Below are 58,300 nucleotides of genomic sequence, written 5' to 3'. Positions count from 1 at the left end.
TAGTGCCCTATCATTGGTGTCAGTGGGAGGAATAGTGCCCCATCATTGGTGTCAGTGGGAGGAATAGTGCCCCATCATTGGTGTCAGTGGGGGGGAATAGTGCCCCATCATTGATGTCAGTGGGAGGAATAGTGTCCCATCACTGATGTCAGTGGGAGGAAAAGTGTCCCATCACTGGTATCAGTGGGAGGAATAGTGCCCCAACATTGGTGTCAGTGGGAGGAATAGTGCCCCATCGTTGGTGTCAGTGGGAGGAATAGTGCCCCATCATTGGTATTAGTGACACCAATGATGGGGCACTATTCCACTGACACCAATGATACTTACCTTGCTGACCCCTGCTCCAGCCTGGGCTCGCTCGCTCGCTCCCTCCCTCTCCCATGGTACAGACACTTACCGGTCAGCTTTCTTCCTTCTCCGGCCACTCTCCTCCTCTTCACTCGCTCGATCTTCGCTCTGCCGCTCGGCTCCTCCACTCCAAGCTCCACCTCCTCACCGGTGATTGGCCGCCTGTGTGCCTCTCCTGAGCTACAGTTCCGGCGGCCAATCATCGGCGAGGATTGATCCCGGGGGTGTGTCCAGATGACAGGGGCAGCATGTCATCCCGCCCACACCTGGAGACGGATAGAGGAGCGGTGTCTCGGTTCCTAAGAGCATCGGAAATATGTGTTTTCCGATGGTCTTAGGGGACCCCTGTGAAAGGGTCGTTCGACCCCCAAAGGGGTCGTGACCCACAGGTTGAGAACCGCTGCTCTAGAGGGTCAACAAAAAGCTGCCACAATTAGCAGGGCAGGGCTTCTCAGTTTTACCAATTAAGTTATTATGAAGGATTGCCGGATTGCCAGGAGTCATTCCTGAAGGCCATTGGCTTGGTCAGAGACGAATGCCCCGCACACACGATAAGAAAATCTTACAAAAAAATTTGCGGAACCGCTGATCGAACGATTTTCTCTTCATTGATGAGCAGGATGTTTTAACCAATAACAATATTGTAAATGAAAAAATCTGGTGGAACAACAGTGAGTGAAAGATGTTGTCCATGTAGAACAACTTGGTGGAGGCTGAAGTTAAAATATTCTAAATCTTTGATATATGACCATTGTGTTGTTGAAAGGTCCTGCAAGGTGTTCCATTGCCGCAGAGGATGTCAAGTCAGAGGTCCTGTTTAAGGTGGTTAAGAAATGTACTATTTGAGTACAGAGGTAAAATTCTAAATTGGGGAGGTGGAATTTTTCCTGCAGGTACGGCCTCAACAAGACACCGCTATGGTCACAGAAGTCTGCAATCCTTGGCAGACCCTTGTTAGTCCACCAGGAAACATTTTGGGGGTGGAGACCAGTGGTTGAAATTGGGATTCCCCAATAATGGGGCCAAAGGAGAATGGGGAGATTTAAATCTATAGGTTGTCCTCAATCTGTCCCACAGGCTCAATGAGAACGAGAGTTGGAGCCAGTGTCACCAGTCTGTCCTTCGCTTGCAACCACATTAAACGGCTGATTTCCTTAGTGGGGTAAAGAGAAGATTATAGAGACATTCAAAGTGGGTAGAGCTGCTGCGTAGGAAAGTGGATCAGCTGCGCTAACTGTGCTGCTTGGTAATACTTGATAAAATCTGGCACTACCAGTCCTCCTCTCAATTTGGGCATATGTAAGGTAAGCCTATACACCCTGGGTCTCTGTTCCCCCAGATTAACTGGGGTTTATGTAAGAAATTAATTCAGCATAAAACAGACGTCTGTATCTTTTCATATCAGTGTCTCCTCTAAAATGACAACTAAAGTCATTGAGTAAGTTTGCGTGTTTATGAAAGCTTTGAAAAAAGGTGGTAAAGATGAACCATGGTATATTCATGTCTAAGAGGTCAGCAGGTCATAAGCTTCTTTTAAGAATAGCAAATTGGCATGTAAAAAGATATTGGTATGCAGTAGAGCAAAGAAAGTATATGTCTTTTATAAAGAAAATCATGTCTAATATATAATATAGTTAGTTGGATAATTATTTCATATAATTAATTTATTAGTTAGGAATAGTGTGTGATAAATTTAGTATCTATTGTTGGTTATATGCATTTATGTGATCAATTGTCCCTTTCTAAAGATATGTGAAGCCATTGTATATCATGTAACAGTATCATGTATTTCTGTCTTCTAAGAGGTTTGAAGATAACCTCACACTGAGAGTGATAAGTATAGAAGGTTTACAAATGTGGACACTAAGAGTGATAAGTATAGAAGGTTTACAAATGTGGACACTAAGAGTGATAAGTATAGAAGATGTACAAAAAAGGCTTTTACTTATTTAGCTCACACTGAATTAGGAAATAACTGTTTAGTGGGTTGGTCTGGTAAAATATATATAAGATGTGCCTTAGAGATAGAGGGACGCACACACACACGCACTCACTCACTAACAGATACACATCCATACATTATACAGCTGACACGCACTGACATTTTTGTTTTCTTAAGGCCTACAAAGCCTTGATACACCTGTTGTCTTTCTTGCCAAGACTGAAACACTAGTCATAGAACAGGCAAGAGATTAGACATTTCTCCAAAACTTATTTCTTTTTCCATAATCTACAACTTTTGTTATATTTTATTTTATCTTTTGTATTCATTTTATGTTGATGCCAAGTGTGAATTAAATAAAAGTCACACTGTTTTAAATCAGCCTGGCACTAGAACACTTTACCTCAAATGCCTAAGACAGACACTTAAATAATATAAGTGTCGCGATATTTAACAGTTTATATCCTAAACCCATTACTCCTGTGGTCTACTCTTTTGAACAAGTCTAATATAGAGGTGTTACTAAAGAATTGTGTCTTTTGTGTTATTGTTCTATACTGTTGAAATATGTCTGAATCCCTGAGTCTCAGAGGTGTTGGGAAGCTTGCAAGGTCAGGGCAACCCCTGGGGACAAGCATTACCAATCGCCCCTGCAGGATTAGTGCTACATTTATTTTACTGTTGCTTATTGTCTGTTTTGTAATATACTTTTTCTGTAAACCTCTTTTCTTTTCATTAAAACAATGTTTAATCTTAATATTTTTAATGTTTAATTTTCATCTTTGAAGAAAGCTACCATATTTTAAACACTTACCTTCCTGTCTGGTGTGGCAGGGAGTATCACAGACATTGCTTAAAGTGTTACTAAACCCCGGACCCTGAATTCACTATATCTGGTCTCCCCGGACCCCGCATTCACTATATCTGGTCTACCCGGACCTGCATTCAATATATCCGCTGTCCCCAGTCCTTGCATTCACTATATCCGCTCTCCCCGGACCCTGCTTTCACTATATCTAGTCTCCCCAGACCCTGCATTCACTATATCTGGTCTCCCCAGACCCTGCATTCACTATATCTGCTCTCTGCAGACCCTGCATTCACTATATCCGGTCTCCCTGGACTCTGCATTCACTATATCTGCTCTCCCCGGACCCCCCATTCACTATATCTGGTCTCCCATAGTACACAGAGCATGTAAATGCAATTATTTTAATAAATATAAACTGCTAAATACCTTTTCTCATCAGCAGTATATAGCAGTCTTGTGACTTCTGTCAGTATCCAGCCGAGCACTTGTAGGAGAAGTTTTTATTTTGCTCTAGGAAGATGCAGAACCCCTGACCTCTGTCTGTACAGTTCTGATTGGCCCTGTGCTGATCATATGCACTCTCCCAAGAAAAAACACACCTCTCTAGCAATACACACCAAACTGAGCATGTGCAGAGTGTCTCCACACGATATGTTTTATCAGGAGAAAAGAGGGGGCATTGGAAGAAGGGGAGGATCAGAGATGACAGGATCAAACAGCATTTTTACACAATGCGGAGGATTATTAACCCCTTATGTTCCACAGTGAGTATAACAAGCATGCTTTACTGCATATACAGACTGATTGTACTGTTGTGGGTTTAGTAACACTTTAAAGTAATGGGATCTGAGACTTCACTCAGCCCATACTGGCATTTGAGACTGCCATTGTCACAGTACATATACCTAGTAAAGCATCCTCAGCCCATATTGAATTGGCAGTTTCCTTACTACCAGTTACATTTGAAATAATTACAACAAAATAGAATCAGTGAGCGCTTTAAGACTAGCAGCTGAAACACATAAAGGTAACCAAGTAAAAAACCTCATATAACTGATAATAATAAAGTGCAGCGCTAAAATAATAAATGTTAAATAAACAGCAAATAAATATTACCAAATAAATCAATGATGTGACAGTTTGTGGTAAAGTGCTTGATACAGGGATTGATGGTGACTTCAAACTTCAGTGGCGTCCCGAAAGGTATAGTAAAAATACTCACTCACCAGATGCGTATTTTTAAATATGCATGTGAAGTAATATGACCAGAGGTCCCCCTTTCAGGATTGGATGGATGGGGTGTGCCGTTTTATGGACTATCCTCCCAGGATGTGTCCCAGGATAGTCCGTAAACGGCAGACCCCATCCATCCCATCCTGAGAGGGGGACCTCTGGTCATATTTCTTTACATGCGTATTTAAAAATACACATCTGGTGAGTGCGTATTTTTACTATACCTTTCGGCACGCCACTAAAGTTTGAAGTCACCATCAATCCCTGTATCAAGCACTTTACCACAAACTGTCACATCATTGATTTATTTGATAATATTTATTTGCTATTTATTTATCATTATCTTAGCGCTGCACTTTATTATTATCACATTTGCAATAATTGCTTCATTTGACATGACTTTCCAGAGAGATTAGCTCTAAGCTGGGGTTCACACTGATGCGGTGTGGAATTCGCAGCGTTTTCAGTGCAAATTCCACACCGCATCAGAATCGCACCCCGTTCATGCGAACCGCTGCGGGTGTGTACATTAGGTTAACAACACCCCGAAATCGGTCCGCAAAATGCAGTGCAATGTGCAGAATCGGATCGCAGAGGTGTGAATACCTGTGCGATCCGATTCTGGTGTGGACCTAAAAAAGGGTTCGGCACGTTTTTGGTGAGGGTGTGGTGTGATTAGGGCCATACATAATATTCGCCTCCGATGGCACCGCACACAAATCACATGGGATGTGGACAGGTATTCAGTGCAGTTCCTGTGTGAATCACATGCGATGTATCGCACTGCAGATATGTGAACCCGAGATACAAGAGGAAGTCTTCTGGTATGAAAGTGTGAGTTCCTCTTTGTATGGCTCAGAATCTGTGAAGCTTGTCCTTAGTTCAGTTACTAATCATGATTTCCCTCACACTGGTCCTGGTCATGCTGTGTCTATGGGGTATGTAGTATATACAGTCTGTAGTGATTCTTATATACAGGGCGCTGGTCCTGGTCATGCTGTGTCTATGGGGTATGTAGTATATACAGTCTGTAGTGATTCTTATATACAGGGCGCTGGTCCTGCTCATGCCGTGTCTATGGGGTATGTAGTATATACAGTCTGTAGTGATTCTTATATACAGGGTGCTGGTCCTGCTCATGCCGTGTCTATGGGGTATGTAGTATATATACAGTCTGTAGTGATTCTTATATACAGGGTGCTGGTCCTGCTCATGCCGTGTCTATGGGGTATGTAGTATATACAGTCTGTAGTGATTCTTATATACAGTGTGCTGGTCCTGCTCATGCCGTGTCTCTGGGGTATGTAGTATATATACAGTCTGTAGTGATTCTTATATACAGGGTGCTGGTCCTGCTCATGCCGTGTCTATGGGTATGTAGTATATACAGTCTGTAGTGATTCTTATATACAGGGTGCTGGTCCTGCTCGTGCTGTGTCTATGGGGTATGTAGTATATATACAGTCTGTAGTGATTCTTATATACAGGGCGCTGGTCCTGCTCATGCCGTGTCTATGGGGTATGTAGTATATATACAGTCTGTAGTGATTCTTATATACAGGGTGCTGGCCTGCTCATGCCGTGTCTATGGGGTATGTAGTATATACAGTCTGTAGTGATTCTTATATACAGGGCGCTGGTCTTGCTCATGCCATGTCTATGGGGTATGTAGTATATACAGTCTGTAGTGATTCTTATATACAGGGCGCTGGTCCTGCTCATGCCGTGTCTATGGGGTATGTAGTATATACAGTCTGTAGTGATTCTTATATACAGGGTGCTGGTCCTGCTCATGCTGTGTCTATGGGGTATGTAGTATATATACAGTCTGTAGTGATTCTTATATACAGGGTGCTGGTCCTGCTCATGCTGTGTCTATGGGGTATGTAGTATATACAGTCTGTAGTGATTCTTATATACAGGGTGCTGGTCCTGCTCATGCCGTGTCTATGGGGTATGTAGTATATATACAGTCTGTAGTGATTCTTATATACAGTGCTGGTCCTGCTCATGCCGTGTCTATGGGTATGTAGTATATACAGTCTGTAGTGATTCTTATATACTGGTATTATTATTATTATTATTATACAGGATTTATGGCGCCAACAGTTTGCTCAGCGCTTTACAATATAAGGGGGGCGGTACAATTACAATACATTTCAGTACAGAAGGAATAGGAGGGCCCGGCTCGTGCAGCTTACAATCTAAAGGAAGGGGGAGGTGATACAAAAGGTGATAGCTGCGGGGGATGATCTAATTGAGGTGACTCAAGTACAGTTCTTAGGTGGGGGTGGGGTAGGATTTCATGAATAAGTGAGTTTTCAAATATTGCCAAAAGGCAGACAAGGTGGGGGCTGACCGCACATACTAGGGTAAGGAGTTCCAGAGGATGGGAGAGGCTCTGGAGAAGTCCTGGAGGCGAGCGTGGGAGGAGGTGATGAGGGAGCTAGGGAGGAAGATGTCTTGAAAGGAACGGAACGGGCGATTTGGACGATATCTGAGGTTGGCGAGGTAGCTAGGGGCAGTGTTGTGGATGGCTTTGTAAGCTGTGGTTAGTATTTTGAATTTTATACGTTGGGTTAGTGGAAGCCAGTGAAGGGATTGGCAGAGAGGGGCAGCAGTGGAGGGATTGGCAGAGAGGGGCAGCAGTGGAGGGATTGGCAGAGAGGGGCAGCAGTGGAGGGATTGGCAGAGAGGGGCAGCAGTGGAGGGATTGGCAGAGAGGGGCAGCAGTGACCCCTGTCCTCTGTCCTGCCAGCAGTGACTCTTGTTCTCTTCTCCTCCAGCAGTGACCCCTGTTCTCCATCTTGACATTTATGGCCCCTGTCCTCTGCCCTGCCAGCAGTGTTCCCTATCTTCCACCCTGCTGACCCCTGTCCTTTGTCCTACTGACCCCCTGTACACTGCCATACCATCCTTTGTCCTACTGACCCCCTGTACACTGCCATACCATCCTTTGCTCTACTGACCCCCTGTTCACTTCCCTGCTGACCTCTGTCCTCTGCCTTACTGAATGCTCTGCAAATTAAAAGCCTCTGTGAATTGCCATACAAAATGCTAATCTTATCCTCTGTCCTGCTGACCCCCTGTACACTGCCCTGCTGACCTCCCATCCTCACATTTTTTACTTCACTCCCTAATTCAGAAGCCAACTTTAGTTAATTGAATCAGCCAAAAGCTCATTGAGGAAGAGTAAATGATGACACCACCACAGGCTGATTAAACTCATTGTTCTGAAAAGTTATTGCTGAAAGAGAATTATTTTTATACCAAGAGCTGTCATTGAATATTTCCATTTAGGCTATGATTAAATTTGCATTGCTAAAGAAAAAAATGTCAGGACATCTTTTTGGTAAAGCACCCTTCATGGTAATATAGCACCCTCTAGATTTAACTTGATAGGATTCGTTTTTTTGAGGCAGAGGCTTGTGAGAAGCCTGGGATGAGTCAGCCTGGTAGTGGGGTAGAGAGGTCACCTCAGAATAGGCTGGGAGGCTCTACAGGTCAGGGCTTCTGGAGTCCCCTCCCCATTCCAGAAACTGCTGGATCTTTCTGGAAGAGGGGTGGAGGAGGGGAGGAAGCCTAGATTTGCTTGCTTTAGGGAACTTAGCCACTTGCCAGACAGGAGGCCAGGCAACCCTTAAATGTGACAGAGCCTGTGCAGCAGGAGTTGTTGGAGTTGGGTGGAAGATGAACAAAACGAAGGTGCTGGAGTGTGGAGCCTGGGAGGGGACCTACCTACAGCCTGGTGCTGGATGGAAGGCTTTCCACTGTGCCACAAATCTCCTAGAGAGGACAACCTGTCAGCATGGAAGGAGCTAGCCCAGTGTAAGGCCTGAAAGCAGCTGCAATCCATCAACCTAGCAGGACAGGACAGTGTGAGTACTTCTACAGAGAAGGGAGAGGGCAGTCAGGTGCAATACCAAACTAGCTCTCAGTCGAGACTACTTATTTGCAGATCTTGGAATCCCTTGCCTAGAGATACCCTCAAGACAGCCGGGCGAAAGAGGAAGGATTCATCTGAGGTCTGAGGAAGTACACCAGAGGGGACCCAGTGCTCCTTAAAGAGACAGTTACTAATGTATTTTTTGGACCACATTTTGTACAAAGCTGCTAAGAAGTTGTTGTAACGGAATCGGATCCCGACTGCACTAGGGTATTTCCGTTAGACTCCCGCTTCCCTGTCCGAACACAAATCCACAGACACCACTGCTGGCCATACGAGCCTAGACGAGACCAGTCTTGAAATAAATCAGGAAACAGACTCCTTTATTTTAACACAGATACAAAATATATACACAGGGCGGGGTAATACACACCCAGTAACAAGAGACACATCAGCAGACAGTCCCATCAGGGGGAAGGGCTGCCGGAAACACCCCCACCAAGCCAATACACAAACACATACATTCCATAATAGTTTGCTCCCAAGCAAGACACACAATAAAACAATGGGATACAACCACATGGCGTTAAACAATGAACAACCCCCCTCCCCACCGATCTCCTACACATGTCCACACAATATTATGACATATCACCCTGCACCCCTAACAGGCACAGGGTGACTTACACATAAGAGGGATATGGGGAACTGAGACAGGGGTCTCCCCCCCCCCCCCCTCCAAAGTGAGCTGTGCTCCATGGGCCCCCCACCCAAAGTGACTCTTGTCACAGTTGTCCTCAAGTTTTACAGTTCCATGAACATCCAATATACCCCATCCAAGTTTTTAACCCTTTAATAAAAAGAACAAAAACAAGGTCAAGGACTGTTTTTCTGACTTTGAATGAAAGCGTGGAAAATGTGTTTTGCCTGGCTGTGCAGAGCTTAGGGGGACTCAGTATAATCCAGCAGCCCTCAAGGGGGTAGCGCTACATCAGCATCCATGGGTTGACAATATTTTTCCAAACTCAACATACTAAAAGTGTTTGAAGAAAAATTAATATTTTTGCTGAAATACCTCTCATTTTGAAGAAAGAGTTGACAATCTTCTTCTATTTTTTTTCTATGTTTACAATAAGGGGACAACCCAAATACCAGCACCCCCTCTCCACATAAATGAGTATAGGGCAAAAAGGCCAAATAGTATATAAACACTCTAGCCCACCAACCTGTCAAAAAGAAGGTGACCTGTCAACACATCTGCTGCCGATGACTGCTTACCATAACCAACAGCTTTTAGGCAATAAACAAAGGGGAAGGGTATCCCAATTGATATCAGTGTCCAAATATGGATATGACCATGAACCATAACCACCAACAGCTTCTGGGCCATAAACAAAGGAGAAGGGTATCCCAATTGATATCAGTGTCCAAATATGGATATGACCATGAACACATATGACATCACTAAGCAAATACTTTCATGTCTTTATTTGGCCAGTCAACACATCTGTTCCCGATGACTGCTCACCATAACCACCAACAACTTCTGGGCCATAAACAAAGGAGAAGGGTATCCCAATTGATATCAGTGTCCAAATATGGATATGACCATGAACACATATGACATCACTAACCAAATACTTTCATGTCTTTATTTGGCCAGTGACATCACCTGATTACTCATTGACAAAAAAAGCAAATAGTAAATGAACACTCCATCAAAACAAACTACAGCTTCTGGGCTGTAAACAAAGGGTGGTGTATTCCGAAAGTCATCATTGACCAAATATCATCTTGTCTATATTTCACCAACTTGGTCTGGTAATGATCTTCAGGGGAAACCCATGACATTTTTTATGGTGGGGTCCCTCAATTTATGCCAGACCCTCATCTAGGTTTAAAGTCTGATACAGATGAAGGGAACCCCTCCACTGCCTTGTTTTCAAATGTCATTTGGTGGCTGGAAATATTAGATGGAATGTTTTTTACTTTGTAAATACCACTTTTGCATCATTTTGGGGAACATCTTAGAGATGTGGCTCTTCACTTTAACCACTTTCTGGCAGATATATGTATAAAAATTCCAATCAGAAAAAACCACAGCGCCCAGGACCAATCTATTAACAAACAATTATAAGTGAAATGCTGCTGTGCATAGGTATATAAACCAAAACAAATAATCCAATATAAACCAGCGCAAAACACAACTAACAAATAATAAATATATGTAAAATAATTTTCAAAGTCCAGTGATGAAAATAAGTGATCACAATACCGTGACACACAAATCTAAAAAAATATATATATATATAAAAGTCCAGTGATCTAACAAAACTTTCTTAAAAGTAAACTTCAGTGCTTCAAATAATTCTTCCACCATCCACCAGTGCCAAAAACCAACATAAACCGCACTCACCAGATATTGGTGAGTAAAACACCTTTCAGGATTATTTAGGGCTCCTGGACCCCCTTTGAGGACTCCTCTATTTTCCACCTCAGACCTATGGATGATTCTTCATTCGTCTCCTCGCCACACCACCAAGTTCCAAAAGGGAGAAAAAAAACTAATAGTGTAATACTGTTATACCCCTTTTATAATTAATTCATGCCAAACCACTCACATTTCAAAGGATAAAAAGCAGCATTTATTTAAGGACATCAAACGAATTTTCGAGTAACAAATACGAATTTCCACAGCTCCTAGGAACTCACAGCCTTGTATACAGCAGGATGACAGCCTCCATAACCAACGAACTTTCTTACGAACTTTCTTTGCTAGTCAAAAAAATGACCGCCTGGAACACATCCCTCGGCGTGCGTTCCATTCACCGGAAATGACGTCGGACGTTCGGGGAACCGACCGGAAATACGTCAACGCGTTTCGCCCCACCCACAGGGCGTTCTCAAACATTGAGGCTGTCATCCTGCTGTATACAAGGCTGTGAGTTCCTAGGAGCTGTGGAAATTCGTATTTGTTACTCGAAAATTCGTTTGATGTGCTTAAATAAATGCTGCTTTTTATCCTTTGAAATGTGAGTGGTTTGGCATGAATTAATTATAAAAGGGGTATAACAGTATCACACTATTAGTTTTTTTTCTCCCTTTTGGAACTTGGTGGTGTGGCGAGGAGACGAATGAAGAATCACCCATAGGTCTGAGGTGGAAAATAAAGGAGTCCTCAAAGGGGGTCCAGGAGCCCTAAATATTCCTGAAAGGTGTTTTACTCACCAATATCTGGTGAGTGCGGTTTATATTGGTTTTTGGCACTGGTGGATGGTGGAAGAATTATTTGAAGCACTGAAGTTTACTTTTTAAGAAAGTTTTGTTAGATCACTGGACTTTTATATTTATATATTTTTTAGATTTGTGTGTCACGGTATTGTGATCACTTATTTTCATCACTGGACTTTGAAAATTATTTTACATATATTTATTATTTGTTAGTTGTGTTTTGCGCTGGTTTATATTGGATTATATGTATAAAAATGTCCTGTTAGCAAGTGGTTTTTACAAGATCATGGCTGCAGCCATAATCCTGGTACCTACCGTTTTTTTTCAGTTGGCGATTGGCTGTTTTGCAAAAGTGATCCAGATGGCTTTACATGGTTTTGAAGGACCACCACAATTTACCCTCCCCTTTCCCCCAGCTGCCAGCTACTCAGTAAGTGGCTGTGACAGTTTTGCATGTAATAGTTGGAGGAATGTTCCCTGATCTCCTCTGTGATGAATGAGGCCAGAAGGAACAATGATTTTTTCACTTCTGGTTTCATAGCTGTTGCAATGCTTTCAGCATATGCTTATACCATGCCCTTTGTTAGTTTATTATGCTATGGAATGTAAGGTAAATTGTAATATTACCATTTAGTGGCTCTTTTGTATAATTACAGTTTTTTATAGATTATTTTCTGTAGTTACACATACAGTGGGGCAAAAAAGTATTTAGTCAGCCACCAATTGTGCAAGTTCTCCCACTTAAAAGATGAGAGGCCTGTAATTGGCATCATAGGTAGACCTCAACTATGAGAGACAAAATGAGAAAAAAAATCCAGACAATTACATTGGCTGATTTGGAAAGAATTTATTTGCAAATTATGGTGGAAAATAAGTATTTGGTCACCTACAAACAAGCAAGATTTCTGGCTCTCACAGACCTGTACCTTCCTCTGTCCTGCACTCATTATCTGTATCAATGGCACCTGTTTGAACTTGTTGTCAGTATAAAAGACACCTGTCCACAACCTCAAACAGTCACACTCCAAACTCCACTATGGGGAAGACCAAAGAGCTGTCGAAGGACACTAGAAACAAAATTGTAGACCTGCACCAGGCTGGGAAGACTGAATCTGCAATAGGCAAGCAGCTTGGTGTGAACAAATCAACTGTGGGAGCAATAATTATAAAATGGAAGACATACAAGACCACTGATAATCTCCCTCGATCTGGGGCTCCACGCAAGATCTCACCCCGTGGGGTCAAAATGATCACAAGAATGGTGAGCAAAAATCCCAGGACCACACGGGGGGACCTAGTGAGAGCTCGGACCAACGTTAACAAAGGCTACCATCAGTAACACACTACGCCGCCAGGGACTCAGATCCTGCAGTGCCAGACGTGTCCCCCTGCTTAAGCCAGTACATGTCCGGGCCCGTCTAAAGTTTGCTAGAGAGCATTTGGATGATCCAGAAGAGGATTGGGAGAATGTCATATGGTCAGATGAAACCAAAATAGAACTGTTTGGTAGAAACACAACTCGTCATGTTTGGAGGAGAGAGAATGCTGAGTTGCATCCAAAGAACACCATACCTACTGTGAAGCATGGGGGTGGCAACATCATGCTTTGGGGCTGTTACTCCGCAAAGGGACCAGGACGACTGATCCATGTACAGGACAGAATGAATGGGGCCATGTATCGTGAGATTTTGAGTGCAAACCTCCTTCCATCAGCAAGGGCATTGAAGATGAAACGTGGCTGGGTCTTCCAACATGACAATGATCCCAAACATACCACCCAGGCAATGAAGGAGTGGCTTCATAAGAAGCATTTCAAGGTCCTGGAGTGGCCTAGCCAGTCTTCAGATCTCAAGCCCATAGAAAACCTTTGGAGGGAGTTGAAAGTCCGTGTTGCCCAGCGACAGCCCCAAAACATCACTGCTCTAGAGGAGATCTGCATGGAGGATGGGCCAACATACCAGCAACAGTGTGTGCCAACCTTGTGAAGACTTACAGGAAACGTTTGACCTCTGTCATTGCCAACAAAGGATATATAACAAAGTATTGAGATGAACTTTTGATATTGACCAAATACTTATTTTCCACCATAATTTGCAAATAAATTCTTTCCAAATCAGCCAATGTAATTGTCTGGATTTTTTTTCTCATTTTGTCTCTCATAATTGAGGTCTACCTATGATGCCAATTACAGGCCTCTCTCATCTTTATAAGTGGGAGAACTTGCACAATTGGTGGCTGACTACATACTTTTTTGCCCCACTGTATTGTTGCTTAAAAGCCACTGTAGTTTTCCCATCATCCTATGGTCTTCACCATGAGGTCTTAGAGACATTTCCTAGCAGCCATCTTACATCTCCTCCAGAGGACTCCACACTTATTCAGCTGCAGTTCTATCGTCAGCCTATCGGAAACATCGCCGGTATGTTTAAAACCCTTTCTAGTTAGACTAGTGTGTCAGGACCGTATATGTTGTATATTGTGTACACTGATTGAATGTAATTTCTTTCACTTGTAGTTTTACTCTAACTCCCCTGCAATAAAATTTGAAAAGAGGACCTAGCGCCTGCATCAATGAGTTGTTAAGGGAGGAGGGTTATCTGTCTGTCTAATTATACCTCAATCACGTATAGTGAAGGCAGAACAGCTGTCATTCCCTGGCTGTGAGCAGCTAAGGAAGCATGATCTATGCTTCGTAAGCTGCTTTGGAGGACAAGAAAACTAAGAAAAAAAAATTTTTTTTCAAACTCTTCAGTTGTTTTTGCTTTGTTTAGCAAATAATAAAAAAACCCAGAGGTGATTAAATACCACCAAAAGAAAGCTCTATCTGCCTAAAAAAATGATAAAAATGTCATATGGGTAAAGTGTTGCATGACCGCGCAATTGTCACTCAAACTGTGTAACGTACATGTGACATGATGTAACGTACATGTATTATTATTATTACATTGAGTTTATATAGCGCCAAAGGGTTTGCTCAGCGCTGTACAATAGAGGGGGGGGGGGGGGGGACAATACATGAAACAGCACAGTAACAACAAACAGCACACGAGGGGTTAGAGGGCCCTATTCTTTCGAGCTTACAATCTAGGAGGGAGGGGGTAGTGGTACAGGAGGAAGTGGCTGTGGGGGATGGAGTGGCAGGAGGAATGAAGGAGGACGGCTGTTAGGTAAGGGTGGGGTAGGCTTCCCTGAAGAGGTGGGTTTTCATGGAGCGCCTGAAGGTGAGGAGGGAAGGCGACAATCTGATGGATTGGGGTAGTGAGTTTCAGAGGATGGGGGAGGACCTGGAGAAGTCTTGCAGTCGTGCGTGGGAGGAGGAGACCAGGGAGCAAGACAGAAGGAGGTCCTGTGAGGAGCGAAGGGTACGGGTAGGGTGGTACTTGGGAATCAGGTTGGTGAGGTAGTTAGGGGCAGTGTTGTGAATGGCTTTGTAGGTCAGACTGAGCAGTTTGAATTTGATGCGTTGGGCAATCCGGAGCCAGTGGAGGGATAGGCAGAGGGGGGTGGCAGAGGTGGAGCGGGTGGTGAGGTGGATGAGTCTGGCCGCTGAGTTCAGGATGGTCTGAAGCAGGGAGAGCCTGCACTGGAGTAGGCCGGTGAGAAGGGAGTTGCAGTAGTCAAGGCGTGAGATAATCAGGGAGTGAACGAGTAGTTTAGTGGTGTCTTGGGTAAGGAAGGAGCGTATCTTGGCGATGTTGCGGAGGTGGAGCCTGCATGTGTTTGTAAGTGATTTGACATGAGGTTGGAAGTTAAGGTTTGAGTCCAAAGTGACGCCAAGGACTTTGGCTTGCTGGCGGGAGTGATGGTGGTGTTGTTGGTAGTGATGGATAGGATGGGGGGGGGCGTGGGCAGGGGGAAAGACGAGGAGCTGGGTTTTGGAGAGGTTAAGCTTGAGGAAATGGAGCAACATCCAGTCTGAGATGTCGTTTAGGAGGTGAGTGATGCGGGCGGAGACTGTGGGGGTGAGGTGAGGGGTGGAGAGGTAGATTTGAGTGTCATCAGCGTAGAGGTGATAGTTGAAACCGTGGGAGTGTATCAGTTTGCCAAGGGAGGAGGTGTAGATGGAAAAGAGAAGGGGTCCAAGGACAGAGCCTTGGGGGACCCCAACAGAGAGGGGGAGGGCAGGGGAGGTGGCACCGTTGTAGGAAATGCTGAAGGAGTGTTGGGATAGATAGGAGGAGAGCCAGACATGTGAGATAGGAGAACATGTGACATAAATGTACAGATTTGAGTAGATTAGATGTAGTTTCAGTCCTTGTCATTAAATAAATATTCAAAATGCCAGGGCTCCAGGTATGACCAGAGGTGTGTGGACTGACACAGGGAAACGCAGGCTTCAGATATGGTATAAACAATATAATTTACTAAGACTAACAATACAAAACGCAGTGCAAAACTAAACATAAACACAGTGCAAACAAACCAAACCACCCACCGATAACAATACATACAATACAAAGAGTAGTCAGGCAGGCCGGGTCAGTAGCAAACGGTCAAACGGAGTACCAGGAACAGGCGGGAGAGTGGTCAGGGTCACAAGCTGGGTTCAGTAACTCACGGGCAGCGCGGTAAAGAGGGTTGGGCAGAGAATGGTCAGGGTCACAAGCCAGGGATCAAGCAGGAGAAGTCAGCAGTGGTCAGGATCAGGCAGGGTCAGCAACAAGTCAGACAGGAACAGGAATACAGGATACAAGGTACAGGGGCCCATGGAAAAACACACACCAAGGCCCTGAGTGTGAGTCTGGTCATTCCTTAAATACAACCCCTGCAATCAGCTTCAGGTGTTTGGCTGATTGTAGGGGTGAGTCTCTGATTGCTGAGAGCACCCGCTGGCCAGCCCTGGTACTGCAGCCCACAAGGCAGGTGAGTCCCACCATTATTGGCAAGTCCATTCCTGACACAATCCTTGTTATTGGGGGAAATGAGGTACTCAGATACAGAGGCTCATCAATTAGGAAATGCTTCCTTCTTATAGGGCATTCTGTGCATCACATCGACACCTAAAAATCATATTTGTGGCTTAGGTAGAAGGCCAGGAAAATGTAGGGAATGGTTAGGTGGTATTGGATGGCGACAGTCGAAAGGTGTTTGGTACTGTCGCAATGGGACTGATGCGCTGGTGACGGAAATCCAATCTCCAACTTGGTGTTTCAAGCCGGTCTTGGCCCGATTGAACTTGGGCAGGTCAACACCCAGAACATCCTGTGGGCAGGTACAGGAACACCCCCAGGGTCAATTGGCCAAGGACTAATGTCCTGCCTACGTCCATATCCCCATAAATGGGACATTTGTGATTCGTATGGAGCTGGTTCGATTTGACTGACGGATTGCTGACGCTTTGGCTTGTTCCAGTCGCAGGATAGATCTTGGTAAAAGTTTTATTCTGTTTTATTCCCTTTTATTTTATAGTGAATAGTCATTTGTGTTTCTTCTTGTATTTTTTGTATTTCTGTAACTTTTTATATTTTGTACATATTTTATGTACTGCCCACTTTCGGGATATTAAATCTTACAATTAATTAGTGACTTTTGTGTATTTAAGCACAGACTCATATCTTCGGAGAGATTAGATTGTATTGTATTTTAGTGCCTTTAAACACTCGGTCAAGCTCATTGCCAATATGTATGCAACTGCACTGTGTGTGGACAGTTTGTGTGCAGATTGCAAAGGTAACAGATCAGCCAGACGGAGATCTGTGTGTGTGTGGTGTCTCAGCAGACCGTTCTGCGGATAAACTGTTGGGTGGTGGCAGGCTACCTTTTGTGGTGTGTCTGGTGTGGGGGTGTGTGGACAGCGGAAGAGTGATTAACACCGGGGTTCTGGCTGTAGGATAGCTGGAGGGTTCCTAGAAGGGTGTGTAATTACTAAGCTGCTCCTCAACTCTAATCAGTGCACCAGATTGTATATAAAATTTGTATCTGCCAGTGTGTGGTCGACCAGCTGGATTGGAGTGGAGTCTCCCTCTGGTGGTGGCCAAAGGTAGTGCGGGCTGTGGAAGTACATCACAGCTGATCTTATATACGGTTCTATATATTCAAAGTTGAGTTCCCCTTTATTCCCTCGTACCCCCTGTCACGGCCGCACGTGCGCGCCTCGGTTAGCTAGTCGCTGTGGGCGTGTGGGGGATCCGTGATAGTGTGACAGCACTAAAAGCTGAAAATTGGCCTGGGCAGGAAGGAGGTACATGTGCCCGGTAGGCAAGTGGTTAAAGGTAGAGATATGGGATCTTTTTGACCCCAGATCTCTCCTTAAAGAGGACTTGTCATGCTTATTTGTATTACAAGTAGTGATGGGCCAAAGACTCCCCATGTTCTGTTTGCGGTCAAACGTTCAACCCTATTGAATGTTTGACCGCAAACTTAGAACTCAATGCAAGTCTATGGGATTCGAACTTGTAAATTCAAAAGTGCCCATTTGAAGGCTTATATGTAAGGTATTGACCATAAAAGGGGTATGGGGACAGCTCTGAGGGACATTTCAAAAACTACAATTTTTAAAGGGGCAGTCATTTTTTATTGCTTAAAGTAAAAAAAAAATGAAAAATTATTTTAAATATCATGCCTGGAGGGTTCCCTTAAACTGCCTGCAAAGTTGCACATCTGTACAATGTATAGAACCTGCTGCAGCAGGACTGACATAAAAAAAAGCAGCGTGGGGTCCCCCCCTCCCCCAAGTCCATACCAGACCCTTTAGGGTAAAAAAAAAAAAAAAAAGTATGCGGGTTCCCCCTAGAAGCCATACCAGGCCGACCTGTCTGCACCCGCTGAGCACTAGCCGCAATCTGACAGGTGTGACATTTGCCAGTCTGATGTAAACAATTGGGCGGAGCTAGCGGTGACATCACCTCTGCCCAATTGTGCTGTGATTGGCCAAACCTATGGTCAGGTGCATTGCTTTGGCCAATCATTGCTCTCACAATGCACTGTGAGAGCGCAGTGCATTGTGGGGCCCTTACCGTTTGTCAGACACACAAATGACCGAAGTTAGAGTTGAACTTACGTTAGAGCCCATCCCTAATTACAAGGGAAGTTTACATTCCTTGTAATAGGAATACAAGTGATCAAAAAATAAAAGGAGAGTGTAAAAATAAAAAATAAAATGAATAAAAAAAAATATAAAACACCCCCAGTACTCTGTGCTCACGCACAGAAGTGAACGCATACGTAAGTCACGCACGCATATGTAAACGGTGTTCGTAGCACACGTGAGGTATCGCCATGACCGTTAGAGCGAGAGAAATAATTCTAGCGTAACTGTAACTAAACAGGTAACCTCCAAAAAATGTTTAAAGCTTTGCCTATGGAGATTTTTAAGTACCGTAGCTTGGTGCCCAGGGGTGTATTTACCACAAGACAAACTAGGCACTTGCCTAGGGTGGAATTTTTCAGGGGGGCAGCACCTTCCCCCCAGAAGAAGGGATGAAAGAAGGTACACACACGCCATAGGAACCAGGTGGGATCTGAGAGAGACCGCAGGCTGCTTGATGGTGTATGTAGAGCCTGACTCTCGTTCCCGGTGATGTCTGGAGCTGTGAAGATGAGTGTCTCTCTCTATCGCCAGCGGGGAATGGGGGGGGGGGTAGTGGAAGGCTCTCTCAGGTGGGGGGCAGGGGTGTTGTTGGTCAATCTCAGGCTCTCTATGTGGGAGGGGGAGGGGGGGTGGCGTTGGTCAGTGTCTGTGGGGGCAGACGTCTTTTGTGTTGCCTAGGGTAGCACAAACCCTAAATACACCACTGTTGGCGCCATTCCACATGCGTGCGGCAAATTTATTAACCGTAACATCCTCTTTCATATTTTGCAAAAATTGGGGTATATATTGTGTTTTTTTGTTTTATTTTTTAAAGAGTATTTCCCCCCCCTCCAAATTTTTTTTCTAAACTGCTACACAAATACCATGCGACATGAAAAATTGCAACGATTGCCATTTCATTCTCTAGGGTGTAACGGAACCGACCCAGTCTGCGCTTCGGTGTTTCCGTTAGACTACTACTTCCCCATCCGAACACCGACCACAAACACCACAGCAGACCATACAACACTAGACGACACCGGTCTTGAAGTAAATTCAGAAAGTAGACTAGTTTATTTGAACACAGATACAAGATATAGACACGCAAGAGATAAATCCCCCCTCCCTGCATAATGTCACAGGGCAGGGCAATCTACATTTAGTAACAAGAGACACACAGATATTCAAACTTCACACCAGCAGACAGTCCCATCAGGAGGGAGGGCTTCTGGAGACAACCCACCCCCCACTAAGCTAATACACAAACACATACATCCCATAATCGTTTGCTCCCAAGCAAGACACACAATAGAACAATGGGATGCAACCACATAACACCACACAATCCACAACCCCCCACCTCACCTATCTCCTAGACATGTCTACACAATATTAGGACAGATCACCCTGTACCCCTAACAGGCACAGGGTGATTTACACATAATAGGGATATGGGGTGCTGAGACAGGGGGTCTCCCCACCTCTCCAAAGTGAGCTGTGTTCCATGGGCCCCCCACCCAAAGTGACTCCCGTCCCATAGGGTTTTTGGCAAAAATATATACGTAATGTTTGGGGCCCACCTCACAATTTTCCAGCAATAAATACTGATGTAAACAAAATGTGGCAGAAAATGCTTGGTCTTCAATCATTTCCATATGTTTTGTTCTCAGACAGACTTCAAGGCATCTCTGCACAGTACTGTATGGACCAGCCTAAAAGAACTGAATCGCTAGAAGGGAGATCTGTCACCATTCCGTGCCAATTTGCCTTTCCAGAATCGGAGAACAGCATCGTGTCTGAAAATATTATTGTGAAAGCATCTAATCTAAATTACTGTGGAGAAAATAATCATTTTGCCATTTACTGCTCCAAGACAGGATGTTTCTCCTCTAAGTATCAGGAAAGGCTAAATGTGACATTCAATGTAACACACAGACATGCCTCAATAACAATAACCAATGTAACGAAGGAGGATGCTACACGTTATTGCTGCCGTATAGAACTGAGTTTCCCCAATGGAACCATCTTACAATGGCAAATCCCAGATGGTACGCAGCTTTCAGTGAAAGGTAATCCAAGATCACTTGATATATACAGTCAGGGGCGTCCCTAGGATTGGTGTCACCCGGTGCGGTAACACTTGCTGACACCCCTTCCTACGATCCCCACAGAATTGATCGGATCTGAGGATTGAGCATAACGGATTGGACTCTGATCCATTATGCTCAGTCCGCAGATCCGATCCATCCTGCGGGGATCATTGGCATGCAACCTATACGTGGTGACACCGGACCCGCTCCACGAAAAGGTACGTTGCAAAGACAGCTGACAATCCCCGCAGGATGGATCAGATCCATCCTGCGGGGATCGTCGGCTTGCTTCACGACTTACCTTTTTGTGGAGCGGGTCTGGTGTCACCCTGTGCAGTAGGTGTCACCCGGTGCGGGCCGCACCCCCCACACCTGCCTAGGGACGCCACTGTATACAGTGTATTCATAATGTATTCAGACCGCCTTCACTTTTTTCAATTTTGTTATGTTGCAGCCTGATACTACGGTTATTTAAATTCATATTTTTCTCAATAATTTACACTCAGTACCCCATAATGACAAGGTGAAAACAGAATTTTAGAAATGTTTGCAAATGTATGAAAAAGGAAAAACCAAAATATCACATTGGCATAAGTATTCAGACCCTTTGCAACAATGCTTGAAGTTTAGCTCAGGTGCCTCCCATTTCTCTTGATTGTTGCTGAGAACAGGGGCGGACTGACCATTTGGGAACTCAGGCACTGCCCGAGGGCCCGGAGTCAGAAGGGGGCCCCATGAGATGCCCCTGGTACCTTTCTCATTGGCTTTTTTGGGTGTGGTTTGAGTGTGCGCAAGGACACAGGGGCCCCATGGTCCCCTATTGCCCGGGGGCCCCATGAGTTGTCAGTCCGCCCCTGGCTGAGAAGCTTCTACACCATGACTGAAGGTCCACTTGTGGTAAATTACATTTATTGGACATGATTTTGGAAAGGCACACACCTCTCTATAAAAGGCCTCATAGCTGACAATGCATACTGTATCAGAGCAAAAGCCATTAGGTCAAAGGAACTAACAGCTCAGAGACAGGATTGTTGCAAGGAAGGCACATACCTGGGGGAGGCTACAAAAATGTCTGCTTCACTGAAGGTTCCCAAAAGGACAGTGGCCTCCATAATTCTCAAATGGAAGAAGTTTGGCTCAACCAGGGCCCTTCCAAGAGCTGGTCATCCAGTCAAACTGAGCAACTGAGGGGAAAAGGGCCTTAGTAAGAGAGGTGACCAAGAACCTGATGGTCACTCTAACTGAGCTCCAGAGATCCTGTGTGGAGATGAGACAAAGTTCTAGAAGGACAACCATCACTGCAGCCCTCCACCGATCTGGGCCTTATGGCAGAATGCCTACACAGAAGCCTCTCCTCAGTGCAAAACACATGAAAACCTGCTTGGAGTTTGCAAAAAAAGTACCTGAGGGACTCTCAGACTGTGAGGAACAAGATTCTCTGGTTGGATAAAATGAAGAATTAACAATTTGGCCTCAATTCTAAACAATGTATCTGGAGAAAATCAGGCACCTGCCCAATACCATCCCAACAGTGAAGCATGGTGGTTGCAGCATCATGCTGAGGGGGTGGTTTTCAGCAGCAGGGAAGAGGAGATTGGTCAGGGTTGAGGGAAATATGAATGGAGCAAAGCACAGAGATTTTCTCAATGAAAATCATTTTCACAGCCCTCAGAACTTCAGACTGGGCTAAAGGTTCATCTTCCAACATGACAATAATCGTAAGCACACAACCAAGACAACAGAGGAGTGGCTTAGGGAGAACTCTGCGAATGTCCTAGAGTGGCTCAGCCAGAACCCTGACTGAACCCTACTGAACATCTGTGGAGAGACCTGAAAATGGCTGTCCACCAATGGTCCCCATCCTACCTTATGGGGCTTGAGAGCAAAAGAATCCAGGTGCGTGAAGCTTGTGGCATCATACCCAAAAAACTCTGTAATTGGTGCCAAAGGTGCTTCAACAAAGTACTTAGCAAAGGGTCTGAATACTTAAAGTGTTACTAAACCCACAACAGTAAAATCAGTCTGTATATGCCAGGGTTCTCCAAACTATGGCTCTCCAGGTGTTGAGGAACTGCAAGTCCCATGAGGATTTGAAAGACTCTGGCAGCCAAAGGCAAGACTCCCGGAGGCAGAGTGTCAGGAATCTAGGAATGACCAGAAAGGTGTGGACTGACACAGGGAAACGCAGGTTTCAGGTATAGTATAATAATACAGTTTATTATTAGCCACCCAGATATATATATATATATATATATATATATATATATATATATAAACGCACAGTGAACAAACCAACCTTCCACTAATCTTAGTAGGTGCAGGAACACAGGCGTAGTCAGGGCTGGAGAGGTGGAACGGTCAGGCCGGCCGTAGGGTTCTGTAATGACCGTTTGGTGGTACCTCTAGTGGTCCCCAGGACAGGATTCCCCAGGGCACAGAGTCTAAGTCCCAGTCTGCTTATTCACCAGGGCCCCTGATGGTGGGGATGGACTTGGAGCAGACAGGAACCAGGTTGCGGCCCCTGAGTACACCTGCTAGTGGTAGAGGGATCCGCCAGAGGTATGTGCAGGTACGGCTGGATCCGTGCAGGATGGATGGATGGCAGAGTAGTTAGCGTGGTCAGACGGGCCAAGTCAGCAACGTGCTGGCAGCAAGGTACCAAAGGAGCAGGCAGAGAATGGTCAAGGTCACAAGCCGGGTTCAGTAACTCACGGGCAGCGCGGTACAGGGGATCAGGCAGAAGGATGGTCAGGCAAGCCAGGGGTTCAACAGGAGACGGTCAGCAGAGGTCAGGATCAAGCCGGGTCAGCAACGAAGCAGGAACACAAGATACCAGGTACAGAGGCTCATGGGAAACTATACACCAAGGCCCAGATCACAGGCCTGGTCATGCCTTAAATACACCTTTCTGCAATCAGCCCCAGGTTTGGCTGATTGCACGTGTGAGCTTCTGGCTGCTGAGAGCACCCGCTGGTCAGCTCTGGTACTGCAGCCCACACGGCAAATGAGTCCATTCCTGACACAGAGACATATTGGGACTCGTAGTACTTCAACAGCTGGAGGGCCATAGTTTGGAGATATGCAGTAAAGCATGCTTGTTATATTCACTGTGGAACCTAAGGGGTTAATCCTCTGCATTGTGTAAAAAGGCTGTTTGACCCTTTCTTCTCTGTTCCTCCCCTTTTTGAATTGACCACCTCTTATCTCCAGACTGAACCGTAGGCATGCACATGCTCAGTTTGGTGTGTATTGCTAGAAAAGTTTTTTTTTTCTTGGGACAGTGCATGTGATTAGCACAGGGCCAATCAGCACTGTCCAGATTTCAGGGGATTTCCATCCTAGAGTAAAAAAAAAAAAACTTCTCCTATAAACTTTAGCTAGTGGTGGGCTGGACACTGATAGAAGACACAAGACTGCTATATACTGCTGATGAGAAAAGGTATTTATCAGTTTATATTTAATAAAATAATTGCATTTCCATGTTGTGTGTACTGTGGGAGACCAGATATAGTGAATGCAGGGTCTGGGGAGACCAGATATAGTGAATGCAGGGTCCGGGGAGATCGGATATAGTGAATGCAGGGTCCGGGGAGAGCGGATATAGTGAATGCAGGGTCTGGGGAGACCAGATATAGTGAATGCAGGGTCCGGGGAGACCGGATATAGTGAATGCAGGGTCCGGGGAGACCAGATATAGTGAATGCAGGGTCCGGGGAGAGCGGATATAGTGAATGCAGGGTCCGCGGACACCAGATATAGTGAATGCAGGGTCCGGGGAGAGCAGACATAGTGAATGCAGGGTCCAGGGAGACCGGATATAGTGAACGCAGGGTCCAGGGAGAGCAAATATAGTGAATGCAGGGTCCGGGGAGAGTGGATATAGTGAATGCAGGGTCCGGGGAGAGCGGATATAGTGCATGTGATTAGCACAGGGCCAATCAGCACTGTCCAGATTTCAGGGGATTTCCATCCTAGAGTAAAAAAAAAAAAAACTTCTCCTATAAACTTTAGCTAGTGGTGGGCTGGACACTGATAGAAGACACAAGACTGCTATATACTGCTGATGAGAAAAGGTATTTATCAGTTTATATTTAATAAAATAATTGCATTTCCATGTTGTGTGTACTGTGGGAGACCAGATATAGTGAATGCAGGGTCTGGGGAGACCAGATATAGTGAATGCAGGGTCCGGGGAGATCGGATATAGTGAATGCAGGGTCCGGGGAGAGCGGATATAGTGAATGCAGGGTCTGGGGAGACCAGATATAGTGAATGCAGGGTCCGGGGAGACCGGATATAGTGAATGCAGGGTCCGGGGAGACCAGATATAGTGAATGCAGGGTCCGGGGAGAGCGGATATAGTGAATGCAGGGTCCGGGGAGAGCGGATATAGTGAATGCAGGGTCCGCGGACACCAGATATAGTGAATGCAGGGTCCGGGGAGAGCAGACATAGTGAATGCAGGGTCCGGGGAGATCGGATATAGTGAATGCAGGGTCCGGGGAGAGCGGATATAGTGAATGCAGGGTCCGGGGAGATCGGATATAGTGAATGCAGGGTCCGGGGAGAGCGGATATAGTGAATGCAGGGTCCGGGGAGAGCGGATATAGTGAATGCAGGGTCCAGGGAGAGCGGATATAGTGAATGCAGGGTCCGGGGAGACCGGATATAGTGAATGCAGGGTCCGGGGAGACCGGATATAGTAGATGCAGGGTCCGGGGAGACCAGATATAGTGAATGCAGGGTCCGGGGAGACCAGATATAGTGAATGCAGGGTCCGGGGAGACCAGATATAGTGAATGCAGGGTCTGGGGAGACCAGATATAGTGAATGCAGGGTCCGGGGAGACCGGATATAGTGAATGCAGGGTCCGGGGAGACCAGATATAGTGAATGCAGGGTCCGGGGAGAGCGGATATAGTGAATGCAGGGTCCGCGGACACCAGATATAGTGAATGCAGGGTCCGGGGAGAGCAGACATAGTGAATGCAGGGTCCAGGGAGACCGGATATAGTGAACGCAGGGTCCAGGGAGAGCAAATATAGTGAATGCAGGGTCCGGGGAGAGTGGATATAGTGAATGCAGGGTCCGGGGAGAGCGGATATAGTGCATGTGATTAGCACAGGGCCAATCAGCACTGTCCAGATTTCAGGGGATTTCCATCCTAGAGTAAAAAAAAAAAAAACTTCTCCTATAAACTTTAGCTAGTGGTGGGCTGGACACTGATAGAAGACACAAGACTGCTATATACTGCTGATGAGAAAAGGTATTTATCAGTTTATATTTAATAAAATAATTGCATTTCCATGTTGTGTGTACTGTGGGAGACCAGATATAGTGAATGCAGGGTCTGGGGAGACCAGATATAGTGAATGCAGGGTCCGGGGAGATCGGATATAGTGAATGCAGGGTCCGGGGAGAGCGGATATAGTGAATGCAGGGTCTGGGGAGACCAGATATAGTGAATGCAGGGTCCGGGGAGACCGGATATAGTGAATGCAGGGTCCGGGGAGACCAGATATAGTGAATGCAGGGTCCGGGGAGAGCGGATATAGTGAATGCAGGGTCCGGGGAGAGCGGATATAGTGAATGCAGGGTCCGCGGACACCAGATATAGTGAATGCAGGGTCCGGGGAGAGCAGACATAGTGAATGCAGGGTCCGGGGAGATCGGATATAGTGAATGCAGGGTCCGGGGAGAGCGGATATAGTGAATGCAGGGTCCGGGGAGATCGGATATAGTGAATGCAGGGTCCGGGGAGAGCGGATATAGTGAATGCAGGGTCCGGGGAGAGCGGATATAGTGAATGCAGGGTCCAGGGAGAGCGGATATAGTGAATGCAGGGTCCGGGGAGACCGGATATAGTGAATGCAGGGTCCGGGGAGACCGGATATAGTAGATGCAGGGTCCGGGGAGACCAGATATAGTGAATGCAGGGTCCGGGGAGACCAGATATAGTGAATGCAGGGTCCGGGGAGAGCAAATATAGTGAATGCAGGGTCCGGGGTTTAGTAACACTTTCAGTACATGTGATATTTCAGTTTTTTCTTTTTAATAAATTCAAAGACATTTCAAAATTCCTGTTTTCACTTTGCCATTATGGGGTACTCAGTGTAGACTAACTGCTTACCGGCCACCCATTGCCTATAGACAGCTGATGGGAAGCAGCACTGACTCGACCTGTACGTCAGTCCGCATAGGAGGCTCCTGCATGGCTCACAGAGCGCACACCCGGGAGCCTGTTGATCCGTGTATCACCCAGGCACAGCACATCACATTACCGCTGTGTCCCGGTGGTCACATGATATTTTATCAAGTGATTGCTGTGTCAAATCACAGCAATCACATAGTAAACAATACCAAGTAAAGATCGTTTTTTTCCATGTGAGAGCAGAGAGAAGCGATCCTGCAGCCTATGAGTGTAGAGCACAACTGGTGTCGTTGTTGGTGAAGGCAAATTGTCAAAAGGAAGATTTAAATGGCACAAATCATCATTATATATTGAAGGAATCATGATATGGAGATGGACTCTATTATTTAGTAGTTTTTTGTTTATATTTATTATAATTTTTTTCACATTGGAATTCTATATACCCTATTGGCTACTGTTAAGAGAAGTGCAGCACGATCATTTTATTTTTTCTGTATTTAGCACATTTTTGTGAGTATGTGTAGGTATGAGAAGCATTTCTAAATTTTCAATTTTATTTAATTTACACTGTTTTGGGATTGCTCGCAGGTTTTCACATTTATATCACATGTCATATGGTGGGTGCCATGCAGTGCTAAAACAAGGTCATCCACTTTCCAGGACAAAGACGGCAAACTAGACCCTCCCTGGAGGATGGGGTGAAGCTAATAGTGACTGAAATCTATGTAATGTTTGAAATGTATGCACTGAAATAAATCCAATAGTTGTGGAGAGGGGCGGACTGACCATTCGAGCACTCGGGCACTGCCCGAGGGCCGGGGGTCAGTGGGGGGCCCCATAAAATGCCTCTGGTACCTTTTATAGGCTTTTTTTGGGTGTGTTTTGAGTGTGGGCAAGGACACAGGGGCCCCATGATCCCCAATTGCCCAGGGGCCCCATGAGTTCTCCCTGGTTGTGGAACATTGTAGTGAACTCAAGAGTTTAAAACTGATGCACAAATATGGGGCTAACAGTGGCAGAGAAAAAAACATGTTCCTGCATCAGTAGTGTGGTGGTGCATCAAACTAAAGGGATCTAAGGGGGCTCTGTGAAAGGGCTCGTTCAGATGTGCAGCTATCATTGCTACTGCTCATAAAAGTGATACCAGGCAGATCACTTTTCAGAGGGTGTTTGACAGGGGATGAGGAGGCAATATGTCACCTCCTTGCCACGTGCTTCAACTTAATTGTAGTGTGGCCCCATTTCATTCCATTTCATTCTTGCTGCTGCTTTTCATTTTTGCAACAGCTGCAGCTCCTTTTTCTGGTTGGTGGTTGGGGGCTGGTCTGCGCTCACTCAACTGATTTTTAAGAAATTGTGCGCATTTTCTTCCCTGGGCGGAAAACTCGAGGTGAAAGGAATTGAGTTTGATGATCTCTCAGAAATAGTAGAGGGGCCCTATTTAAGGCTTTGGCCCTCTGTTGTTGCCTTTTCACTTCTTTGGATTTGGAGCTGGCTGTTGTAAGCAAGCACCCAGTTGGCTCTTTCACTGGGGCCCTCTGAAGTTTTCCCTCTGGACATCCGAATAGCAGTATCTGTAGCACCTCCAAGGCTTCTTCCATAGTGTCAGGTGGAGTTCTTCTCCTTGGACATTGCCCAGCTTCCCCACAGCTATAGGATCTCTTTCCAGAAGAAGCAGTTCAGTACCCGACTCAACCTCACCCGATGCTCAACCTCATCCTTTCTGAGGTCAAAGTAATCACTGCCTGTCTCACATCAGTGAGGGGTTTCTTCATATTCACAAGTCTCCTCACTTGCATAACTTATGCATCTCAAGTTGAGCCTACACCACCTAAGCCAGTAGATCCTGCCCTTTTGGATTAGATTGCACTTGGGATGTCGTCCTTTTTGATAGCTCAACACTTGACACAAACACTGACTCATTGTCATCATCCTCTGGAGAGTACTCTCCCACCTGAAAAGGACATATGAGAACCATATATTTCTTGGAAGTTTGCCTTACTATGGTGTTTGAAACTTGATTCTTCTCTTCCAACAAAGCTTCTTCCTACCCGACTTCCTTCACCAAGTCTGGCTACATGACAGTGTCTGTGGAGTCCTTTGGAGGAAATTTTAGGACAAGAAGATGGTTTGACTGAGTTTCCTGTAGAATTCAGTCAAACCGGACATGGTGGCAAGAAATACGAGGCACTTGTGCCACTCTGTGCCCTCATGCCACCTGTTTACTCCACCAGGGGCCCTGAGCCGCCATTGAGAGGAAGGCTGTCCTCATCACTTCAGGTTGGTTCATCCACCAGGTATTGTGAAAGGGGCAAACTTAGTCCCTGTGGCCTAAATCTTATATTATAATAAAAGCTTGCATAACACAATGAGAAAAACGTACCCAGAAAAAGAAATATGAAATGTTATAGAGAAATCATTCATCCTGCAAAACAAAACGTAGACTATAGCAACTGCAAAGCAAATTGAAGTGCATAAGGTGCAGTGGCTGGACGTATGTAACTGCATCCCTTACATTGCTAGGGAGCCTGTTCAAAAATCAGCTCTATATCTTGTATCAGTGGGCACAAACCATAGTGACCAAAATAAATCGTAGTTGCCAGCATTTTAAAATAATTATTATTGACACATTGAAGAGATTGAGAAGAAACATGCAGTGTGCTATTTGGACCTACCTGCCTTAAAGAGATAAGGAAAATAATTGCATAGTGGGTATAGGATTATAACTTTATTTTTTTTTTTTATGGTTGAACTGGGTGGACTTTTTTCAGCTAGACTAACTATGTAACTATATATAGTGCGATGCTTGCACATGTGTGGGTGCTCAACATGTGGACATGGTTAATGAGTGTCAAGGCCAGCAAGTTTCAGAGCAAGCAACAACCCCCAGCAAGTTTCAGGACAAGCAACAACCCCCAGCAAGTTTCAGGGCAAGCAACAACCCCCAGCAAGTTTCAGAGCAAGCAATAACCCCCAGCATGTTTCAGAGCAAGCAATAACCCCAGCAAGTTTCAGAGCAAGCAATAACCCCCAGCAAGTTTCAGGGCAAGCAACAACCCCTAGCAAGTTTCAGGGCAATCAATAACCCCCAGCAAGTTTCAGGAAAAGCAATAACCCCCAGCACGTTTCAGAGAAAGCAATAACCCCCAGCAAGTTTAAAGGCAAGCAACAACCCCCAGCAAGTTTCAGGGCAAGCAACAACCCCTAGCAAGTTTCAGAGCAAGCAATAAGCCCTGGCAAGTTGCAGAGAAAGCAACAATCCCCAGCACAATGAATTGCTGCACTTGTGCAGCTCATTATACATTTCAAAGGAGACTGTGAGCAGGCAGGTAGGTTTCTTTTATTGCAAAAAATACATTGCATGTCTCTTCTGCAATAAATAGTCTGCCTACTTGCAATTTTTAAAAGCGGGGCTTTAGTTCCACTTTACATTGACTCAAAAAACTACTTCTAAACAGACTGATCTGGAAGTTTGCTTATCCCCCTCCTCCCCCTCCTCTCTCCTTTTGGGGGGGGGGGGGGGTTATACCTAGTTTTGACATGTACCCACTTCCGCTGGAATTACCTAGGATATCCCAATGGAAGCCCCCCCCCCCCGCCATTCACAAAGTTCAATGTGACATGCACATGCACAGTGGAGATCTGGCTGTGAAGACAGTCAAAGCCGGCTTGCCAGAGTCAGCATGCTGGCACTGGGGATCTGAAGACCAGCAAAGAATAGGCCTGGGTGAGGACAGCACTGGACCCCTGGACAAGTAAGTGTCTTTTTATTAAAAGTCAGTGGCTACAGTATTTGTAGATGCTGACTTTGTAATTTTTGCAACCTGACCGAAGAGCCTTTTTAAAGGATAAGTTCACCTTTTAGACAAAAAAAATAAATGCACATTTTTTTTTCAGGTAAAAAAATGTGCATTTATTATTTTTGTCTACAGGAGCCCGGAAAGCATTGCACCAGCGATCGGTAGATCGCTGATGCCATGCATGTCTCCTGCAGACCTGTCAAAATATATGCTTGATGTACTGGATGTACGTGATGTATGGGATGTACGGGATGTACGGGATGTACGGGGTGTACGAGATATACGGGATGTATGGGATATATACGGGATGTACGGAATATACGAGATGTACGGGGTGTATGGGATATACAGGATGTACGGGATATACAGGATGTATGGTGTTTACGGGATGTTCGGGGTGTACGGGATATATGGGATGTACAAGGTGTACGGGATGTACAGGGTGTACGGAATATACGGGATGTACAGAGTGTACGAGATGTACAAGGTGTATGGGATATACTGAATGTTCGGGATATACGGGATGTACAGGATATACGGGATGTATGGGGTGTACAGGATAAGTACTGGATATACAGGATGTACGGGATGTACAGGGTGTACGAGATGTACAGGATGTAAAGGATATACGGGATGTACAGGGTGTATGGGATATATGGGATGCACAGGGTGTACAGGATAAGTACTGGATATATGGGGTGTACGGTATGTATGGGATATATGCAATGTACAGGGTGTATGGGATATATGGGATGTACGAGATATACAAGATATACGGAATGTACAGGGTGTACGGGATGTACAGGGTGTACGGGACATTCGGGATGTATGGGGTGTACAGGATAAGTACTGGATATACGGGATATACGGGATGTACGGGATATACAGGATGTACGGGGTGTACAGGATAAGTACTGGATATATGGGATATACGGGGATGTACTGGGTGTACGAGATGTACGGTAAAGCAGATATCAACAGGATGCTTCAATGAACTACCATGGCGCCCCACAGCTCTGTCGTAGTTCATTGAAAACTACAAGCCCACTGGTGCTAAGGCTGTCGGAACTTGCAGTTCATTCATACATGGAAGTCCATGAATGACTGATGTGACCTTGTGGGCGGAGCACTGTTTTCAAATCTGACAGATAGTACGGGGAAACTTCTCCACGTACTATCTGCCAGAGGGGGCAGCGGGCAACAGCTGCAGCTATGGGAGCATGTTACATGTTCCACCCTAAAAACAGGTGGAACATGTAACATGTTCCCAAAGGTGGACTTATCCTATAACAATTTTTACTTTGTATTAGGCTGTTTACCTGGAGTTAAAAAATGTCGGCGTAGGTTGATGTTTTTGTTCTGCACATTTTTTTCTAATAATATTTTTTTCAATGTCAGGTAAGAATGAACCTGCTCTGGAGACAATACCGGAGATCTTTGCTGCTCCTGGAGATAACGTGACCCTTTTGGGTCACTTCACAAGTAACATGACATCTGCAAGTAACGTCACCTGCCATGTAAGGAGGACCTCAGACGCTGGTACTGCATGTGAAGACGGCATGAGTGCTGGAAATTGCACCTATAAGAATAATACTTTATCTTTCCAAATCAATCAAGTTACCAATGAGGATAAAGATTTTTATTGCTGGGAAGTGAAAATGTCTACCTATAATGAAGAGAAAAACACATATTATCTTGGACCGCAGCTTCACATTATAGGTGGGTGATTTTCTTTCTCTGTAGCACTACCTTCATGAGGACCGCTGTGTTGTGGGTATCCCTTAACTTCCCTCCGCACAGCCAGGCAACAGGTATTTTTCACACAGACTTGCATCCAAAGACAGTGACCAGTCCATGAACTTGGTTTTGCTGTTTTATTAGGGGAATTTAACTTGGATAGGGATTATGGAATGCCCAGTTTGGCTTGATCTTGGACTGCTCTTTTTCTGAAAGCCGTCAGCCATTGCAGATCAGTAGCAGCAGCCCTTGATGGGTGAGGAACTAGCAGCCCCTTAAAATCAGCCTAGCTTCTGGTGGCTACATGCAGGGATGTCTTCTCTTCCCCTGTAGAGCTGCTCCCAGCTCTACAGGCTGGAAACACCACCAGCCCTCCTGGCTTCTCGGAAGATCTCCCAGGGCAAGGATAAAGGATGGAGCCCAGTGCTGTCCATAGAAAGCTTGCTACATGTGACAGTCTTTTCCCCTTGTAGATCCCAAAGTATGGTGCTGTACTCACACTGTCCTCTTTGCTCCCTTCTGCTCCAGGCCTTGATTCTATCCATGCCTCTCTGCAGAATGTATCCTCCTGAGCCAGCCTGAGCCCAGCCTAGAGGCCACCAACACCCCCCAGACGTAGGAGACCAACATTCTTATCAGCACTCCATCTTCCTCCCAACTCTCTCATATTTATAGGCCAGTCCACCACTCTACCAGGGCCTCCAAACCTGGGATTGGCCAGACCCCCCATGAATAGGGATGGGCTACGTTTTCAAGTTGAACGTACGTTCAACTTGAACTTTGGCTGTTCGAGTGTTCGCCAAACATTGGAACGGTAAGGGCGTTCGGCAGGAAGTTCACCCGCGCGCCCCACAATGCAATGTGCGCATTGTGATTGGTCAAAGGTCAGGTGCAATGCTTTGGCCAATCACAGCTGAGTTCACATTAAGAGCCATGAGTGGCCAAAGTCTCAGTGACTTTGGCCAATCATGGCTCAAGTGCTAAGTCCATGCCCCACACTATATAAGGCTGCTTACACAGCTGCCTTGTGTAGTGTGTTGGTGGAGTTAGATAGGTGAGGATAGTTATTGGTGTGTTAGTAGACAGTGTCGTGAGTGTAGTGCAGCATTGTGGAGCAGTGTTGTGGTCTCAGTGTGTTGTTTTCGCAACACCTCTGCATCACTGCCGTTCCCATATTTTTTTTTTATTCTTTAAATTTTTTTGTGAATTTGTTTTTTTTTTTGTCAGCATCAGGTTCTGTTGCTGCATCTTTAGTGTTCCCCTTTCATGTGATAGGTTTTCCTCCTTCTGCGTCAGCAGTGGTTTCCTTTTTTTTGGGCTGCAGAACTAAAACCAATTGCGGCATAATTGCTGTTCTCCCCTTCTGCATCGCAGGTGTTCCTCCTTCTGCGTCTGCCATAGTTCACTTTTTTTTTTTACATTTATTTTATTTTTTTGCTGCTGTGGCCCAAAAAAATGTTGCCCCTATTTTCTATATATAAACTGTTTCGCTAATATTGTGTGATTTAAAAAAAATGGTATCTATTTTACTGTCTAGGACAGGGGTGGGCAAACGTTTTGACTTGAGGGCCGCAATGGGTTCATATATTGGACCCGGGGGCCGGACCAAGAGTAGATGAATGATGTGTATGTGTCATCCATAGTAAGTATAGTAATATTCCCCCATAGTAAGCATAGTAATTAATCCCCCATATAGTAATTCATCCCCTATAGTAATTCATCCCCCATATAGTAATTCATCCCCCATAGTAATTCATCCCCCACATAGTAATTCATCCCCCACATAGTAATTCATCCCCCATAGTAATTCATCCCCCACATAGTAATTCATCCCCCATATAGTAATTCATCCCCCATATAGTAATTCATCCCCCATAGTAATTCATCCCCCATATAGTAATTCATTCCCCATATTAATTCATCCCCCATAGTAATTCATCCCCCACATAGTAATTCATCCCCCACATAGTAATTCATCCCCCATAGTAATTCATCCCCCACATAGTAATTCATCCCCCATATAGTAATTCATCCCCCATATAGTAATTCATCCCCCATATAGTAATTAATCCCCCATAGTAATTCATCCCCCATAGTAATTCATCCCCCATATAGTAATTCATCCCCCATAGTAATTCATCCCCCATATAGTAATTCATTCTCCATAGTAATTCATCCCCCACATAGTAATTCATCCCCCACATAGTAATTCATCCCCCACATAGTAATTCATCCCCCACATAGTAATTCATCCCCCGTATAGTAATTCATCCCCCCTATAGTAATTCATCCCCCCTATAGTAATTCATCCCCCATAGTAATTCATCCCCATATAGTAATTCATCCCCCATAGTAATTCATCCCCCATATAGTAATTCATCCCCCATATAGTAATTCATCCCCCACATAGTAATTCATCCCCCATATAGTAATTCATCCCCCATAGTAATTCATCCCCCATATAGTAATTCATCCCCCCTATAGTAATTCATCCCCCATAGTAATTCATTCCCCATATTAATTCATCCCCCATATAGTAATTCATTCCCCATATTAAGTCCCCAAGTCCCCCCTGTGTCAATTCACTTACCTTTACTCCGCGCGTTCCTCTCGCCGTATTCCCGCGCCGTTCCGGTGTAGCATGAAAATCTGTCTCCTATGAGGATTTGTCCCCCTCGACGTATCTGCGCATGTGCCAGTTTCAGGCATTAGCAGCCGATCGGCGATCTCCGGCACATGCGCAGATACGTCGAGGGGGACAGATCCTCATAGGAGACAGATTTTCATGCTACACCGGTCTTCAGGGCGGACTGTGAGAGGAGCCTAGCGGGAGCCTAGCTCCGCGGGCCGGATTAAAAGGTCCGCCGGCCCGTATACGGCCCGCGGGCCGTAGTTTGCCCATTGCTGGTCTAGGATGTCTGCTTTCAGAAAATATATAACGTGTCGGGAGTTTTAAGTGGTATTCGAGCCTAAAATGATTTTTTAAACACGTGTGCAAAAACACAATAACAGCTCTGGCAGTGAAAGGGTAAATTTGCTTTCGTTTAAAAATGCAGCACTACATTAAAGCGTCTTTTACATCTGCCTGCCTGGAGTTCAGCTCTAAATGCTTTCTTACAGTATTATTCCTTTCCATAAATTGTTTTTCTTCACTTGCAATATGCCTTTGAACTTGAAACCTAACTACTCCAGTGGGGTTACAGCTCTGAACTATCCTTTCAACAAAGATGGTGGCACCTAGTAATGGTCTTGGGTTTTTTGGAAGTCTACACAAGGAAGGATTTACAGGTAAATACTATGAATAATATATGTTCACATATAACCCCTCGCCCTCCAGAGGATTCCCCCCCTCCACTCTTCATGACCAGGCCATTTTTTGCGATACGGCGCTGCGTTACTTTAACTGACAATTGCACGGTCATGCAGCGCTGCACCCAAATTAAATTTACGTAATCTTCCCCCCAAAATAGAGCTTTCTTTCAGTGGTATTTGATCGCCTCTTTGTTTTTAATTTTTTGCGCTATAAATAAAAAAAGTCCGACAATTTTGAAAAAAAAAACAATATTTTTGACTTTTTGCTATTAAAAAAATTTAAAAAATCTAATTTCGTCATCAATTTAGGCCAAAATGTATTCTGCTCTATGTCTTTGATAAAAAAAAAAAAAATACGTGTAAATGAATTGGTTTACGTGAAAGTTATAGCATCTACAAATGGCAGTATAGATACTGGGGTTGATTTTTTAAACATTTTTTACTAGCAATGGTGGCGATCAGTGACTTATAGCGGGACTGCGGCGGGCATTCTGACACTGGGGGGGAACTAACTTGGTTTCACTGACATCCCCAGTGACACCAGTGCAGTGATCAGTGCTAATAAAAAGCCCTAACACAGTACTAATGGCACTGGGCAGGAAGGGGTTAACATCTGGGGCAATCAAAGGGTTAACTGTGTACTGTGTGTGTGTGCTTTCCACTGTAAGCACACTGCTTTGCATGGCTTTGCTATGAAAAGCAGTGTGCAGGATCTGTCGGGAGAGATCTGTGTTGTTTATACACAGGTCTCTCCCCCCATCGGTGATACTTGGTGATTGCCAGGTGTCGGTGGGGAATCACCGGCTGGGACCTGGTGATTGACAGCCGAGACCGCGAATGGTGGCGCAGGTAGGGCGCATGCGCCCCCTGCCCAGAACTGCAAAATTACATATATTTACATATTTTTTGCACAGCTGTGCCGCCCTGTAGCAGTATTTCTGCTATAGGGCGGCGTGGAAGCGGATAATCTTACAGAAAGATTTTTGTTGAAATGAATGGTCTTTCTACTTGGAGTCTCCTCAAAGGATTATTGATAGGTCCACCTAACTGAATAGGTCTATTTTAATTGTTTCTGTGTTCTAATTTAAGATAAATCAAACAGCCTAAATATCACCCAGACAGAGGAAGTGGAATTCAATCAATCTACTATAATAAACTGCAGCTACACTGTACAAAACAACAAAAATATCTTACGGACAGAAGTCTACTGGATTTTCGGGGATGCTAGAGAGAATTACGCCTACCATCCAAACCTGGACTACATACACCCAGATTACAGGGGAAAGACCAGATTGGTGAATGGGTCCGATCTTCACCTGGAAGACTTCCATGGGTCAGATAACACCACCTTCTACTGCCGAGTGATAAGTAGACAATGCTCAGTGTCAGATTCTCCAAACCACATAGTGACAATCTTAGAAGAAGGTCCTGGAACACGTTTAACACGCTTACAAGGTACATACCGGCTGTCATAAATGTCAAAAAGTATTATTCAAAACAAGATCCAGGTTGTATTTAGAGCTCATGGTGCCACAAACAGACGTGTGTTACATCTGTTCTCTACAACACCAATTAGTATGCTTTCTAGAACTCATTATATATATATATATATATAATATATATATATTATTGTACAGGATTTATATAGCGTCATCAGTTTGTGCAGCACTTTATAATTTTAAGGGGGACAGTACAATTACAATGCAGTTCATGACTAGTGCACCAGAGATCGGTTCATCCAGATCTCCTTACCATAACTCTTACTTAAATAAAAACATGACACCGATTTGGAGTAAATGGCCAACGTGGCCTTTTATTAACCACATGATTTAAACACCAAACCATTCCTTATAACAGAAAACATACCAATTTGTTGTTGGTCTTCGAAGGCCCCATCCACAAATTATCTGAAATGCACCTGCGGACCCCATATACCACCAGGCCTCCAGCCGCAACCACCCAGCTCGGAGACAACCTTACCGTCCGCAGTGCAGCACCACCACATTCCAGTTAAACCTTGGTTAACTGGAATGTTCCCCGGGCACACCATACCACCGATGGGTCCCACACCATTCTCTGTACCTTCAAGATAATACCCGCCTCCAAAGACCAACAAACCGCCCATGAACCGCAGAACCCCCATTCCTCGTAGAGGAAAACAATACTCACTAAATAGGGAGGGTGGGAGGGAAGCTCACTCACCAACGTCCAGCTCCGACTGACCACCCCCCAACCAGGACACCCCACCCAAAGGTGCCAAGGAGACCACCCACGTTCTCCCTCTACCAACCAGCTCCCACCTATACATTTTTTAAACCCCTGCACTGACTTAACCCTTTCTAGCCTTCCTTACCCACTCTAGGCCTAGTCATGCCTGCCCTGCGCTACTTCTTTCCTGTCATTTACGCTACGGGCATTACTATACAGAAGGAATAGGAGGGCCCGGCTTGTGGAGCTTACAATCATCTAAAGGAAGGGGGAGGTGGTACAAAAGGTAATAGCTGCAGGGGATGATCTGATGGAGTTATTATTATTATTACTACGAGTTTATATAGCGCCAAAGGGTTTGCTCAGCGCTGTACAATAGGGGGGACAATACATGGCACAGTACAACAACAACAAACAACGTACGAGGGGTAAGAGGGCCCTACTCTTACGAGCTTACAATCTAGTTGACTCAAGTACAGTTCTCAGGTGGAGGTAGGATAGGCTTCACTGAATAAATGAGTTTTCAAGGATCACCTAAAGAAGGACAGGGTAGGAGTTGACTGGAAATACTGGGGTAGGGAGTTTCAGAGGATGGAGAGGTTCTGGAAAAGTCCTGGAGACGAGTGTGGAAGGAGGTATCAAGAGAGATAGAGGATGATGTCGTGGTGAGGACAATTTGGGCGATATCCAATGAGGTTGGTGATGTAGCTGGGGGCAGTGTTGTGAATGGCCTTGTATGTTGTGGTTAGCATTTTGAATTTTATACTTTGGGCTAGTGGAAGCCATTGAAGAGATTGGCAGAGAGGGGCAGCAGTCGCGGATTGGTTGGTAAGGTGTGGAAGTCTAGCAGCAGCATTCATAATGGAATGAAGGGGGATAAAGCCTGTGTAAAGGTAGGTCAGTGAGGAAGGAGTTTCAGTAGTCGAGGTGGGATATAACAAGGAATGAATAAATTGTTTTGTGGTGTCGTTAATCAGGAAGGGGTGAATTCTGGAAATGTTGTAGAGGTTGAGGTGGAAAGATTTAGCCAGTGATTAGATGTGGGGGCCGAAGGGGAGGTCAGAGTCCACCTATCACCCTGGCATGTGTGGAGGGAGCAATGGTTGTCCTGTTGATCTCAGTGATAAAGTCATGGAGGGGGGAATCAGGGAGGAGGAAATATTGCAAGTTCAGTTTTAGAATGATTGAGTTTGAGAAAGTGGCGTGACATCCATATTTGCGATACGTGAGGAGATTGAGGGGGTGAGTTAGGGAGTAGAAATACAGATCTGGGTGTCGTTGGCAAAGAGGTGGTATTGGAAGTCATGGGAAGTTATCAACTGATCCAGGGAGGAAATATAGAGAGAGAATAGGAGGGACCATAACAGAAAGAGGAAGAGGAGTTGAGGAAATGGTGTTGTAGAAGACACTGAAAGTGAGAGGTAAGAGGAGAACCAGGATATAACAGAGTTGCAGAGGCCAAGGGAGTGAAGTTTATTATGGAGGAATGGGTGGTCAACTGTGTCAAAGACAGCAGAAAGTTCTAAAAGTATGAGTACGGAGTAATGGCCGTTGATTTTAGCAGTTAGTAGGTCGTTCGTGAGTTTTATTAGGAAAGTTGCAGTGGAATGTAGGGGATCTAGAAGGTTGTTAGTGAGGTAGCAACTCATACAGTTGTGGCTCCGAGCGGGAGTAGAAAGAGGACGCCTCCTCTCCATGTCAGGCTCCCCAACCAGGTATGTGACACCTGTTTCTACTCTTCCTACTCCCCCCTATCACTATGTTGGTCTATCATAAATTCTCGGTATGAGGTAACAATCTTCTATCATGTAACGTTCAAGCCCAGCAGCCATGTGTTACTCCTGAACACTATCATGTGAGGAGGACCATGTCATTAACCCCATGTAAACTCTGCCACTATCCAATATTGAACTTGCACAGCGTTTGGCTGCAAGAGCAACAGAACACTGGGGGAGTGCAAGAAAGAATGCAGATGGGAAGAGGACTGTCAAGAGACTCATTTTCTCATAAAAATATCAAATGGAGCTAGCCAGTGAACTCAAAGTTAGAAGGTTCAGACGGTCATTTACCAATTTGTATATTAACTGTAATGTCTACCTTTATTTTGTAAACGCTGTGCAAACTGTTGGCGCTATATAAATCCTGTATAATAACAATAAAATAGTAATAATGGTCATAGTCTGTAGGACCTATAGCTTGCTCAAGGAGAAACAAGTTTGTATGCTGGTTCTTCAGCAAAGTGATATCAGTGTGTGCTGGGTGAGGAGCATTGCAGTGCAAAGCATCATACAACTTGGTGGTTTGGATTTAATCTTTTACTGATTATAGCACTCCCTCCTTTAGGGCTCTTTCAAATGTTTTTGACTGTAGTCCATTAAGTGCTGGAGCTAGAAACTGAAATACTTCAACATCCACAGTGTGTGGTGGTTTCAGCCCCAGGGCAAAAAACTAAGAGAGAGGATTGAAAATTGAAGTAAAACACCTTTAACTTTTTTTTTCTATATTTCTAATTTTTCTATGAATAAATAAAGGGCATATTTGTGCACATATTATGACCTGCACACTCTAAGGTCAACCCATTAGCTACCTCAATACAAAACAGTGTTACAGGAAAGGAGAAGTTCCAGTTGAGGATATGTCCATAGAAGGAGAGGGCTCAGGGTCATGAGATAACCTGTCTCTTCAAAATGAAGAGGATTACCACATTGGACAGGATACTAATCCTTACACCAGGCAAGGAGACGTCCCAATTGAGGACATGTCCCTAGAAGGAGAGGGATCAGGGGCATTAGAGGACCTCTACCTTTCAAGGAGAAGAGGACAACTGCATTAGACAATGATACTACCCATTGTTCCAGGCAAGAAGTGTCAGTTGAGGATGTACAGTACATGGAAGGAATGGGCTCACAGTCATTAAAAAAACCTGTCCCTTCCTGGGAGAAATGACCACCTCATTGGACAGTGATACTAATCAGTGCTCCATGTAAGGTGAATTCCCAGTTGAGGACATGTCTGTAGGAGAAGTGGTCTCAGGGTCAATAGAGGACCTGTCCTTTCAAGGAGAAGAGGACAACTGTATTGGGAAGTGATACTAATTATTATTCCAGACAATTCCAGACAAGGAAAAGTCCCAGTTGAGGACATGCCAATAGAAGGAGAGGGCTCAGGCTCATTTGAGGACCTGTCCCTTCAAGGAGAGAACAACTGCATTGGTGATAATATGCATTGTCTCAGGCATGTACAAGTCCCAGTTGAGGATGTGTTTGTAGAAGAGGGCTTTTGGTCATTAGAGGACCTGTCCTTTCAAAGAAAAGACAGTGGACAGTGCTGTTAATCAATGTTCCAGGCAAGACGTCCTAGTTGAGGATGTGTCTGTAGGATCAGGGTCATTATAAGACCTGTCCCTTCAAAGAGAAGAGGGCAACCACATTAGACATTGATACTAACTATTGTCCCAGGCAAGAAGAAGTCTCAGTTGAGGACGTGTAGCTAAAAAGAAAGGGCTCAGTTTAATTTAGGGAACTGTGCTTTCAAGAAGACGAGGACAACCACTTTGGACAGTAATACTAATCATTGTTCCAGTCAAGGAGAAATTACAGTTGAGGATGTCTCTGTAGAAGAAGAGGGCTCATGGGTTATAAGAAGACCTGTCCCTTCAAGAAGAAGAGGACATCCACATTGGACAGTGATACTAACCATTGTTCCAGTCAAGGAGAGGTTACAGTTGAGGATGTGTCTGTAGAAGAAGAGGGCTCATGGGTCATAAGAAGATCTGTCCCTTCAAGAAGAAGAGGACATCCACATTGGACAGTGATACTAACCATTGTTCCAGGCAAGGAGAAGTTCCAGTTGAGGACATGTCTGTAGAAGGAGAGGGCCCACAGTCATTAGAACTGCCTGTCCCTTCAAGAAAAAGAGGACAATGACATTAGTTGGTGATATAAACCTGCATAGAAATGACAAAGTCATTGCCATTTGGCTCCCGACACCACTTGTTAACTACTTCTATTTTTCAAGTTCCAGATCATAAAGAAATTCCCAAAAACAAACAACAGCCAATAGAAACAATTGTACTGTGTACAGTGCTTGTTTTTCTGGTCATCTTCATTACCTTGGCCATCTACTTCTCGAAAAAAAGAGGTAAATCTGCTGTATTTGTAAACCAAGAAAAACACAGATAATAGATGATAGAAACTTTGGGGTCTGTTTATATAAAAAAAAAAAACTTTACAAATGTGTAAGCATTTGTACAGCCATTGCAAATAACCCCGCCCTTTTTAATATGTGTATTTCCTATGCTTGTCAGCTTTATCTAGTTACCACAATTCAGTATTTTCCTGAACAATCCAGAAAATACCACAATATGGCCACTAGATGTAGCTGACAATAATAGGAAATACACAGGTTGGACACATTATGGGGATTATTCACGATGGCTGTGTACAATTGAGGAACGGCAATTTATTTTTAGAAACCGCCCCCTACTGTTTTTCTATTAAAATTTAACTGTACTTTTGTCATTAACTGAGGAAGATTAATGTCAACTTTGGAATGAGCATAATTATCTAAAAATAAAATATAAAAAAGTAAAAACACTTTATCACTTTATGGAAGAGGAGGCTACCTATTTTTTGCCACCCTTGGAGGTCCCACCAAGTGTCAGACTGTGATACCTGGGGCCCACCAGAAGAAGACAGGCTGAGGGACTTCTTGTAGGGGGTGGATTACAGTGGCGGCTTTTTCTAAATGGAAATAGAAAAGAAAGACTGGTTTGAGGTGTGTTCATTGTTCACAACACTTGGGAGCAACAACTTACAGTATAATAAATATAGCTACTGCCTAATGGGCTGATGTCATTGTGAACGTGTCCTATCCAGATAAAGGTTCATAGATATGGAAAGTATGGAGGAGAGTGACTGGAGACAGTCTGTATATCAGCACACAGTTCTCTAATGATTTCTCCATTTCCTCCTATAGGTAACAAACGGAACAGTATTGGGTATGTCTATCTATGTATCTATATATCTATCTACAGAGTATCTATTCCTCTATCTATTTATTATCTATTGATCTATCTGTGTCTCTATCTATCTATCTATCTATCTATCTATCTACAGAGTATCTATTCCTCTATCTATCTATCTATCTATCTATCTATCTACAGAGTATCTATCTATCTATCTATCTACAGAGTATCTATCTATCTATCTATCTACAGAGTATCTATCTATCTATCTATCTATCTATCTATCTATCTACAGAGTATCTATCTATCTATCTATCTATCTATCTATCTATCTATCTACAGAGTATCTATCTATCTATCTATCTATCTATCTATCTATCTATTATCTATCTATCTATCTACAGAGTATCTATCTATCTATCTATCTATCTATCTATCTATCTATCTATCTATCTATCTACAGAGTATCTATCTATCTATCTATCTATCTATCTATCTATCTATCTATCTATCTATCTCATATCTATCTATCTATCTATCTATCTATCTATCTATCTATCTATCTATCTATCTATCGATCTCATATCTATCTATCTATCTATCTATCTATCTATCTATCTATCTATCTATCTATCTATCTATCTATCATCTGTCTGTCTGTCTGTCTGTCTGTCTGTCTGTCTGTCTGTCTGCAGAGTATATTTTCATCCCATTACCTCTATTGATATTTATTCATCAGAGAGACAATTGTTGAAGCCATGGAGGTGACAGACGATCAAGAAGGTAAAAGTTTTGAATGTTGAACTTCACAATCCCCTCTCCCATTCCCTATACTGTAGAGTACTGCCCTATCTCATCTCTTATAAAAAGGCATGCTGGTAGCACCCTGATAATGACAAGTAAATAGCGATCTCTGCCATGGCCATCTGCACAACAAATGGGGCTCTTCCATGATATAAAGCATGCAAAACCTATTGGACTTTCCATTCAGGGGATGTAGAAGAAGCCACAACCATGCCTTAAGGCTAGGTTCACACACGCGTTTGTGCGGGCACGGCAGCCTATTAATCTGAATGGGCTGCTGTGCCTGCATTTCATGCAAAAAAAAGGTGCATGAAACTTTTTCAAAACCACATCAGCGGGGAAACCACATGGTCTTTTTGATCATGAGGTTTCCCTGCAGTTCCCACGATCTTGCTGCGGGCCGAGATGTGTGGGGATGCCATTCAGAATAAATACCAGCCCCCTTGGTCTCACAAAATCAGCGCAATTTGGCTGTGGGTTGTTGCAGGTGCTGGAACAGGTGTGATTCCTGCACCCGCAACCAGCCCGTGAGGCAGAAACATATATTTTAGATATATTTTCAAAATATTCTTTCAAAATATATTGACATATATTTGAAATAATACAATTTTGGCTGTATTCAATATATTTCAAAAATATATTTCAATATATACATACTGCATGTTGAAATTAATTTTTTATTAAGTAAAAAACATATGAAAAATATGTTTAAAAATACATTTTTAAATATATGTCTTTGAAAATACATTTAATCTACATTTTTGGAATGCATTTAGAAATATCTGTAAAAATATACAGTATGTTAAAATGACTTTTTTATATGTTAAAAAAAATCTGAAGAATATATTTTAAATTAATGTATTTTAAAATATATACGCCTTTAGAAAATATATTTTAATTTTTTAGAATACATGTTAAAATATATTAGCATAGGCCAATATATTGTAAATATATGTCACATATATAATTTTTTTTTTTCTAAATGTTTTGGAAATATATTTCTTCATATGGGGCAGGCAAGAGTGAACCAGAGCTCATTGTCTCTAATTATTCTATTTGGCAGTTTATGTTAGAGATGAAGGGGGTGAGTCCCTCCTCTCCAAATGCTAGCTGTTCTAGGCAGTAGATCAAATCACAGACTATTCACATCATATCACGACTCGACTACTGCAACTCCCTCCTCACCGGCCTGCCTCACCACTGGCTATCCCCGCTTCAGTCGATCCTGAATACGGCTGCCAGACTCATTCACCTTTCCAACCGCTCTGTCTCCGCCACCCCCCTTTGCCAATCCCTCCACTGGCTTCCGATTGCGCAACGGATCAAATTCAAAATCCTAACACTGACGTACAAAGCTGTCCACCATACTGCCCCGAACTACATCACCGACCTAATATCCAAGTACCGCCCAACACGCACACTCCGCTCCTCACAAGACCTCCTTCTCTCTAGTTCCCTGGTCTCCTCCTCCCATGCCCGCCTCCAGGACTTCTCCAGGGTGTCACCCATCCTCTGGAACTCCCTGCCCCAACCCATCAGACTATCACCTACTCTCCTCTCCTGTAGGCGCACCCTGAAAACCCATCTCTTCAGGGAAGCCTACCCCACCCCCTGCTAACTTGCCGACCTCCTCCACTCTTCCTACCACTCCATCCCCCACAGCTATCTCCTCCTGTGCCACCATCCCCTCCCTCCTAGATTGTAAGCTCCAAGGAGCAGGGCCCTCAATCCCCTCATGTTTTGCATTGTATTGGTATTGTTCTGTCACATGTTCTGTCCCCCTTTGTAATGTACAGCGCTGAGCAAAATATTGGAGCTTTATAAATACTGTATAATAATAACAATAATAGTAGTAAGGGGGAAACCTGGCTACAAGGAGATATTCATATGCAATATTTCTTAAGTAGATCACTGAGAACTAAAAAATGTACTGCTTGCATGATTTGTTTTAGGAGCCAACAAAACAGGTTCACTGAATTGCAGTAGCTAAGATAACTACCATTTAGTCAAAAGGAAATAAAGGAATTAACTGAGAGATCTCGCCCGACCCTTCAGCTGGTTGCCTCTTTGGTCTTACCCAGTGAATGTTTTCCTATATTTAAATGTTTGCATACCAATACCTACTAATCTAATGATTAAATTAATGCTTTTTGAGAGAACTATGGGTGCTGCCATTGGTAGGCTCCTTATGAAATACTAGTTGCCTATCTGTCAAATCAATCTGCTGGCATCCACACTGCTACCAGGGATGGACTGACCATTTGGAAACTCGGGTGCTGCCTGAGGGCCCGGGGTCAGTAGGGGGCCCCATGAGATGCCCCTGGTACCTTTTTCATAGGCTTTTTTGAGTTTGGGCAAGGACACAGGGGCCCCAGGATCCCCTATTTCCCGGGGGCCCCATGAGTAGTCAGTCCGGTCCCTGACTGCTACGCAATAACCTGGAACAAATCTGCAAATCTGGCACTTCAGAGAAAAGTCAGAATGCTTGTTCCTGGCTAGAGATTGTACTAGTTTCCCTCTAGAACATTTTTTAATCGATACCAAACATGTCTACTTTTAACCCCTTGGCGCCGGCGCCTCCCAGCCCTTTAAGGGTTTCAGAAGCCAGGAGGCGGGGTGGGGTTTTAAGGTCATGTGACCACTGTGATTCGTCGTCACGGCGGTCACATGATTGGGAAAGGTCCCGATCGAAAGAGGAGATCGAGACCTTTCCGTGAGTACCGAACGTGTGTGCTGGGAGCACTCTCAGCACATATGTTTTTGTTAATGTCACGCAAATGTGTGGCCGCTCGGCCCAGACCCCAGGAGGCTGCGCATTTGCATGCGGCCGGTGTGAAGAGGTTAAAAGTGAGTACGCCCATGATATTGCAAAAAAAAAAAAAACTCTGGTACCCATAATTCTCCATAGGCAATGCTTTAAAAGCCTTTATAGATCATCAGTTTAGAGATAGCTGTAAATTGTTGCCAGAGAACCATCGCTCTCACCTCCACGCTCGCGGCGATACCTCACATGTGTGCACTCTGCTCGCATCTGCATTTACCAGTGTGTGCTAGGCGACGGGTAGTTACATTTTTAGTTAAATTTTATAATTTAAGTTTTTGGTTTTTTTTACTTTTTATCACTCCCTCCACTGGCTTCCGATTGCGCAACGGATCAAATTCAAAATCCTAACACTGACGTACAAAGCTGTCCACCATACTGCCCCGAACTACATCACCGACCTAATATCCAAGTACCGCCCAACACGCACACTCCGCTCCTCACAAGACCTCCTTCTCTCTAGTTCCCTGGTCTCCTCCTCCCATGCCCACCTCCAGGACTTCTCCAGGGTGTCACCCATCCTCTGGAACTCCCTGCCCCAACCCATCAGATTATCACCTACTCTCCTCTCCTTTAGGCGCACCCTGAAAACCCATCTCTTCAGGGAAGCCTACCCCACCCCCTGCTAACTTGCCGACCTCCTCCACTCTTCCTACCACTCCATCCCCCACAGCTATCTCCTCCTGTGCCACCACCCCCTCCCTCCTAGATTGTAAGCTCGAAAGAGCAGGGCCCTCAATCCCCTCATGTTTTGCATTGTATTGGTATTGTTCTGTCACATGTTCTGTCCCCCTTTGTAATGTACAGCGCTGAGCGAACTATTGGCGCTTTATAAATACTGTATAATAATAATAATAATATCATGTAATTTTATTGCTCTTACAACAAGGGGGATAACAAGCTAATAAGTTAATAAGTTAATAAGCATTGACTGCCTTCATATTGTTATCTGGAAATATTTCTTTTAAATCACAGACGATGTTTTTAACTTTCAGACTATGAAAACTCAACAATGATTCAAGGACAACAGGCGGTAATGTTATTTTATTTATCTATTTCATTTTTGTCTTTTACATTTTTTGCCTAATTTTCAACCAAGAGATAAAAAAAATTATATATATATATATATATATATATATATATATAAAAAATATGGAACAACTTTGAGAGAGAGCACTTTTTTTTTACTATACGCCCAGGTTCAACATATTCCTTCCAGTGGAGATCAGATCTTCCATTTTTTAATATTGAAAAAAAAAAAGAATCTGAAACTATGAGGTGTATTTATAAACGTTTTAAATTCACAACTAATCCTTCTAGTGACCAAAATGTTGGCTCCATCTAGTGGTCATAATGTAGTATTTTCCTGAAATACCGCATTTAGGAAAATACTGCATATGACCACTAGGTGGAGCTAAAAGTCATAGGAAATGCACATATTAAACGCATTATGGGGATTATTTTTTTAAGGCTGTGTGAATGCAGAGCATTCGTACAGCTCTTTTTATTTTAATGTATAATCCCTTAGCTTTCTGTAACTTGTTTTGGTGCAGACAGCATCCTAACTTCCTGTTCAAGCGGACAACGCCTTCTGTGCTGCACTCAAACACTAAGCAATGTTGTCTGCCCTGTCCAGTTTTCTTCCTGTTGGACCACAGACACATATATATATATATATATATATATATATATATATACCCTGTAAGGAGCCTCTGAATATTAGGTCCCCCTTTGCTTACAGACAGGTAACACGCATTTTCAGCAGGCACGCGTAGTCAGATAACCAGTCCAAGGGCTTTGTTTTTGTTATTTATTTATTTATTGGGGGTAAATAACTTGGATGGGGTTAGGGTAGTTGTGGGATGCCCAGGACATGGTCAATGTAGAATGGGGTTTGGGTAAGTTGTGGGATGCCCAGGACATGGTCAATGTAGAATGGGGTTAGGGTAGTTGTGGGATGCCCAGGACATGGTCAATGTAGAATGGGGTTAGGGTAGTTGTGGGATGCCCAGGACATGGTCAATGTAGAACCTTGAGGACAACTTGAGTAATTACAGACTTCTAGCACAAATTCCAGACTGTACTCCCTACAAAATAACTGTACATACCGGCTAGCCACAAGTCCCAACTTGATTTCAGGTACTTTCATTTTCTCTACAAACTGCCAGTGCACCTGGCTCCAACTGAGAATTCCCCAAGCAAGGGAGGAGGATAACAGCATGCTGTCCCTCTGAAAGCCTGCTGAATTTTGCACTAAGCTTCAATCTCCCTTGTAGGCTTTGGGGGGTGAAAAGGGTACAAGAACTTTGAGGACCACTGTGGCTACACTGTCTTCTTAGCAAACAACTCCAGACTATGTTTTCAGGGGAAATTGCTTTCAACAGACGGTCAGATTATCCCAAGCAGGGTTGAAGGTTGGCTGTTGCTGCGCTTCCCAAATGGCTAGCTGTGTATTTCACCTGGTTAACTCTCCCCTATAGGCTTTGGGTGGTGCTAGAGGCAGAAGTTACTCACTCAGTCCCTTAGGTCCTACAGCATAGATGGTAACTTCTGGTCAGGCCTCCTGCTAAACATGCTCCGTTTGCTTGCTAGGGTGTCTCAGCCAAGCCTGGCTGAGGCTGAAGGGGTGAGGGTTCCTCTCATCATCCTTCCTCCTCCCTCTCTCTCTGGCACCTTCTGCTTGGACTTTCTCTCCACATGGCCAGGCTCTATGATATTTAAGGGCCATCCCCCCACCTTCTGGGCCATCTTTACCCAGGGATAGGCAGAGATCCTTTAAATATTCAGGATCTCATCTCCTGACCCCAACTCACTAAGTTCTAGAACTTACTAGAAGTTTCCAGAAGCCAGGGGGAGGTGACAGAGACTCATCCTACAGAGCCTACCAGCTAAACTACACTGAACTTCACTTGACCGAAAATGAACTGACTTCACAGGCTAAAGTGAATAGTGAATTACATCGAAATTTAGAATTACCTTAATTCTTCATGGCGTAGATTCAACAAGATGTTGGAAACTTTCCTCTGAGATTTTGGTCCATATTGGCATGATAGCATCACACAGTTGCTGCAGATTTGTCGGCTGCACATCCATGGTGTGACTCTCCCATTCCACCACATACCAAAGGTGCTGTGTTGGATTGAGATCTGGTGACTGTGGAGGCCATTGGAGTACAGTGAACTCACTGCCATTTTCAAGAAACCAGTTTAAGATGATTTGAGCTTTGTGACATGGTGCATTATCCTGCTGGAAGTAGTCATCAGAAGATGGGTACACTGGCACCAGGTGTGGTCTTCTACTGCTGTAGCCCATCTGCTTCAAGATTTGATGTGTTGTGCATTCAGAGATGGTATTCTGCCTACCTTGGTTGTAATGAGTGGGTATTGGAGTTACTGTTGCCTTTCTATCATCTTGAACCCATTCTCCTCTGACACCGACAAGGTATTTTCCTCCACACAACTGTCTCTCACTGGGTATTTTCTCTTTTTTGGACCAATCTCTGTAAACCCTAGGGATGGTTCAAAATCCCAGTAGATCAGCATTATTTCAGACCAGCCTGTCTGGCACCAACAACCATGCCACATTCAAAGTCACTTAACTCTCCTTTCTTCCCCATTGTGATGCTTGGTTTGAACTTCAGCAAGTCGTTTTCACTACGTCTAGATGCCTAAATGCTACCATGTGTTTGGCTGACAAGCAATTTTTGTTAACAAGCAATTGAACAGGTGTACCTAATAAAGTAGCTGATCAGCGTGTGTATATATATATTTGTATATACACACACACACACACTATATGGCAAAAAGTATTGGGCCAGCCCTCCAACTCATTGGATTCAGGTGTTCCAATCCCCTCCATGGACACAGGTGTATACAATCAAGCCCCTAGGCATGCAGACTGCTTCTACAAACATTTGTGAAAGAATGGGTCGCTCTCAGGAGCTCAGTGACTCCAAGCGTGGTCCCGTGATAGGTGGTCACCTGTGCAATAAGTCCACCCGTGACATTTCCTGGCTACTAAATATTCCACAGCTAACTGTTAGTGGGATTATAACAAAGTGGAAGCAACTGGGAACAACAGCATCTCAGCCACCAAGTGGTAGGCCACGGCACATGACAGGGCGGGGTCAGCGCATGCTGAAGCGCACAGTGCGCAGAAGTCACCAACTGTCTGCAGAGTCAATAGCTAAAGATCTCCAAACGTCTTGTGGCCTTCAGATTAGCACAACAACAGTGCATAGAGAGCTTCATGGAATGGGTTTCCATGGCTGAGCAGCTGCATCCAAGCCAAGCCCAAACTGGCCATAGGGCACACTGGGCATTTGCCCGGTGGGCTGGAGCTGGCGAGTTGCACATTCTGATGGAGAGTCTCGGTCTGGTGGTGGCGGGAACGCGGCAGCTAAGGCTCGGATCTCCAGGATCTAAATCCCGCATCCTCAGGGTGCTGGAAGACTGAAAGACTAATTCAAGCATTATATCACCAAGTACAATGTAAAGCGTCGGATGCCGTGGTGCGCCACTGGACTCTAGAGCAGTAGAAATGTGTTCTCTGGAGTGACCAATCACGCTTCTTTGTCTGTCTTGTTTGTCTGGAAATCCAATGGACGTGTCTGGGTTTGGTGGTTGCCAGGAGAACGGTACTAGCCTGACTGCAAGTGTGAAGTTTGGTGGAGGGGAGATTATGGTGTGGGGTTGTTTTTCAGGGGTTGGACTTGGCCCCCTAGTTCCAGTGAAGTTAACTCTTAAGGTGTCGACATACCAAGACATTTTGGACAACTTCCTGCTCCCAACTTTGTGGGAACAGTTTGGGGATGGCCCCTTCCTGTTCCAACATGACTGCCCACCAGTGCACAGAGCAAAGTCCATAAAGACATGGAGGAGCCAGTTTGGGGTGGAGGAACTTGACTGGCCTGGACAGAGTCCTGACCTCAACCTCATAGAACACCTTTGGGATGAATTAGAGAAGAGACTGCGAGTCAGGCCTCCTCCCCCGACATCAGTGCCTGACCTCACAAATGCGCTTCTGGAAGAATGGTCCAACCTTCCCATAGACACCCTCCTAAACCTTGTGGACGGCCTTCCCAGAAGAGGTGAAGCTGTTATAGCTGCAAAGGGCGGGGCCAACTCAATATTGAACCCTACGGACTAAGACTGGGGGGGCCATTAAAGATCATGTGCGTGGAAAGGGCGGGGCCAACTCAATATTGAACCCTACGGACTAAGATTGGGATGCCAATAAAGGTTAATGTGCGTGGAAAGGCAGGCGGCCCAATACTTTAAGCAATATAGTGTGTGTGTGTGTGTGTATATATATATATATATATATGTACATATATATACACACACCAGGGGTGGACTGACCATTTGGAAACTCGGGCACTGCCCAAGAGCCCAGGGTCAGTAGGGGGCCCCATGAGATGCCCCTGGTACCTTTTTCATAGGCTTTTTTGAGTTTGGGCAAGGACACAGGGGCCCCATGATCCCCTATTGCCCGGGGGCCCCATGAGTTGTCAGTCCACCCCTGACACACACACACACTGTGTGAGGGATTAGCCCAGTAGCAGGTTGTGCTTGACCCCCTGGATGGGTGAGAACACCATGAAAGCAGGTACTACATGAAAAGTTGTGCTTTATTTACAAAGTCTGGTGAACACACGGTGCATATGGTCAAAACAGCAAAAAAATACAAACAGAAAATAAAATCTTGCCACACTGGGCGTCTAACGGCAAACACAGGTTTCCTGTCTAGCTGTCTGAATACAGCCAACCGCTGCTCAGACACGGGATGTTCACACAGTCCAAGATCACGCAGATTATTTCTCACCACAGGATGGTTTGGTTGCTCCCCAGGCTGTCTTACAAAGCCAACTGGTTCCAAATTAGAACATTCTCTCTATGCTCCTGGGAGTTTTATAGAGCCCAGGGCCCTTAACTCCCTACACCTGAACTCATTAACTCATCAGTGAGCCACACAGGCTGACTACACCGCACAACAGGAGAAACAGTCAGTGCAGAGCATGAACCTGGGACAAATATATCTCCCATCCTGGACACATCCCCTAGTTCTTCCTGACCTCCTGTCACAATATATATATATGTTCTTTGAAACGTTTCCGCACTTTTTTTTAAATTCTATTATCTATATATAAAAGTGCGGAAACTTTTTGGAGACTGCTGTTATGTATGTATGTATGTGTGTATATATATAACATTTTTTTTTGTCTAGATACACTTAAGAGATCTACATATCAAGTTTATCAATTTTTTTTTTCAAATTTAAACACTATGACAGGGTGAAGATTTGGTATATGCTACTGTAAATCATTCTGCGTCTTCTACGTGCAAAAAGACAGCGGGACCTTCGGAGAACCGGCCAGAACTTGCCACAGAGACTGTCTATGCTGAAGTGAGAAAGAGCTGAAGAAAAAAAGTTTTCTATGCAAAGCACCACAGTATTCTTAAAACCCAAACCAAATCACTGAAAAAAAAAAGAGCAAAAAAACTATACAGCTGTTTCACAGATACCTCTAAACTAGTAGAAATACATATCACATAGACTAAACAATGCTCAAATTACTACTACAACTCTTTTGATTTACATAGTTACATAGTTAGTCTGGCTGAAAAAAAGACAAAAGTCCATCCAGTTCAACCATAGGAAAAAAACTTATTGGGATTGCCCAAGCCTTTTGGGCGGACGTCTTTGGCATACTGTCTAAACTTAGCACATCAACCGAACCCGACTACTGCGCTGCTTAGTCTACCCCCCCCCTGGCGTAACTAACTCACAATTTAAACTTATTCTACAAGTTGCTACAGCAGTCAAGCAGGTCATAGCTAAGTCTTGGAAATCTCCCTCCCTAAGCATTGCAGTAGTTAAGAATAAAGTTACCCAAGCCATGATTCACACTAAAGTGGAAGCCACAATTCTATATACTATCCCTAAATTCCGGAATGTTTGGAACCCCTGGGGTAGAGTGTTTCCTCCCGCCAAACTTTGACGACTCACTTCTTAACCCACGATAAATACTTCATATTACTCTGGTACCATTTCCTACCGATTTCACATACTCCTTCATTTACTGCTGCTAACTGTGGAGTCACTTACCCCTTCTTACACCTCCCCACTCTCCCTCTGACCTCCCTGACCTATTCCCCCCCCCCCCTTTTTTCCCCTCCTCTTTTTTTTTTCTCTCCCCCCTGACCCCCCTCCCCCTAACCATCCTGCATAACTCCACACTTCTATATTACGATCCCCCAATGAAACATAGGGGAGCGCGTCTGTTTACTTGTTAAAATCTTGTATGTACTTAAGCTACTAGCTTTACCCACCTTTTGCTTCCTGAAATGTCATATTGTTAAACCACCTTTCCCCTCCTCTCCCCTTCTTTGTATAGAATTTTTTTGTCATTGCTGCCAATTTCTGTGTTTTTATGTCTGAGAAATGTTTGTTATCAATGTATTTTCTTTTCCTCCCTGTTAAAATACCAATAAAATATTTGAACAAGAAAAAAAAGTTATAATCCTACACCCGCAGTTGATCCAGAGGAAGGCAAAAAAAAAACCAACAAATCATGATCCAATTTGCTCCTGCAGGGGAAAAAATTCCTTCCTGATCTCCCGAGAGACAATTGGATATTCCCCGGATCAACTTTACCTATAAATGTTATATCCAGTTATATTCTGTGTATCCAAGAAAGAATCCAGGACTTTCCTACAGCAATCTACTGAGCTGGCCACAACCAACTCTTGAGGGAGTCTTGAGTTTGCTGTCATGGTGGTGGAGGAACATATGGAGTGTCGCTTTAATAAAGAGTGAATTAAGGACACAACAGAAGTTGTGAAATACATGGGCCTCTGTGTTGGAGGTGGACACCTCTGCATTCACAAGAAAGACCATGCTGTAAGAAATAGCGAGCAGACAGGCATTTATTACAGAAGAGAAGTGCACTGTCTTCTCTGCAACAACAAATGCCCTACCTGCCTGCTCCGTGTCTTCTCTGGGGCTGTAAACAGAGCTGCACATGCGCAGCCCAGCTTACAGTGCGCGGTCGGTCTCTGCGTGCCAGGATATCTAGCTCCTGCGCATACGCAGGACTCACATTATCCCCCACTGGCCAATGAAGAGCCCCGAAGACTGACACTCAGAAGAAGATGCCGGTGTGGGACCATTGGACGGGTAAATATTCACCCCTTAGTTCAGCTTTATTTAAAGCGTGACTCCACTTTTTGTTGAAAAAAAAACTGATTCTATCTGCATGATCTATGTACATTGCAGAGATTTTAACAACCTTTGTTGCAGATTCTTACCTTTTGTTGCTGTAAAGAAATAGCTGTTTGTTTTGCCATGTACTGTGCAGACTTGTTCTGAATGGGAGGGTCTGATTCATTATAATCACCTGGTTCACTCTCAGTGTTCTGATGGGTCATCTGCAGGGTTGGCATCCCTTTAGAAGTATTTAACACCTTTGGTGACAGATCGCGCCGCTATGTCATATGACGCCCAGTCACAACGGCGAGTGCCCCACCCAGGGGCGTACTGACAACTCATGGGGCCCCTGGGCAATAGGGGATCATGGGGCCCCTGTGTCCTTGCCCAAACACAAAAAATCCTTTGAAAAAGGTACCAGGGGCATCTCATGGGGCCCCCTACTGACCCCAGGCCCTCGGGCAGTGCCCAAGTTTCCAAATGGTCAGTCTGTCCCTGGTCCCACCCAGCCGTCAATCTGCTATAGGCCAGGCGGGACACTCGCCGTTGTGACTGGGCGCCATATGATGTCCTGTCAAAATGAGACACTCACTCTGCCGCGGTGCCGCATAGCGGCATGATCTGTCACCGGCTATGTCCACGGTACACAGCCGATGACATATCACTACACCGGCCCGATGCCAGTGTCATGTGACCGCTGTGACCCAAATTTTTTTGTGTAATTATGTGTTTTGTTCACCCATAGTCACATATTTTACTTCTAGCGGTGTACCTAGGTTACACCTTTTTACGGTTGGGAGGTATTCACTATTATCCACAATTTGGATGTTTTTGTGTGCATTCTATTCAATCATTTTTGGTTTTGTGTATATTTATTTACCAGTTTGTACACTGTGTGGGGTATTAACATCACAGGAGTTTATTTATCACCTAGAGATAGCGCAGCACCAATTACTCTTCAATTCCACATGTCGATTGTATACAATGGATGGCTTCCATTCATGCCATCCATTGCATACAATTATGTTGTTTGCTGTGATTGGTCAAGGCAGTCACATGATACAGACAGGGCCAATCACAGCCCATCTGTATCATGTGGTCAGCTTTGCCCAATCACAGCTAATCACAATAGACTGAATGAATCAGTTTAATTAATTAACAATGGTTGCAAATATCAATTAAATACATTAGTATTAGCAATCATAATGTATTAAAAAAAAAATCCTGATCACTTGTAGTTCAATGTCACTATGGTAACATTGTATTGCTTTGGTCACAGTGTGCTGAAAAATAAAATAGTAAAAAAAAAAGAACAAATGTAATAAAAAATAAAAAAAATAATAGAAACATTTGAAAAAAAAAATACAAATTCAATTATTATTATTATTTTCACCAAAGAAATGTAGCAGAATACATTTTGCCCTCAATGTATGAAGAAATGTTATTTATTTGCAAAATTTTATAACAGAAACGAAGAAAAGAGCGTTTTTTTTCAAAGGTTTTCAGGTGTTTTTTGTTTTATTTAGCAAAAAATGAAAAAAAACTCAGTGGTGATTAAATACCACCAAAAGAAAGCTCTATTTGTGTGAAAAAAGTATAAAAATGCCGTATGGGTACAGTGTTGCATGACCGCGCAATTGTCATTCAAAGTGCGACAGCTCTGAAAGCTGAAAATTGGCCTGGGCAGGAAGGGGGTATAAGTGCCCTATACTGAAATTAAAGCAATTTTAGTCAGTCAAAATGTTTTTACCTGCTCTGTGCAGTGGATTTGTACTGAACAGCCTCTTCTCAGGGCCCCGACCAGCATTCCTGGCCCCTCCCTCCTGCTGAGTGCCCCTCACAGCAAGCAGCTTCTTATGGGGGCTCCCAAGCAGGTTCAGTAGTGAACAGCTGCTCTGCATGTTCATTCACAAAGCCACGGCTTTGCCCTTCTCTTTCCTCATTGGTTCACTGGTTGTGATTGACAGCAGAAGGAGCCAATGGCTCTAGCTTCTGTCTCATCCAATGAGGAGGGAGAGTCCCCAGACAGCCAAGGCTCTCGTGCACCTTGCTGGATCACGAAACACCCCTGACTGTGCTAATAGGGTATCTGGAGCCATAAAGAGGTTGACCATTAGGTTTCATTATGTACAAAGTTCTTTCTACAGGTGTACCTCGACGAACGCCTCGGTTAACGTCATTTTCAGTTTACGAATGAAAATCCATTGAAAATAACGCCTCGGTTTACTAATTTTTTTAAAAAAAAATTCCCAATACGAAGTGTATGTCGGTGCCGATTTTTAGATGCATTTTTTTCTTCACTATAGCTCACAGAATTAGCTGTCACTTTCCCCGGAGCTAAAGGATACTTTGTTTCTTTTATCTCAGGAAACAAACTAAAAGGAAACATTGTTTATATCACGTACCTGGTGATGGAGGCCAATGGAGAGAGGGCTTCCCTTGCGGCTAAGTTCCAGACTCCCCTGAGAGTGGGACAGCGGGAGTCAGGCCCAAAGTTGCACAGGTCACCTTTAGGAGTGCTGGTTGGTGGTCCACTCAGAAGCACAGCTGGTGCACGGAGATAGGTCTGCAGACAGGAGGCGCCTGTGCGTGGTATGCAAGCCCTTCTGGGATTTAGATGTTTATTGGGTAGTCGGTTCAAGCCATGGTCAGGTACCAGGTGGGAATCAGAGCAGACGTAGTCAGATGGGGTAGCTGAGGTCATTCACAGAGGAGCGAGAGAGAGAGTATCTGTAAGCCAAGCCGAGGTCAGATCAGGGGTAAGGCAGAGTAGGCAGGTCCAGGAGCAAGCCGAGTCGGCAACAGGAAATCACAGGTCAGAATCACAGGAACCAGGAACAGGGCACGGGGAGCTAGAGATCATCCAGCAACTAGAGGAAGTGATGAGCCTCCTTATAAAGGCACCAAACTGAGGCTGATGTGTATTTCTGCGGCCATGCAGAGTACTGACAGAAATGCCAGATCTTCCAGAACTTCTGCCGTGGACAGGACCCTGACAGTTTATTTTATCTCAGGAAACAAACTAAAAGGAAACATTGTTTCTTTTAGCTCAGGAAACAAACTAAAAGGAAACATTGTTTCTTTTAACTCAGAGAAATAAACTAAAATGAAACATTGTTTCTTTTAACTCGGGGAAATAAACTAAAAGGAAACATTTTCTTTTAGCTGGGTGGAAAGTGACAGCTGATTCTCTGAGCTATAGTAAAGGAAAAAAAAATTACATTTAAAACCCGCCACTGACTTATAGTGACAAATACTTTTTTTAAACTTTTTTTCTGACCTCCGGGAAAGGATTAATTGGTTTTCAATGCATTTCTATGGGAAACTGCAATACGAAACGTCCCGGAGAACGCATTAAATTCGTAAACCGAGGTACACCTGTACATCCAATTTTTTATGCCATTGTAAATGATCTCTCAATCCCTCCAAATACTCTCTCGGGCTCATGTGCTCGCCCATTCCCACGCTCCCCCTATATGTACCATATACATTTTATCCATATGGATATCATTATTTGGATGATCCCACATCCCATCTGTCATACAATGGGAAGAAAACTGAATTTTCTTCAGTTTACAAGACCAGAACTCTCAGCGTCATGTCTTTAAGTGTTGCTAACTGACTACATTTTATTTGCATATGTGAGTACATCATATTGGTTTTGTGATTGTTTATACTGTGAATAAAGCTCTGTATTTTTGCTACTACTGTTCCATGACCTAGTAACTTCAATATGCAATGTTT

The 58,300-nt window shown here is 44.3% G+C and overlaps 1 protein-coding gene across 1 annotated transcript; it reads left to right on the top strand.

Annotated features, from left to right (window-relative positions):
- Positions 1-20,078: 20,078 nt before the first annotated feature.
- On the top strand, positions 20,079-53,830 carry LOC149436686 (uncharacterized). The gene is made up of 8 exons (XM_089661591.1): positions 20,079-20,529; positions 31,899-32,219; positions 36,639-37,004; positions 41,775-41,897; positions 42,735-42,756; positions 43,463-43,512; positions 47,344-47,381; positions 52,640-53,830. Exons 1-8 carry the CDS (start codon positions 20,079-20,081, stop codon positions 52,766-52,768), a joined length of 1,500 nt encoding a protein of 499 aa, XP_089517717.1. The 3' UTR covers positions 52,769-53,830.
- Positions 53,831-58,300: the final 4,470 nt, after the last annotated feature.

The sequence above is a fragment of the Staurois parvus genome, unplaced genomic scaffold (assembly GCF_062004578.1).
Source record: "Staurois parvus isolate SC_StPar_1 unplaced genomic scaffold, SC_StPar_1.0 ptg001352l, whole genome shotgun sequence".
In the NCBI taxonomy this organism is placed as follows: Eukaryota; Metazoa; Chordata; class Amphibia; order Anura; family Ranidae; genus Staurois; species Staurois parvus.
The sequence above is the reverse complement of the archived record's forward strand: the minus strand, read 5'-3'. Positions and strand labels throughout refer to the sequence as shown.

Coding starts and splice junctions, on each gene's coding strand:
- LOC149436686 (XM_089661591.1), top strand. CDS start 20,079: ATGTGGCAGAAAATGCTTGGTCTTCAATCATTTCCATATGTTTTGTTC. Junction 37,005..41,774: donor ACGTTTAACACGCTTACAAG/GTACATACCGGC, acceptor CTATTTTTCAAG/TTCCAGATCATAAAGAAATT. Junction 47,382..52,639: donor TGATTCAAGGACAACAGGCG/GTAATGTTATTT, acceptor ACACTATGACAG/GGTGAAGATTTGGTATATGC.